General features: G+C 39.9%; 2 protein-coding genes and 2 long non-coding RNA genes across 4 annotated transcripts; all 4 read right to left on the bottom strand.

The window, feature by feature from the left end:
* Positions 1-3,021: 3,021 nt before the first annotated feature.
* Positions 3,022-8,079, bottom strand: LOC128518278 (uncharacterized). Its single transcript, XM_053491313.1, has 5 exons — positions 7,922-8,079; positions 7,433-7,783; positions 6,847-6,975; positions 5,853-5,947; positions 3,022-3,604 (listed from the first exon to the last, which is right to left on the bottom strand). Exons 1-5 carry the CDS (start codon positions 7,944-7,946, stop codon positions 3,506-3,508), a joined length of 699 nt encoding a protein of 232 aa, XP_053347288.1. The 5' UTR covers positions 7,947-8,079; the 3' UTR covers positions 3,022-3,505.
* Positions 8,080-14,504: 6,425 nt separating this feature from the next.
* Positions 14,505-16,263, bottom strand: LOC128518281 (uncharacterized). The gene is made up of 3 exons (XR_008357708.1): positions 16,057-16,263; positions 15,177-15,256; positions 14,505-15,002 (listed from the first exon to the last, which is right to left on the bottom strand). It is a non-coding gene; the product is annotated as an uncharacterized LOC128518281 (long non-coding RNA).
* Positions 16,264-31,974: 15,711 nt separating this feature from the next.
* On the bottom strand, positions 31,975-42,894 carry LOC128518279 (CD276 antigen homolog). The gene is made up of 4 exons (XM_053491314.1): positions 42,784-42,894; positions 41,101-41,138; positions 34,268-34,585; positions 31,975-33,626 (listed from the first exon to the last, which is right to left on the bottom strand). Exons 1-4 carry the CDS (start codon positions 42,807-42,809, stop codon positions 33,550-33,552), a joined length of 459 nt encoding a protein of 152 aa, XP_053347289.1. The 5' UTR covers positions 42,810-42,894; the 3' UTR covers positions 31,975-33,549.
* A 1,679-nt stretch (positions 42,895-44,573) lies between these two features.
* LOC128518282 (uncharacterized) lies at positions 44,574-46,200 on the bottom strand. The gene is made up of 3 exons (XR_008357709.1): positions 46,158-46,200; positions 45,228-45,545; positions 44,574-44,801 (listed from the first exon to the last, which is right to left on the bottom strand). It is a non-coding gene; the product is annotated as an uncharacterized LOC128518282 (long non-coding RNA).
* Between the last annotated feature and the right edge of the window lie 25,889 nt (positions 46,201-72,089).

Below are 72,089 nucleotides of genomic sequence, written 5' to 3'. Positions count from 1 at the left end.
TAAAATAGGAGTAACAAAGCTATTTTTAACATGTAAGGAGTAGAAAGTACAGATAATTACGTGAAAATGTAAGGAGTAGAAAGTACAGATAATTACGTGAAAATGTAAGGAGTAGAAGGAAAAAGTCAGCTGAAAAATAATTACTCCAGTAAAGTATAGATACCCAAAATTTCCACTTAAGTAAGGTAACGAAGTATTTGTACTTCGTTACTTGACACCTCTGAAAATGAGAAGAGCTACGTGGAGTTTAGAGTGGACATTTGCACACACCAGGAGAGGAACATCTACAATACCTCTGTGGAGAGAGTGGACAGCTTCTGGTACCTCGGTGCTCACATCATGCAGGACCTGTAATGGTCCTGTCACATCAGCTCCTCAATGAAGAAGGCCTGGTTTGGAACAGCGCCATGCAGGCTGTCGGCATCATCCACACTGAGCTCCCTGACCTGCATTTGGTGCTGGACCAAGGCTAATAAAATAGTAAAAGTCCACAGTCATAATGCAGAAGATATAAACGCTGTTAAGATTTTTTGGCTTGAAGCAGCACAACACCAACACAAGTTGACTAGTAAATGTGTTTATTGAGGCTTCTCAACCAGTGGCATTATGTGTTTATCTTGTGAAGTGGTGAATAACGACTAGGGTGTTTAAAGTTTATTACATCAAGGCGCACCACTATGGGGATTTTTGTAACCATTCCGTTTTTTTTTTTAAATGTTTTTGTTTTAGTGGTTTTGACATAATTGGGATGCATAAAACATCTATACATTCTTTTGTCACTTTTAGAATAAACATTGTGGCACAATGACAAACTGACTCGGATCGTTCATGTGTCCTGCCAAGTGTATCGCACTTTCCTGTTATATCTTTAGAAGTAGTAGCTGGTTCGTGGATATTTTGCCAAGTGGAGTTTTGAAAATGTTCTACATGCATATAGAGCTGAGCTGGTGAAAGTCAAGAAGCACAAACACACCAAAGTTCCCCCGCAAATAGGAAGTGGCTAGTTACAGGAGCTGCGAATAGGAAGGTATGGTCAGAGCATGCTCAACCACAGAGAGAGTTCACATCACGCACAAAACAAGCGCACTTACATTTCTCATTGTTTCATCTTCTATAAACATTAAAATGTAAAACCCACACCAAAGCTGACCTAAATGAGGGTTATAATAAGACATGCCTAAAGACGCTTGCATGTGCTTGTTACAACTGTCATTCACTGAGACTACAGAGATGCACATTATTCAATGTGTGGTGCGTGAATTAGCACATGAATTTTACTATGAAAAATGCATGTCCTACCTTTTGCCTGAATGTGAGTCACAGAAATGTTCAGTACAGTATTTGTACAAGTCAGATGTAAAGATGTAACTTAGTGCCATAATCTCTGCTCAGTTTTTAGACCTGTTTAAAATTTATGAGGTTAATTTCTCAAGAGGTTTATAATGACACTAAGCTTTACCAAACCTTTTGATTGACTTGTTTGTCTCCTGAGTAACCCGAGAAGCCCTTGACAACATGGGCTACAAGTACAACTTTGTATACCCGGTAGTGTTCAACATCATGGTGTGGCTCAAGGTCATGTTGGTGTCTGTCATCATTTTCACCTTCTAAAACCTTCCGAGCATTCCAGTCTGCCGGATGAGCAATCAGAAGATCTGCATGGAATAACTAACTGTGCATTCTGTCATGTTCCTGATTGTTCAAGCTTGACAATCTCAAGTCTGACATGTCATGGTGATCTCATGGTTTGTACTCTTTTAAGAAGTAGATATTTTATGAAAATGTTTAGTGATTTAATGTGACATTCTCAAATGGTTAACTGCATCTTTCTATCCCCTGGTACAGTCTTTTCCTGTATCCATCATATGTTTTCCTGAGAAATGTGAAAGTAGAGCCTTAAATCTGAGCAAATGTCACTTATTACTAAATAAAGTCTCCTGTCACTGTCACATGTGGTGTTTATTGTAAAAAAGGAAGTTGGGTGTGTGATGCCAACATGACCGTAGCATTAAACCTATGTTCCAGTTTTACGCTGATCTTGATGAAATTATGAACTTTCCAGCAAGTCATCACTTCTAATTTTGTCCATTAGCAAAAAGTAAGAAACTGCTATTAGTTTCATTTAATGACTCCAGAGCAGTGTGTTCATACTGACTGTAAGCTGGACCAAACCAGTTTCAGAGCTGAGATACACACCCACAAACAACACACACACCGTGTACATGCTGAGGTTAATGCACATGACCGTGATGTTTTTCATGAGTATCAGGAAGCTGTGGGTCAAATGTCTGCTGTCGGAGTGAGAAACCTTTTAACAATGAATCTGATAATAAACCTTTTTTCTTTTTTTACTTAAATAATATGCAGTGAACAGTAATGATAATAAACTAGATGATACAGGAAACTATGTAGATTATTATGAAAAAAAAAGACAAATCACACTTTTTTTTTCCCATAGACGTCTTTAAAGACTTCTTCCTCTCAGGCCAGTTTGCCTTGTTATCATAATCTAAGCCAGTGCTAAATGTGCAAAACCGCAGACAAGAGGAAAAGAGAAACCATCTGAAGAAGTTGAGCATGCTGCACACTATGGATGTCTAAACAGATTTTCTCAGAGTGTCAGTACCTGTCTCTTAGACTTGAGAGGAAATTAATTGTTTGCCCTTTATAAAAGTTATAGAATGTGGTGCATATGTATACTTTGTGTCAATAATTTTTTGGCATAAGCTTTGATACAAGCCTGTTAAAAAATAAAAAATAAAAAAATAAATAATTAATCAACTGCCATCATGGTTTTACACCTAAGCTATGTGGCTAAATGTATCTAACAAGCTACAGTATACTGATGTCCTATTGTGTCATGAAACCACTGAGTATTGGTATGTAGCTACATTTCACCCCCTAGCTCATTTTCTTATTTTTGACATACAGATATTTAATCATCATGTGGCTTGTGATAGATGAAAAGTGAGAACTTAAACAACTAATCAGTTTAACAACGTGAACATTCAGGCGGGATATAATTTAAACAGATTATATTAAACTTTATTGTATTGCACAGTAACTTTAATACAAGATGTGTAAACTAACCGTACCTTAGTATTTGGACTGAAACATCATGGGAACTGCTCAGCCAGCAAGACGATGGACAACGATAAAAAGTCTTGATAGAAGAAACAGTAGTGGAAATCATAGTCACTGACCAGATATTTTGAAACACTTCAGTCTAATAACTTAATTTGCTTTAAGGGTTCAAATCATTTAACTTCAGCAGTTTGTGTTTAAGTCCGCAACTCTAACAGCATCTAGAAAAACCCTTTAGCTGATAAAAATTGTTAAAACAATGTTTATGCCTGTGTATCGATTCATCTCATTTTACAAATGAATCTTTTGTGAATCGCCCATCAGAGATCGGCACTTGAAGAAATGAAGCCCCTTCATGGATATGATGAAACATTATATTAAGTCCACGTGATGACGTCTGAGGTCACTCTCCTGCAGAGGGTCACTCTGAGCATGGGTTCGGGTGCTGCAGAAGAACATATGTGCTATTGACGTCAGTCACCACGACGTCGTTTGTAGCGCTGTTCTGCACCTGCGCATACTAAAAAGAATGACTAGATTAATGATCACAACATAACAAATGCAGTAAATTCATATGTACTGTAAAAGTATTCAAATGGTAAACACACCTACGTATGTACATTCATAAATCAAACTACACTTTGAAATCACTGGAATGACAAGTGACAAGATAAATGTGGGATTCGGAATTTCTGATTTTTTAATATTAACTTGTGGATTTAACAAATTACAAAATAGCATTTTGTTTTGGAAACCAGTCCATTTTTAAAGTGATCAAAAATATTAGAACATGTATTGGCTTCTATATTAATTACAGTGACATTAGTTAATCGTAGGCATCTATGATCCCACACAATCAGAAGAAGGTGGAAAAACACTTTACTGCTGCCAGATTGGAATTCACAAAGAAATAGAGATGAGCCTTGAAAGCTCTGGATCCAAAATAAAACTCAACCAAAGTGATATAAGGGCCTGCTTATAATTCAGAACCTATGGGCTGACGGTGAAGCATGGTGGAGGTAGTGTCAGAGCTTGGGCTTGCATTGTCTGCTTCTGGAACATTCTCACTAATCTTTATTGATAATGGAACTCATGATGGAACAGCTGAATGAATTCAGAAATCGACAGAAACATTCTGTCTGACAATTAGCAGTGAAATGATTCTGGTCTAATTGGAAGGAACTTTGTCATGCAGCTAGAAAACTACCCAAAACACAGTACAACACAAAACACTCCTAAACAACACAACACTTCATTATGGGTAAAAAAAGAAAAATGGAACGGTTTTGACGGGATAAGCCATCAGCAGACCTCAACCCAGATAAACAGCATTTCACTTCATGAAGTGGAGAAACTAAAAAAAAAAAACCAACTGAAAGAAGCTGCGGTACATGCCAGAAAATTCCATTCAATGGTTTGGTGACATGCGTGGGTTGCTGGCTAGATGTAGCTGTGGCAAGCAACAAGTTTGCAACCAAGTATAATCAAAGTATATAACCGAAGTGTTAAGCACATTAACGGTCTTTAAAACTCTAATTTCTGATATTTTTACTTGCCTACACACTGGGTGGTCTGCTATCAAAGGTTCCATGATTTAAATTGAGTTTAATCTCATAGTGAGCCTTTGATCTTCAACCCAGCTGTCTTTAGTGTACTGTATATGAGAAACAAATGAACTGGCACTTTTGTTTTAATACTTTTGGAGGGAACTGTGTTTGGTACCTATACCACAGTGCTGTATTTACATTGCTGTGCTGTAAAGACACCACACCAAAGAAATAAAAAATTTTCTATTTTTTACCACTTAAACATAAAATAATTTTTTTTTATCCTTGATAAGATCACAGTAATTTTGTTATATTTTTATTATGCCCTTATTTGTACAGTTTGTTTATTTTACTAGTTACATTTATTTTCTTTTGTATTTCATTTCTTTTTATTAATATTTATTCCTTATATATAGTTTTTCTTTTCTTTTTAAGGTCACCGGCGGTCGTACAAGCATTTTACTGCATATTGTACTGTGTATGACTGTGTACTGTATGTCACAAATAAAATTTGAATTCAAATTTAAATTTGTATATACAATTGTTTTTTTTTTTTTGTTGTTTTTTATATATAAATTTCTTTATAACATTAAGTTTCATTCTTTAACAGAGCAGCATGTGTAGGGTGCCCTGCGTAGGACATACACTTCTTTGAGTAGTGTATACTGAGCGTAGAGTATACAGAGTATAGTCTACACAGCATATGTTATCAACTGTATACTGTATAACTCATTTATTACAATAAATGACACTCATAAAGGGAGTCCAAGGGAGACTTTAACACATTCTGTGATTTTTTTTTTTAAACACGTGAAATTTAATTTTTGATTATTTTTTTCTATTATTTTTTTAATGACCAGGGCTGAATGTCCCTCACTCACTCATTCACTGATCATCTATACCGCTTTATACTGTATTCAGGGTTGCGGGGGGCCTGGAGCCTAGCCCAGGAAGCATAGGGCACAAGGCTGGGTACACCCTAGACAGGGTGCCTATTCATCACAGGGCACAAATACAATTACTTACACACTCACACCCATAGTATGGCCAATTTGGGAACACCAATTAGCCTAATCTGCAGGTCTTTTGACTGTGGGAGGAAACCGGAGTACATGGAGGAAACCCACCAAGCACGGGGAGGACATGCACACAGAGACCATGCACGCAGAGATGGGAATCGACATAAGTACTCTTTTCAAAAACAAAGAGAAGTTGACCTACCAGAGGACTGATATCGTGCTGTTGCGGCTGTAGACCAGGATCTGGAGGGTGTGCTTGAGTTTTCTGAGATTTTTTACAGTGATGAACTATAAGAACTAACACATAAAAAAATTATCAGGACTTTATAAGGACCTTGTTCTTATTCTACACATTAATAAAGCATGTGTGTCAATAACTATTAATAATATGGGGGACATTTGTCAAGTCAAACTGAGATTTTACTGTAATTGGGAAGAATAATAAAAAAAAACTCCCTTTATTTCCTTACAGTATATAATCCCAGTGTTTCACTTGAGGGTATCTAAGCACTTATCCCAGTGTTTCACTAGTGCTTAGATACCCACAAGGTAGAAAGTTTTCTTAGTAGTCAGGAGGAGCCATGATCGGGCCTCCTGCTTCATGTCTGAAACCCTGGCCTCCTAGGAACTCCTTTAATGACCCAAACATGTGGAAATGGCTTGGAGTGAGGCCAGGACTCTACTGGGGATGTGGCAATAACTCACAGCTGAGTTCCTGTAAGGCGCAAGTGCTTTTGGTAAATAACTGTGTGTACAGTTCACACAGACAAATGTGTCTCTTCCACAAGTCCAACATGTTATCTATCGATTTTTTAAGGATCAGGTGTTCCACTTGCTGAATGTTCAAGAAAGTCCACGCCAATCTAAACCACTGTTCAAATGTTTTATCACAGCTATGACCTCACCATAAATTACATCCTATCTCAGTTTGACTTTAACTTTCAAATGTAATTATATTTTATCAAACATGCTGTTATTGTGTACACAAGGTTTATTCTGCACAATAAGTAAGCCATAACCAAACTAACACATGACTAAGATGAATGTAAAAAGATTACATTGACAGTAAAATACCTTTATGTATGTAAACTTTTTAACACTATCACAGACAATGCTTAAGTCTATTCGAGCACTCAGAGTAAAAGATTTGTGTTTTTGTACAGGAGCCTTCAGAATACACGGTAAATAAAACCTACCTGCAACTGTAAAAGCCAGAGTGCAGTTCAGTATTACTGAGATGAAGAGAGGACGTGACCACGTACTGATCGCTTCATGTTTACAGTCTGTGTGATTCTGAACTTGCTGATTGTCTTCTGTCAGATTTACTGAACACACACAGAACACACATCATTAAACAATATAGTCAGTTTATCTACACCATATTTGGTCCAGAATGTATTATATCAGAGGTGATCTGATACAGTATAAAAAATTAAATTCCACAGACGCTCTGTTGAAGTATGATGAAGTATAAGGATCCTAAGATTCTATTTTGTCAATTTTATTCATATTTGGGTACCAGCAAAAGAAAACACATTTGATTTAATGTAACATTGTTGATTTTGCAATGTTTTTTAAAAGATTATAGCTGTTCAAACAACCTAATAGCTGAATGTCAATTATAATAAATTTGATAATGTTATGATTTCCATCTATTTAACCAAATGAAAAAAATATATCAGGCTCCACTTTGAAAACCACTGATTACACGAATACATTAGAAAAAAATCACTAACATTTAATGATACTACAGTACAATAATACCATTGGCTTTAAACTTACCAGCGGTGTTATTCTGGATGTAAAGTCTGATTCCTCTGCTGATGACAGGAGGTGAACCAGTTTGAGACTGATTACAATAATACACTCCTAATTCATTAGTACTGATATTGTGTATAAATAAACTGCTGTTGTATTGCACTGAGAATCTCTTGCTGAAGGCCGGGTCGCTGTATTGTGGGTCTAAAGTTTTACTTGAGAAAGAGCGTAATATAAACACTGGAGGTTCTGACGGCTTCATCAGGAACCAGAGCACATTTCTTACAGACACCTCACACTTTAGAGTCACATTTTGTCCCAAATCTACCGACTTCTCTGTGAAACTCTCTGCAGCTCCACAGCACACAAGGAGATCTAACAAATAAATAAAAAAATCCTAGTACTCTGCTGGTTTAGAAACCATTTGTTGTTCAAATTAAGCAAGCATCTTTGAAAAAAGTTTTAAAGTATAGAAACTATGTGGTAAACTGATAATATGTTAATATTGCTTACAGAAGTGAAGTTGGATGATCCTCATGCTGCACCTGGAACGCTCTTCTCAATCTCGTAACACTCAGAAGTCGCTCTGCTGCAGTCAAGAAACAGTTCTCGCTGAGCGTTAAACAAAGCAGAAGTGCTCTGACCACAACTTTTTTTTTCTAAAATCCCCTTCACACGGCGAGGAGAAGTCGTCTGGTGTACAATAAAGAAAATACACTCAGTACACAACATTAAAAATGATCAAGATTATTTAAGGAGACATTTAGTTATTTTTGTAAAAAGCTGCACTTTTACATATACCATACTTGTACTGTATGAGACATCTATAGTTTTATACTGGAAACTTTATGGAAATTTTTATTATTGCATAAAGTTTTGTCAGATTGACAAGATAACTATTGAATTACACTGTTTCACAAAACACAGGCTTTAAACGCCGTCCTGAAAATCCTGGTCAGCGTCATGGTGGATCCGAAGTCTATCCTTCACTGGAAACACTGGGAATCCCAGAGTGAAGTGGGAATACAGCCTTAAATACACCCACATTTATCCCTTACATCAATCAATCAATTGCCTGCCATGTGAAAGGCCTGGGTTCAATTCATACCCAATATGAAAACCCTGGATGAAGTTAAAGTGCTGTTTCAGGGAGGAAATCCCTGTGCTAAGTTGGATTGTGGATCAGATGGTGATACTGTGGTGACCCCTCAATGGGAGCAGCTGAAAGACTAACAACAATACCTTATATAAATATATATTTTTTTCTGTAAAGCTGCATTGTGACAATTATCCATTAATAGAAAAAATTAAAGAATTAAATTGAATTGAATAGCTATGGAGGTCTGTTTCAAACATGATTAGTTGTCCATTTTAACGATGGGAATTGATTCAGATTTGGAGTCAGCCTCTAGTGGACATTTGAGAAAATGTACTTTTTGGCACTTCTGCATTGGGCTCATCTTTATAAATGCTGTAAAACCTCGGATTGCGAGTAACAACGTTTGTTAGTGTGAGTAAGACAAGCAAACTTTTTTAAATAAATTCTGACTTGAAAAATGAACAAGATTTTGTTTACGAGTACCGAGTATCATGTAGCATGCAGCGCTTCTTGTTTTGCCTCACAAATTCAATCAAAATGTCGAGTAGAAGTAAAGTTATGAGCAGTTGAGTGCCAGATTATGTCGCAGCATCTAGCACTCCCTTTTAAGATGATTGGACAAATCAAAGTATATTTATTCTTCCTGCAGAAAGTTTTAAAGCTGTCAATCTCATTTGTTCTGAGACTGTGCCAAAAAAAGCACTAATGTGAAGCACCTCTATGACATAAAACACAGGTCGTTGGAGTAAAAACTTCAACAGCAGCCCGAGGTGAGGGCGTGAAAAATACCTGAACTGAAAGCCTAGTGTTATGCGCTATAATGTCACCATCAAAGATTGCATAGTCTTTATAAAAAAAATTCACGGCAACACAATTTTATCACGCAAAACTCATTTTCCAAATAAATTTGAAGGAAGGTTCTTGTATTTAAAATAACATTCTACACCTGCTTGAAACTGAGTTAAAAGTAGAAAAGGTAACTGGAAATAGGTTTATCACTGAATTGTCACTGGTTGCACACTTGAGTTTATTAACACTCTCAGCAATATTTTCCTGTACAAACATCTTACACACACTGAATATTAAATCACTAAGATCCTCTAGTGGTCACCAAGTGTTATGACATTCGATTCGGAATTTAAGTTGCAGTTATTTACATTTACATTTAGGCATTTGGCAGACGCTCTTATCCAGAGCGACTTACTTTTTTTTTTTTATCTCATTACACATCTGAGCAGTTGAGGGTTAAGGGCCGCGCTCAAGGGCCCAACAGTGGCAACTTAGTGGTTGTGGGGTTTGAACCTGGGATCTTCCGAAACGTAGTCCAATGCCTTAACCACTGAGCTACACCTGGTTATACATGTTAGTGTTTGAATTGTAGGCACTAAAGGGAGAATGATAATGAGAAACACTTGAAGATGGTGTACATGTTTAATCATCATCTTTACGTGTTAGACATGATGTTTTTTGTAAGACACCTTTAATTTACAACATTATGTTATGACCTGGTTACAAAAAAACAGCACAAAGAGAACTGCAAGAAAAGTTAAAAAAAAACAACATAAAGTGTTTTGGAGAGGCGGTTGTTAGGCTTCGGGGGGGAGCTGAGTAAACTCGACCACGGTGAAGGTGTCGTGCTTCACGGCTTGTGGAAAGAAAATCTGCAGAAAAACAGAAAAGTCATGAGGATGTGATGATTTGGATAGTAAACGATCCAGAGTGTATTTATTACATTATCATATTCATAATCACAACACACTCATGTGCACACACTACAGGGAGACTTTTAAAGAAAAAGAACAGATTATTATCTACTAAATTACTGACAGAGGAATAAATGTACCCGAGATCCACTGAGCTGCTGTTTATTACAGTTTGAAGTTTGCAGGGAATTCGATCCTGCACAGCAGCTCACCGTCAACACTGAAACATCAGTAACGGAATTGGAATCAGTCCAGATTGATGTGGTAACATCTTTTAATTAATCTATAAACCTATTAAACCACATCACACAACAATATAGTAATATTGTTACATGAATCACTTAAATAAAAAAAGTTAAACAAAAAAAGTGTCATATATCATGTTTTAAAATAAACAAACAAACAAAAACAAACAAAAGAAAATTGAAAACAAATTTTCTTTTGTTTGTAATGATCTTAAACGTTTATTAAAACACATTTTTAGCTAAAATTAACGCTGTATAGACATTTTAAAAGGATTAAATCAACAACATATTTTTAATTAAATTAAATAACCATTAACCTCCTATGACGAGAGGTGTTCAAGTCAAACCAGGACTTGTGATGAAATGTCTGGTAAACGAAGGTGTAAAAGCCGTAAAGATTTTCAGAAGGCTTAAGCACAGTGCGGTGATAAGATACTTAGCTTTAGTAAAACATCTGAAAGGTGCAAATGTTTTAAAGAAGACTTCACATTAACATACTGTGAATAAAGTCTTCTGTAAAGGTCAATCGCTTTTATACTTTCATTCACCACAAATTTCATCACAAGCCCCAGTTTGACTTTAACTTTCAACTTCCAAATGTAATTAAATGCTATCAAGCGTGCCGTTATTGTGTACACAAGGTTTATTCTGCACAATAAGTAAGCCGTAACCAAATTAGCACATGACTAAGTTGAATGTAAAAAGATTACATTGACAGTAAAATACTTTTATGTATGTAAACTTTTCAGACTAAGTCTATTCGAGGTAAAAGATTTGTGTTTTTAGTTGTATAGGAACCTTCGGAATACACTGTAAATAAAACCTACCTGCAACTGTAAAAGCCAGAGCGCAGATCAGTATTACTGAGATGAAGAGAGGACGTGACCACGTACTGATCGCTTCACGCTCATAGTCTGTCTGATTCTGAAACTGCTGATTGTCTTCTGTCAGATTTACTGAACACATAAAGAACACACATTATTAAACAAAATACTCAGTTTATCTACACCATATTTGGTCTAGGATGTATTACAAAGTATTAGGATCCTACAATTCTGTTTTGTCAATTTTATTCATGTTTGGGTTTTTTTATTAATTAAATTACCAGCAAAAGAAAACACATTTAATTTAATGTGACATTTCAAAATTTATAATCTGAATTTTCAGTTTTTCAAACGATTTTGGCTCTTCAAACAAGCTAATAGCTGAATGTTAATTATAAGAAATTTGATACGTTTATGTTTCCCATAATGATTTTAAACAAATGAAAAAAAAATATATCATTAGAAAAAATCACTAACATTTAATGATACTACAGTACAATAGTGCAATTGTATTTAAACTCACCAGCGGTGTTATTCTGAATGTAAAGTCTGATTCCTCTGCTGATGACAGGAGGTGAACCAGTTTGAGACTGATTACAATAATACACTCCTAATTCATTCGTACCGATATTGTGTATAAATAAACTGCTGTTGTATTGCACTGAGAATCTCTTGCTGAAGCCCGGGTCGCTGTATTGTGCGTCTAAAGTTTTACTTGCGAAAGAGCGTAATATAAACACTGGAGGTTCTGACGGCTTCATCAGGAACCAGAGCACATTTCTTACAGACACCTCACACTTTAGAGTCACATTCTGTCCCAAATCTACCGACTTCTCTGTGAAACTCTCTGCAGCTCCACAGCACACAAGCAGATCTAACAAATAAAAAAATAAAAAAACACATAAATCTTAGTACTCTTCTAGTTTAGAAAATATTTTTTGTTCAAAGCAAGCATCTTTGAAAGAAGTTTTAAAGTATATAAAGACAGACAGAAGTCGCTCTGCTGCAGTTAAGAAACAGTTCTCGCTGAGCGTTAAACAAAGCGGAACTGCTCTGACCACAACTTTTTATTTTTCTAAAATCCTCTCACCACAACGAGGAGAAGGCGTCTGGTATACAATAAATAAAACACACTCAGACTGGCACACAACATTAAAAATGATCAAGATTATTTAAGGAGACATTTAGCTATTTTGGTAGAAAGCTGCATTTGTACAGAAACCATACCTTACAGTTTTATTTAAATTGGATGTGCTGAATGAGACATAATTTTATACTGAAAACTTTCATGGAAACTTTTATTATTGTATAAAATCACACATTGACAAAATATCTATTGTATCAAACTGTTTCACAAAACACAGGCTTTAAATACTGTCCCGGAAAACCTCTTCCACTTCAGAGTGAAGAGGGAATACAGCCTAAAACATGGCCATGCATCTATCTTAAGACTTTATGTACACATATATCCATCTACTCATTCACTCCTAAGGGTTACTTACCTCATGTACGTCACTATAACTACTGGTATGTTGTGAGAGGTGGGAGGAAACTATCGTCTGTTTAAAAAAGAACTGAATAAATCCACTATGATGTCACCCAAAGGGTTCCTGAAGAGCAGTTTTGAAGCTCAATTGTAGGCTCTGGTCGTTGTCTTGGCAGAATCTGTCTCCAATTAATCCATAAATTTGCATATGGGTGTAAATTACCACAAGCTATCTAGTTTACCTTTAGTGTATCTAAAATGTTAAGGTGGCTTACATTAATTAAATTTTTAATGTTACTTTGCATTGATCGAACTCCGTCATCGATATCCTCCACGTCATTCCATGTCAACTACTACATTTTTGTTGTAAGTTAACTTTCAATGATTCCAGTTGTTCCAATGGTTCCATAGCAAACAGCTAATCGTTTGAGGGCTCCAATGGTGCTGTCACTCAGGTTGGTCATGCCATTTATTATGAATAGTTTGTGTTAGTACACGTCATTGGCGGTTAAAGAGTTTGTAGAATTAAAAGTTTCCAGCTAAAAATAATCTGATGCTATAATGTAATCAATGATATTATTATTATTTTAGGTTGAAGCCCACATACATGTCTGTCTGTCTTTTTGTACGGTAGAACTCTCCGTCTAACAAAGAAATCACATTCTGTAGTGTTGAGTATCTTACGCCTTTTGTAATTCTTTGGTGGTCAGACAAATACACTCCCTGTTCGGTAATCGGAGAGTGAATCACAGATGAGAAATGGAAAAAGGAGATAAAAGGATAAAGATGAAGTTTTGTCTTAAAACCACTCCAGCGTGTTAAAATTCACTTATACCACTTCAGCGCTGTTATTTCAGCCAAAGTGAAAATATGAACTTTATCTTTTCTAATTAATATCTATTGGTGCAGGTGTTTGTTTACATTCAGCAAAACAACCGTAGCTTGTTTTAAAATAGATTATTAAATGCATAACTGTTCATACCATCGCTTTTACTCAACATTTTGATTTCACTTATAGTGCAGGTTAAACTTCAGGCAGAGATCTAAGGACTGCAGGAGATTCAGTAAATTCTGTTCAGTCAGTTTTGTGTGATTCTAATACAAAATCTGGTTGGACAGACAGACAGGCTGGTTTCTTGTCCTCCAATGTATGAAACATAAAGATATCACGGAAAGAGTGAGTTCTGACCAATATAAAGACAGAACCTTTATTTAATTTATATAGATATATTTTTATAGCTAAATATAATTGTAACTGATGAATTACATTAAAAAAATTTATACTGTAAAGCTGCATTGCAACAGTAATAAATTGTTAGAAACACTATGCAAATAAAATTTTATTAAATTGCTATGGAGATCTACTGCAAGCATGATTATTTCTTCGTAAAGTTGGCCATTTTAACACAGGGGTCTTTCAGGATTGACTCATTTTTGGAGCCGTCCTCAGTGGACATTTGAGGAACTGCACGTCTGTGTTGGACACAATATCCAAATAAATTTAAAGTAAGGTTCTTGTATTTGAAATAACATTCTCCACCTGTAATTAAAATATTTATAAAAAAATATTAGAAGAAAATTATAAGAAAAAAGGTAACTAAAAACTGACTTGTAATTGATAACAAAATGAAGTGTTTTAACACTCTTAGCCACATTTTCTTGTACAAACATCTCACACACACCAAATATTAAATTACTAGGCTCTTCTATTGTGTCAAGTGTTATGACATTCAATTAAGAATTTAAGTTGCAGTTATGTATGTTAGTGTTTGAATTGTAGGCACTAAAGAGTGAATGATAATGAGAAACACTTGAAGATGGTCTGCATGTTTAATCATCATCTTTAGGTGTTAGACATGATGTTTTTTGTAAGACACATTTAATTTACAACATTATTTTATGACCCGGTTACAAAAAAAGCACAAAGAGACCTGCAATAAAGCCATCACACATATCAATTTATTGCAAGTTAAAGGTGTTTATTCTGACCAGATATTCTGTTTGAGTTTAGCTTAAAAAATTTGATGAAATTAAAGGGGCACGAGAAAGCAGTATGTGTCTGTATTGTAGTTTGCATGAGCTGCTGTTGATGTGCAGACGTCACCACAGTCCTGTAGAAGGGTAAGAAAAAACCACCATAAAGTGTTTTGGAGAGGCGGTTGTTAGGCTTTGGGGGAGAGCTGAGTAAACACAACCACGGTGAAGGTGTCGTGCTTCACGGCTTGTGGAAAGAAAATCTGCAGAAAAGTCATAAGGATGTAATGATTCAGATAGTAAAAGATCCAGAGTGTATTTATTACATTATCATATTCATAATCACAACACACTCATGTGCACACACTACAGGGAGACTTTTAAAGAAAAAGAACAGATTATTATCTACTAAATTACTGACAGTGGAATAAATGTACCTGAGATCCACTGAGCTGCTGTTTATTACAGTTTGAAGTTTGCAGGGAATTCGATCCTGCACAGCAGCTCACCGTCAACACTGAAACATCAGTAACGGAATTGGAATCAGTCCAGATTGAAGTGTGAACATCTTTTAATTAGTCTATAAAGCTATTAAACCACATCACACAACAATATAGTAATATTGTTACATAAATCATTTAAATAAAAAAAGTTAAACAAAAAAAGTGTCATATATCATGTTTTAAAACAAAGAAACAAACAAACAAAAGATTTAAACTGAGTACAAAATGAACTTAAACGTGTTTTTAAAACACATTTTTAGCTAAATTAACGCTGTATAGACGTTTTAAAAGTATAAGATCAACAACATATTTTTAATAAAATAAAATAACCAATGACCTCCTGAGAGGTGTTCAAGTCAAACCAGGACTTGTGATGAAATGTCTCGTACATGAAGACGTAAAAGACATTAAGATTTTCAGCTAAAGTAAAACATCTGACAGGTGCAAACGTTTTAAAGACTTTGCATTACCATACAGTGAATAAAGTCTTCTTTAAATGTCAATCGCTTTTACACTTTCATTTATCATAAATTTCATCACAAGCCCCAGTTTGACTTATTTATTAATTTTATAAAACGTGCCGTTATTGTGTACACAAGGTTTATTCTGCACAATAAGTAAGCCGTAACCAAATTAGCACATAACAAGGATAAATAAAAAAAAAAGATTACATTGACAGTTAAATACTTTTTATGTATGTCAAAATTTTAACACTATCACAGACAATGCTTAAGTCTATTCGAGCACTCAGAGTAAAAGGTTTGTATTTTTAGTTGTATAGGAGCCTTCGGAATACACGGTAAATAAAACCTACCTGCAACTGTAAAAGCCAGAGCGCAGTTCAGTATTACTGAGATGAAGAGAGGACGTGACCACGTACTGATCGCTTCATGTTTATAGTCTGTCTGATTTTGACCTTGTTGATTGTCTTCTGTCAGATTTACTGAACACACACAGAACACACATCATTAAACAAAATATTCAGTTTATCTACACCATATTTGGTCCAGGATGTATTACATCAGAGGTGATCGGATATAAAAAAAATTATATTTCATGAACGCTCTCAGTATGAACTATGACGAAGTATTAGGATCCTAGAATTCTATTTTGTCAATTTTATTCATATTTGGGTTTTTTATTAATTAAATTACCAGCAAAAGAAAACACATTTGATTTAATGTGACATTGCTGAATTTTCAGTTTTTTAAACGATTTTAGCTGTTCAAACAAGCTAATAGCTGAATGTTAATTATAATAAATTTGATCATTTTATGTTTTTCATCATGATTTTAAACAAATAAAAAAATATATATTAGGCTCCACTTTGAGAACCACTGATTACACAAATACATTAGACAAAAATCACTAACATTTAATGATACAACAGTACAATAGTACAATTATATTTAAACTCACCAGTTGTGTGATTCTGGATGTAAAGTCTGATTCCTCTGCTGATGTCGGGAGGTTCAAGTTCAAGTTCAAGTTCAAGTGGGCTTTATTGTCATTACAACCATATACAGTTAGTACACAGTGAAACGAAACAACGTTCCTCCAGGACCAAGGTGCTACATGCAACATAAACTTACAACATAAATTAACAGAGACACTAAACTAGCTAACCAAGAGGCCTAGTTAACTGGCTAGCAGAGACAGGACAGAGAGATCTAACATAAATTACAACATAAATTAACAAAAACTAACTAGCTAAGTAACATTTTTACAGACAACATAAAGTGCACGTGCAAATGTGCAAACAAGAGCAACAACAAAGTGACAGTGCGCAACCACGACATAACAGAACATAAAATATGGTGTTGAGGTAGTGGGTAAACAAACATTCCTTAAAACAGCAGCAAGATTTGAGGAATTAGTGCAAAAATGTAGTCCAGTAATGATCATTGTGCAAAAAGATTGTTAAAAACAGTGAAGCATTTACAGGTTGGTGTGTACGATAATTTGGTGGTGTAGGTCAGTGTGTCTGCACTTGTGTTGATTAGTCAGTCCAGTCTCAATATTTTGAGGTAGTTGAGTTAAGCTGTGTGATAATGTTTGTGTTTGTGTGTGTGTGAGTGTGTTTGTGTTTATCAGTCCAGTCCCTTTTTGTTGAGGAGACGGATGGCTTGTGGAAAAAAGCTGTTGCACAGTCTGGATGTGTGTGCCCGAATGCTTCGGTACCTTTTTCCAGATGGCAGGAGTGTAAAGTGTGTGTGAGAGGGGTGTGTCCGATCAGCCACAATGCTGGTGGCTTTGCGGATGCAGCGTGTGGTGTAGATGTCTTCAATAGAGGGGAGAGAGGCCCCGATGATCTTCTCCGCTGTCCTCACTATCCGTTGTAGGGTTTTGCGATCCGATATGGCACAATTCCCAAACCAGACAGTGATGCAGCCGCTCAGGATGCTCTCGATAGTTCCTCTATAGAAGGTGGTCAGGATCGGTGGTGGAAGCTGGGCCTTCCTCAGTCTTCTCAGAAAGAAGAGACGCTGTTGGGCTTTCTTCTGTAGGGAGCTGGTGTTGAGGGACCAGCTGAGGTCCTTCTCTAGGTGGACACCCAGGAATTTGGTGCTTTCGACGATTCCCACAGAGGAGCCATTGATGCTCAGCGGAGAATGGTCGCCTCGTGTCCTCCTAAAGTCAACAACCATCTCCTTTGTCTTGTCAACATTTAGAGACAGGTTGTTGTCTTTACACCAGTCTGTTAGCCTCTGCACTTCCTCTCTGTACGCTGACTCGTCGTTCTTGCTAATGAGACCCACCACGGTCGTGTCATCAGCGAACTTAATGATGTGGTTCGAACTGTGTGTTGCTACACAGTCGTGAGTCAGCAGTGTGAACAGCAGGGGACTGAGCACACAGCCTTGTGGGGCCCCAGTGCTCAGTGTGGTGGTGCTGGAGGTGCAGTTCCCGATCCGTACTGACTGAGGCCTACCGGTCAGAAAGTCCAGGATCCAGTTGCAGAGGGAGGTGTTCAGGCCCAACAGGTTCAGCTTCCCAATTAGTTGTTGGGGGATGATAGTGTTGAATGCTGAGCTGAAATCTATGTACAGCATTCGAACATATGTGTCCTTCTTGTCAAGGTGTGTGAGGGCAAGATGGAGTGTAGTGGAGATGGCGTCGTCCGTTGAGCGGTTAGGACGGTACGCAAATTGCAGTGGGTCCAGTGAGGAGGGCAGCAGGGTCTTTATGTGTCTCATGACGAGCCGCTCGAAGCACTTCATGATGGTGGGTGTGAGTGCAACGGGACGGTAGTCATTGAGACAGGACACAGTAGACTTCTTGGGCACGGGGACGATGGTGGTGGCCTTGAAGCACGTGGGAACGACGGCGCTGCTCAGAGAGATGTTAAAGATGTCGGTGAGAACATCTGCCAGCTGTTCAGCACATTCTCTGAGCACTCTGCCTGGGATGTTGTCTGGTCCAGCAGCTTTACGTGGGTTGACTCTGCGTAGAGTTTTCCTCACCTCAGCTGTAGTGAGACACAGCACCTGGTCGTTCGGAGGAGGGGTGGTCTTCCTCGCCGCTACGTTGTTCTGCCTGTCAAACCGAGCATAAAAGTTGTTCAGCGCATCCGGGAGGGAGCCGTCACTGTCACAGGCAGGTGATGTCGCCCTGTAGTTTGTGATGGCTTGTAAGCCCTGCCACATGCGCCGTGTGTCCCCGCTGTCCCTGAAGTGATTGTGGATTTTCTGGGCGTGTGCGCGCTTTGCCTCTCTGATGGCCCGAGAAAGTTTGGCCCTTGCTGTTCTGAGGGCCACCTTGTCTCCCGCTTTGAAGGCAGAGTCTCTGGTCCTCAGAAGTGCACGCACTTCCGCAGTAATCCACGGTTTCTGGTTGGGTCGTGAGATGATGCTCTTGGAGACAGTGACGTCATCGGTGCACTTGTTGATGTAGCTGGTCACTGATGACGTGTACTCCTCCAAGTCAGTGAAGTCGCCGTAAGTTGCAGCCTCCCTAAACATGTTCCAGTCAGTGCACTCGAAACAGTCCTGAAGAGCAGAGATGGCTCCTGCAGGCCAGGTTCTCACCTGCTTCAGAACCGGTTTTGAGCGCCTGACGAGTGGTCTGTATGCTGGAATTAGCATAACAGAGATGTGGTCTGAGTAGCCGAGGTGGGGGCGGGGCTCTGCCCGATATGCGCCGGGGATGTTTGTGTAAACAAGATCCAGCGTGATCCAGTTTGAGACTGAATACAATAATACACTCCTAATTCATTAGTACTGATATTGTGTATAAATAAACTGCTGTTGTATTGCCCTGAGAATCTCTTAAGCTGAAGGCCGGGTCGCTGTATTGTGCGTCTGAAGTTTTACTTGAGAAAGAGCGTAATATAAACACTGGAGGTTCTGACGGCTTCATCAGGAACCAGTACACATCTTTTACAGACACCTCACACTTTAGAGTCACATTCTGTCCCAAATCTACCGACTTCTCTGTGAAACTCTCTGCAGCTCCACAGCACACAAGCAGATCTAACAAATGAAAAAAAAAAAAAAAAACACATGAATATTAGTACTCTGCTGGTTTAGAAACCATTTGTTGTTCAAATTAAGCAAGCATCTTTGAAAGAAGTTTTAAAGTATAGAAACTATGTGGTAAACTGATAATATGTTAATTTTGCTTACAGAAGTGAAGTTGGATGATCCTCATGCTACACCTGGAACGCTCTTCTCAATCTCATAACACTCAGAAGTCACTTTACTTAAGTTAAGAAACAGTTCACGCTGAGCTTTAAACGGAACTGCTCTGACCACAACTTTTTTTTCTAAAATCCTCTCCACACAACGAGGAGAAGGCGTCTGGGGTACAATAAATAAAACACACTCAGGCTGGCACACAACATTAAAAATTATCAAGATTAATAAAAAAAAAAGCTAAAAAAATACTTTACAGTTGTATGTGTGCTGAATGAGACATCTATAGTTTTATACTGGAAACTTTCATGGAAACTTTTATTATTGTGTAAAATCACAGATTGACAAGATAACCAGTGAACCAAACTGTTTTACAAGACACAGGATTTAAACATTTGTATGAAATGTGAATGTGTATGAATCAAAATGATAAGATTGTCCCTGATGAGTTAGCCGAGTACGACAGTGACAATGACAAGGAAAAAACCCTGAGATGGAAGTAGGAAGAAACCTTGAAAGAAACCAGACTCAACAGGGAACCCATCCTTATTTGGGTGATAACGGAAAGCAGGGATTGATCTGCAGTCATACTGTGTGTTACAGTAGGAGGCTAACAGGAGATGTGGTAACGTTACTTTGGAGTCCAGTTCATTATTGGACACTCAGGTAGACTGTAGGAAACTCCAGTCCTGTACTATCGAGTGACTGCAGTCATAAGTCCTCAAAGAGCAGCTGTCAGCATCAGCCAAGGCCAAGCCCGTCTTCATGGAAAATATTTTTTTCTCATGTGGTTTTGCTAAGACGTATAACTGTGTGTCATCAGCATAACAATGAAAACTAATACCATGCTAATGAATTATGTTGCCCAGAGGAATACCAGGGTGAAGTGGGAATACAGCCTGAAATATGACTATACATCCATTTTAAGACATTATATACATTTATGTCCATACACTTATTCACTCCTAGGGGTTATTAACCAACTGTAGGTCACTATAACTACTGGCATGTTGTGGGAGAAAACCATAGCCTGTATAAAAAAAGGACTAAATAAATCCTCAATGATGTCACATAGGTGTTCTGAAGAGCAGTTTTGAAGCTCAACTGTGGGCTCTGGTCATCGCAGTCTTGCCAGAAGCTGTCTCCAGTTAATCCATAAATCTGCATATGGGTCTAATGAATAGCGCCTCAGTGAAGCTGTTCTTTGTGTATTTAGCTTTAGTGTATCTAAAATGTTGAGGTGGCTTACATTCATTTTACTTCTAATGTTACTTTGGATTGATTGAACTCCGTCATCCATACCCTACATGTCATCCCATGTCAACTCCTACATTACCCACAATTCTGCAGCACACGCAAGTGAAAGAACACTGGATCAGTTGTGATCATGTGACGTCCGGCGTCAAAACAAGAAACGCATTCGTGATACATAATACTCGGTACTCGTAAACCAAGACTTGCAAGTCAAAATTTTACAATTTTAAGCTTGTCTTGTGGAACACTCGCAAACCATGTTACTCGCAATCCGAGGTTCCACTGTACATAGATTTTTTTAGCTTCTTATACTCATACTATATAATACAGTAGTAACTGATGAATTACATATCACCATTAGATACATTAAATCACCTTCTAATTTTGTAAAGCTGCATTGCAAAAATGATCATTGTTAGAAACACTATGCAAATAAAATCTAATTGCTATGAAAGGTCTGCTGCAATCATAATTATTCCTTCGTAAAGTTGGCCTAAGTCTAAACCGTAACCCTAGGCACTAAAGGGAGCATGATCATAAGAAACACTTAAAGATAGTGTGCATGTTTAATCATCATCTTTAGGTGGTAGACATGATGTTTTTTGTAAGACACATTTGATTTACAACATTATGTTATGACCTGGTTACAAAAAGCAGCACAAAAAGACTTCCATTAAAAGCATCATTCATATCAAATTATTGCAAGTTAAAGGTGTTTAATCTGACCAGATATTCTGTTTGAGTTTAGGTAAAAAAAAAAAAGATGATATTAAAGGGGCACGAAAAAGCAGTATGTGTCTGTATTGTAGTTTGCATGAGCTGCTGTTGATGTGCAGACGTCACCACAGTCCTGTAGAAGAGTTAGAAAGAAAAACAACATAATGTGTGTTTTGGAGAGGCGGTTGTTAGGCTTCGGGGGGGAGCTGAGTAAACTCGACCACGGTGAAGGTGTCGTGCTTCACGGCTTGTGGAAAGAAAATCTGCAGAAAAGTCATGAGGATGTAATGATTCGGATAGTAAACGATCAAGAGTGTATTTATTACATTATCATATTCATAATCACAACACACTCATGTGCACACACTACAGGGAGACTTTTAAAGAGAAAGAACAGATTATTATCTAGTAAATTACTGACAGTGGAATAAATGTACCTGAGATCCACTGAGCTGCTGTTTATTACAGTTTGGAGTTTGCAGGGAATTCGATCCTGCACAGCAGCTCACCGTCAACACTGAAACATCAGTAACGGATTTGGAATCAGTCCAGATTGAAGTGTGAACATCTTTTAATTAGTCTATAAACCTATTAAACCACATCACACAACAATATAGTAATATTGTTTTATCAATCATTTAGTAAAACAAAAAAAAACGTTAAAAAAAGTGTGATATGTCATGTTTTAAAACACACAAATGAAAAAAGATTTAAACTGAGAACAAAATGATCTTAAACATTTATTAAAACACATTTTTAGGAAAATTAAGGCTGTACAGACATTTTAAAAGGATTAAATCAATAACATATTTTTTATTTAATTAAAGAACCAATGACCTCTTATGACGAGAGATGTTCAAGTCAAACCAGGTCTGGTGATAAAATATCTGGCGAACGAAGGTGTAAAAGCCATAAAGATTTTCAGAAGGCTTAAGCGCAATGCGGTGATGAGATTCTTAGCTGCAGTAAAACATCTGAAAGGTGCAAGTGTTTTAAATAAGACTTCTTTAAAATGCACCGTTCGACTCGCATTACCATACTGTAAATAAAGTCTTCTGTAAATGTCAATCGCTTTTATACTTTCATTCACCACAAATTTCATCACAAGCCCCAGTTTGACTTTAACTTTCAACTTTCGAATGTAATTAGATTTTATCAAGCGTGCTGTTATTGTGTACACAAGGTTTATTCTGCACAATAAGTAAGCCCTAACCAAATTAACACATGACAATGCTAAATTTAAAAAGATTACATTGACAGTAAAATACCTTCATGTATGTAAACTTTCTAACACTATCACAGACAATGCTTAAGTCTATTCGAGCACTCAGAGTAAAAGGTTTGTATTTTTAGTTGTATAGGAGCCTTCAGAATACACGGTAAATAAAACCTACCTGCAACTGTAAAAGCCAGAGTGCAGATCAGTATTACTGAGATGAAGAGAGGACGTGACCACGTACTGATCGCTTCATGTTTATAGTCTGTCTGATTTTGACCTTGTTGATTGTCTTCTGTCAGATTTACTGAACACACACAGAACACACATCATTAAACAAAATACTCAGTTTATCTACACCATATTTGGTCCAGGATGTATTACATCAGAGGTGATCGGATATAAAAAATTCAATTCCACGAACGCTCTCAGTATGAACTATGACGAAGTATTAGGATCCTAGAATTCTATTTTGTCAATTTTATTCATATTTGGGTTTTTTATTAATTAAATTAAATTACCTGCAAAAGAAAACACATTTGATTTAATGTGACATTGCTTAATTTCCAATGTTTTTATAGATTATAGCTGTTCAAACATGCTAAAAGCTGAGTGTTAATTATAATAAATTTGATAATGTTATGATTTCCATCTATTTAACCAAATGAAAAAAATATATCAGGCTCCACTTTGAAAACCACTGATTACACGAATACATTAGAAAAAAATCACTAACATTTAATGATACTACAGTACAATAATACCATTGGCTTTAAACTTACCAGCGGTGTTATTCTGGATGTAAAGTCTGATTCCTCTGCTGATGACAGGAGGTGAACCAGTTTGAGACTGATTACAATAATACACTCCTAATTCATTAGTACTGATATTGTGTATAAATAAACTGCTGTTGTATTGCACTGAGAATCTCTTGCTGAAGGCCGGGTCGCTGTATTGTGGGTCTAAAGTTTTACTTGAGAAAGAGCGTAATATAAACACTGGAGGTTCTGACGGCTTCATCAGGAACCAGAGCACATTTCTTACAGACACCTCACACTTTAGAGTCACATTCTGTCCCAAATCTACTGACTTCTCTGTGAAACTCCCAGCAGCTCTACAGCACACAAGGAGATCTAACAACAAAAGACAAACTATGGTAATACACATACACAAACATGCTCTGTGGAAAAATATCATCTTAATTAATGAACTCACAGAAGTGGAGCTGTATGATCTTCATGGTGATGCGTTTAAACCCTGAAAAACTTCTGAAGACTCTGCAGTCAGACGTCGTGAGCGCAACGGCAATATGACCACAAACTTTTGTACTTTTTCGTTAGATTTTTTCAAACACTTCCTCCAGACACTTTTAAATGAAACACACACACACACACACACACACACATACACACAAACACACACACACACACACACACACATTTGTTCGATTGAAGATGTATGGGCTTTAAGGGAAATTTATTTAGTATGATAAACAACATGTTATTATATTTTTACCAATCACTAAAAATTTAGTTGTGCCTTTCAGATTTCAGTAAGCATCCAGTGAGCTCCTAAAGAAAACAATATCATAAATAAAAAGAACTAAATCAGCTATTAATGGGTTTTGATATTTAGGTGCTTATACTTGTATTAGTTGTGGTTCTGAGAATAAAAAAAAAAATTCTTAGCATTTTAAGATTCATTCATCAGTAAACTGATCAAAAAATAGAATAGTTCTACAAATAGAAAGTTGTTGTAGTAAAGTTTATATTAAAATGTGTCGATTGAGCTCTAATTACAATTTAAGTCATAAATGAGCAAAAAAGAAAAAAATCACACATTTAGAAGACAAGCAAAAAACATAACTTACTTAACCATCAAAAATTCAAAATGCACCTTATAAAACCCAAGGACAGAACCGTAACAACAATAAAGACAAATTAAATATATAATAATCTCATGGTGATGTTTACTTAAAAACTAAATCCATCCTTCTGTCTTTCTGAAGAGGACAATAAAATGATCATACAGGTGACTCTGGGCTTTAGTGAATCAACCAGCAGGTGATTTTATTTTAGAAACTCTTTCTCCTCAGGAAATCCACCAACAAACACTAAAGTCAGTTCCGACAGAGTAATCTAAATGTAAATGTAAATGTAATCTGAGATGAATGAGAGCCATTCCATGAGCGGTTATAAAGAGTATAAAACCATATTTAGGGATTTGTGATGTGATTATTATTTATCTGAGCAGTTGAAGGTAAAACGTGGTAGCAGGGGTTTCAATCCATGACTTTTAAATCTGTAGTTCAACGTTTTAACCACTAAGCTCTCCCTAAATACACACCTTATGTTTAATGCAACACTGTCAACGCCTTGGCCTCGTATTTCAGATGGACATGTTTACTGCTTTATTATATAAATGGTTAAAAATATAAATGCAAAAGAAGAAAAGAACTTGCAGAATCTGTAATTGTTTGCTTATAAAAATATTGTAGAGAATCAATTAAGGTCATGATTATCCCAAAGGTGCTGTTGATTAGTAAATAGCCTTGCTTTAAGTTCCTCAAGACGCTTTGCAGGTCATCTAAAAGGCATCATTTACATTTACATTTACATTTAGGCATTTGGCAGACGCTCTTATCCAGAGCGACTTACAAAAAAGTGCTTTAATGTTTACAACATTGGATACATACTTACACTGGGTTAACTAGGTTAATAACTAAGTACCATTAGTCCAACACAACTGAGTTTTTTTTTTTTTTTTTTTTCGGGGGGAGGGGGGTTAGTCCAAGTACTGGAGAAACAGATGCGTCTTGAGTCGTCGTTTAAAGATAGTCAAAGTCTCTGATGTACGGACATCTAGAGGAAGTTCATTCCACCATCTAGGTGCCAGAACAGAAAAGAGCCTGGATGAATGCCGCCCTCGATCCCTGAGAGATGGTGGGATGAGGCGAGCAGTGCTGGAGGATCGGAGGCAACGTGGTGCAGTGCGTGGTGTAATTAACGCAGAGAGGTAAGTGGGTGCTGGGCCATTTTTGGCTTTGTAGGCAAGCATCAGTGTTTTGAATTTGATGCGGGCAGCTACAGGAAGCCAGTGCAGGGAGCGGAGGAGTGGGGTGGTGTGGGAGAACTTGGGAAGGTTAAAAACGAGTCGTGCTGCTGCATTCTGGATCAGTTGCAGAGGACGAATCGTGGACAGAGGCAGGCCTGCCAGGAGTGAGTTGCAGTAGTCCAGTCTTGAAATAACAAGGGACTGAACAAGCACCTGAGTAGCCTGTGAAGAAAGAAATGGGCGAATTCTTCTGATATTGTAAAGAAGAAATCGACAAGAGCGAGTAAGGTTAGCGATGTGTGGGGAAAATGACAGATGATTGTCCACGGTTACCCCAAGATTGCGGGCGGTGGTTGAGGGAGTGATTTGGTTGTTGTCCATGGATATCACAAGGTCTTGACCTGGAGATGAGTCACAAGGGATAAACAACAGTTCGGTTTTACTGAGATTGAGCTTCAGCTGATGAGCAGCCATCCAAAATGAGATGTCTGCCAGACATGCTGAGATCCGGGTGGAAACCTGAGTGTCAGAGGGAGGAAAGGAGAGGACAAGTTGGGTGTCGTCTGCATAACAGTGGTATGAGAATCCATGCGATGATATGACCTTACCAAGAGACCGGGTATAGAGGGAGAACAGAAGAGGACCAAGTACTGAGCCCTGCGGGACACCAGTAGAGAGTCTACGTGGGGCAGATGTAGATCCCCTCCATGTTACCTCATATGACCTATCTTTAAGGTAAGAAGCAAACCATTGCCACGCTGTTCCACAAATTCCAAGGCTTGTAAGAATAGATAATAGAATCTTGTGGTTCACGGTGTCAAATGCAGCTGACAGGTCCAGGAGGATGAGGACAGATGAAAGTTTAGCAGATCTAGCAGCATGGAGCTTCTCAGTGACTGACAGAAGGGCAGTCTCTGTGGAATGTGCCACTTTGAATCCAGATTGGTTTGGGTCATTAAGGTTGTTCTGTGAGAGATAAAGAGACATTTGATTATAAACCGTTCTTTCAAGAATTTTGGAAATAAAAGAGAGCAGTGATACCGGGCGATAGTTGTTAACTTCTGATGGGTCCAGGCAGGGTTTCTTGAGGATGGGAATAACCCTCGCCTTCTTAAAAGCGGCAGGAACATGACCAGATGATATGGATTGGTTGATGATGGCTGTGGTGAAGGAAAGGAAGTCTCGTGAGATGGCCTGGAGCATTGTGGAAGGGATTGGGTCTAATGAACAGGTGGTGGGGTTAGATGACGAGATGATCTGTTGAATCTCGTCAGATGACAAGTTGGAAAATTCTGCTAAAGGAGGGAAGGAAAGGTCCTGAGGTTCTGCCGTAGGACTTTGGTTGAGAGCGAAGGACTGGCGGATTGCTACAATCTTCCCATCGTAGAATGTGGCAAAATCGTTACACAGTACAGTAACACAGTACTAATGTGTACTAACTGCATGAGAGGCTGCCCATGTTTTATTCTTACCTGACTGCTGTTCATTTAGTGACCTACTTGCATGTGACTTGAAAAACCTTTGTATATCCATATACAGTTAAATATAAATATTAAAACTTTGATCATCATGTTATCTAGTTTCATTTATTGTTTTGGCCTCATAAATAAGACAGTAAGTTCTTTATTCAACCCCTTAAAACTTTATATCTACTAGGCTATTTATTCAAATTCATTAATATAGACAAACATTGTTTTAATGTAATAAATAAAACATCTTTTTATATCATTATTTTTTTGTTTCTTTTCATTAAAAAGTAAGTTTTTCTAAATCAAAGTGACAAAAACCCTACTCTAAGGCTAATAAATGTTTTCCACGACCTGGGACATTATTTAATACAATATAATATTTGTTACAAAAAACAGGATTTTTCTGTCTCTGTAAATCACACTGCTATCCAGTTAAACCAAGTGCACTGAATGTTGTCTGTCACTATTTTTAATTATTTATGTGCAGAACTCTATGGTAGTTAATGTCATAAGCACTGTGCAATGTTTTATATAGACAGTTAGGTTTTCCAATTAAAACAGCAACAGCATGATTGTTTTGTAAAGTAGACTATAGGTTCAAAGAGTGTGTATTAAGGGCTTTATGTTCACTAGAGGAAACAGCTGGTGTGATGAGGGTGAACACAGCGAAAATGTTTAAATTTTTGTAAACTGTATTTACGAGGAAGGACTGCACTGATGCAGATATAACAATTTATCGAAAAACACACACCTTGCCTTAATCCTAGTGGTGGGCATATCGATCCTTAATATCGATACTTTCGATATAGGGGTTGTTTCGAAAATTATCAATCCAAAAGTCAAAATATCGATATTAAGGTCTTTTTTTAAACCAGTGATTTTATTTATTTTGCAAGAAATATAATATTTGATATGAGCTTGTATGTAATGCTTTCTCTTATGCAGCTTCTTTCACACGTCACGCACATTGGTCACCCCTTCCTGCTCTGCTGTGTTTTGTTGCCCTACCATCACGTGACTCAGCAGCGCCAAAAACAAGCAACTGCAGAGAGAGTGAGAGCGAGGTGCGTGTCGGCCTTGGTATCAAGGAGCTGGCAGATAAGAAATGGAGCGATGCGTGGAGATATTTTACTGCTGTGAATGAAAACACAGCAAATTGCGACGTAAAAAGATGATTCGCTACTGTTGTAACACCACCAACTTACACAAACGCATAAAACGACATGGCAAAGAGAGCTCGGAACTACAAAGAGAAAGACAGGAGGCAATTCTTTTAGACAGAGCGCCGCTGGCAGCGAGACAGAAGTCACTGGCAGAGTCCTTTCACCCTCAGAAATATCCAGGTAGCTAACACTGGTAAAGATATGTTTTTAGTCATATTGGATCTTCAGCATGATGTGTCATCACCATAGTTATTGTAACAAAACGTAACCATGGGTAATATGAACCACAAATTAACAATGCTTACACTAACCAGTTTAACTGTGGTATTTTTTTGTAAAACTGCGGTTTTATATTAAAACTAGTGTTGCCAGTGTTGAAAAATGGTAACACTTTACAAATAAAGTGTCATTTGTTAACAATGTATTAATGGACAACTAAAAATGAATATTTTTTTTTTACAATATTTATGAATCTTTATTCATTTTATTTAATGAAAACTCAGATTAACAAAACACTGCACTGCGCCGGGTGTGTGTTCACGGTGTGTGTGTGTTTAATTTAACCATGGAAGGGACACTATAGGATTGCTTTTCTTAAGCTACAAGTGGATAGGCTATAGACTTAAATTAATAATTTCGTAGATGTTATTTATATTGTGTGCTAAAAATGAAAAAAATATCGGTATCGGTATTGGCGTTAAAAATTTAGCAGTATCGCCCACCTCTACTTAATCCTCCCTCTGTGATGGCGAATTGAAGACCTGCTGAAAGACGGGGAGGAGCCGAAGGAGCCGAAGTCTGCCGCTGCTTTCATATGAAATTTAAAGGGGACGATGGGTGATCACCAATTTGTGTGAAGTTCATGGAGAATTTTTAGGGGGGCTGAGTACAAATGTTAATGAATGTCACTTACTGTTCAATGATTTAGTAAAGTTCACCCACCTAATTTGGAAAAACTTTACTAACTAAATGATTCAGTAACTTAAGTGTTTTTTGGTACAGCTGATTTAACCACGCCCATAAACTCTGCAAAAGACAAAAGCCACTAAGACAAAAATGGGTCACGTATCAAACTCATAGTGCATGGAACAAATCTAGCCCCCCTGCTTTTGTTCATTTGAGAACTTGCAGTATATAAAATAAATAGAATTTGTAAAAATGCCTGAAATTTCATAACATATTAAGCAATATTCTTTTGTCCCAAACAATTGAATTAAGGGTTAAAAGTCTACACTTCAATCCCATGCTGATTGCTTTACCTGAAATTCATTGATCTCACATTGTACCCAATTATTTTACCTTTATCTTGTATTTAAATACCTATAGACCTGATCTTTTATATAAAATATATGTAATTATAGTGATTACAGGTCTCACAAAACCCCGTCAGGTGGCCCAGACACAAGACAGTGCTCGCTGTAAGGGGAAGTAATCTGCATGCAAGCTTTTATGTGTAAGAGTTGCTGCACAGAAGACTTGAGCTGGAGAAGAAACAGGAAGTGAAGAAAACGCACATCACAGATATAATGCGATTCTAAACAAACAGGGCATTAGTCTATTAGAGGTATTAAAGAAACCTTACAGTAAATAGAAGACAATCTCTACAAGGTTTTCTACAACACACAAGAATGGTGAACAGTGAAGCATGGTAAGTGCTAGAACCATCATTTGCCGATTAAACTACTGTTAAAAACTAGTCTCTGCCTCGAAGCTTGTCCGTGTTTATGTACAGTATTTAGACCAACAGCAACACACTGAACTTACACTAGATGGTGATTAGAACAAATGGACAAATTAGGTGTGTAAGGTGTGTTACTGTCAGTAATATTACTGTATACATACAGTAGATAGATATAGTACAAGATAAATACAGGATAAGTAAACCTAAAAAAAAAGGTCAAAATGGTCGAAGCAGGAAATCCTTAATTCTGTACGTATCCATAGCCAAGTTTATTACCATGAGAATCTGTCACATAATCTGTAATTCTTTGTAAAATTGCAACCTAAAGATTGTTGTTTTTCTTCCTTTTTTTTTAAAGCTTAAGGATGTGAAAATTATTTTCATGTGATATTCTTTTTCCACAACCAGTTGCCCACAATTGCATAATGTTGGTAAAAAAAAAAAAAGAAAAAGAAAGAAAAGACAGAGGTCATCCTGTATAATCCACTATGACTAACACAAGGTACCATTGCGTGCACCTCTCTTATGTCCTGATGAGAACTGTACCAATCCTTTTGAATGAGCCTGCAATTAAGAGTAATGGGCTCAAAGGGGTAGCTGGCGAATAAATCTATTCATAAGCCATCTAAATAAATCTTTTTTCAGTAATTCTTCAGGACTGGCAAACCTGCATCATTTCCATCCATAACTAATGACTTAACCATGCCCCCACTGTCACGATATTTATACTAATCAGTTAGGATTACTAATATTATCTTGGGGTTCCATTCTTTAGCTGTCCAGGCTGGGTGAATTAAAGCCTATTATAGTATCAGATTGTGGTTCTAGCATAACAGGAGCAGAACCTTCTGCTGCTGTAATAGAACTAGCTTGATTTTATATTCCACGTGATTGTATAATTGCATAAGGGTGCAGGTGTGTGTGAAATTTCATATCCAAAATGGCTTTGAAGATACAATATAACCAAGCTTAAAACTAGTTGACTTACGACGATGTGTTTAATGTTATATATTGTATAATAAAATAAATGTTTGCCTATGGAACCGGACTTTAAGCAGTAGAAATAACAACCCACATTATCATTTATGTAAAAACACAGACACAGTGCAAATTAAAAAAAAGAAGAAGAAATGAAACACAAGCAGGACCAGTTTATATTCCAACCTCACACCGAATTTATTGCAAGTTGCACAAACTTCAGAAACAGGGAAAATAAATAATTGAGAGACTTCATGAACTCCTCTCGCTAGGAGGAAGCAATATGAATGAAACAATGTACAATGTGCTCCCCAGTACAGTATATGCAGCTTTGAACACTCTGATGGGATGCCCCCGACTTGGCCCGATAATGTAGGCACCAGACACTGTACCCCTTCACACGGTCACTCAACTTGGTCTACAGTAATGAGCAGCTTGGCCCAATCCTATTGGGTCACCAATTCGTTTAAGCAATGTCAAAGTGAATTTAGAAAGAAATATGGTGTCCCTGACGTACCCTTCAGAGGATGGTATGGAAACTGGAAACATCATTGATCTCCGTCCATAAATGTCTCAGAACACAATTAGTGATGTGCAACTTCGTCTACAGCAATCGCCTATGGAATCTCTGGAACGCCTCGCACAGGAAGGTCTTATTCAACATGTTGGAGAGCTGCAAAAAGGAATTGCATGCATATTGTGTCACCATCGTTCAAGAGCTCGCTCACTCACTCACTAACTCACTCATCGTCTATACCGCTTTATCCTGTATTCGGGGGCCTGGAGCCGTTTAGGAACATGCAGTGCTGCTTCGAAATGTGTCTGGCAAAAAACTGAGATCCCTCCAGCATCGCATTTAATGCAATCGATTACACATACGTCAAGGTATGTAAAAAATGTTTTTTTATTTAGATTGTTTTATCATAGCGAGAGTTATTACAGAATATTCAGGGGCTTTTTTCAAATGCATCATTTTGTTTATATATATCCTTCGAGATCCACAATGTAGAGTGGCAAAACATCGGTAACGCTGAATTAACAAACTTAAACAATAGTTGCAATAAGATAAATACAATATGAATAAATACAATGCTAGAAAATAAAATAAATAATTATACAAACATTATACGGTGAATAAACCAATAAGCATTGTTCATCTCTGCAGATAAATTCATGTTTAACGCATTATACAAAGGCAATCCTACTAATATTAGTATATGGTTTGATAGGCACTATGTAAGGAGATCTTTTTTTCCACAATAATACAACATTTTATTTTGTATTTAAAGTCTCCCCTCTAATCCTAGGTAGGCTGTATTTTTGGATAAACTGCTGATCTAAAAGGACAACCACTGTCTGGATAATCAGGTGTTAAGAAAATGTTTAATAGTTTGTTAAATCCTGTTTTCAGTTCAGTTTCCTGTTTTGACTTATGCAATTATTGATTGGTATTAATGGTCCTAAAGTGTGGCAAGAATACATAACATCACCTCCACCAGCCTGAACGTTTAGCTCAAGACAGATTGGGTCCATGAGTTCATTCTGTTGGGGCCAAATTCTATCCAGGAATTAAGTTTCTTTGAACCTACAGTTTCTGTGAGCTTGTGCTCCTGGCTGCCTTAGCATTCTGTTCTTGGCTGACAGAAATTGAACCCGACATGGTCTTCTGGTGTTGTAGCACATTTGCAGCCTTTTTTGTCAAGTTGAATCAGTCCGTTCTTTTAAACTCTCTCATCAACCAGGCGGTCCTATCTGCAAAACTGCTGCTGCTCAGTGGATGTTTTATATTTTTTGCTTAATTCTAATTCAACACTAGGCTGTGTGTGGGAATCAGCTGTTCCAGAAATACTCAGTCCACCCCACCTTGCACCAGCATCCCTACGAGCACATATTTGTATGATGGTTGAGGTGACCATTACCCGAAGATGCTGGCTATAGCTGCACGATTTTATTCTCTTTTTAGGGAGACATTTCTTTTTAGAATGTTGAGATGAACGTCCAACATGGCATTTATTGGCAGAGAATCAATTAAAAACTTTGGTGGGCACTGTACTCTTAGCAAAGCCTTTAGCATTTTTAAAAAATATGAAAATCCTGCAAAAATCAAGAAAAAAGGTCAATGTGTTTGTGCTTGAGGTGGTTCAGAGCAGTAGAATGCATCCCAGGAGAAAAAGTACAAGGCTATATGGTCCTCTCATGACAATCCCAATTCTGTTTTCTGCGGAAGACAAACAAACAATCACCTGAGTTACGTTATAACCATAAGTGTGAAAACTAACCGCCCTCAGGTAGACTTAAGAGACTGTTCAAGAAGGGTGATGATTATTATTATAATAATTATTAGTAGTAATAGTAGTAGGTTTTTTTTTTTTTGGGTGGGGGGGGTTCCAATTTTCTCCCCAATATTAGTCATAGCCAATTCCTCCTCGTCACTAGGGGGCTACCACATTAAGGCTACTACTACCACTCAGTCGGGAGGGCGAAGACTATCCCGTGTTTCCTCCGAACCACGTGACGTTAGCCGACAGCATCTTTTCGAACTGCTTGCTCACGCACCATTAGGGGCGGAGTAACACACTCGGAGGAAACGCTATCTGCTCCTTCCACGTGCGCAAGCTCACAGACGCCCCTGATTGGCTGTAGAGCCGTGATTAATGTGGGAGCGCGAGTACCTCTCATCCCTCCCCCCTGAGAGAGCTCGGCCAATCAGCTCTCTCTGTGCCTCCGGCTGTGAGAGGACAACAGCATTACCCGGGGTTCGAACCAGCACTCCCCGGATAATAGGGCGAGCGCTTTAATAGGCAGTAATAGTAGTATTAATATTAGTAGTACTTGTAGTTCATAAAATCACAGACACACCTGTAACAATCAGTTTCAATGTCCCTGGAGTAAGTATTTTGGGGAAATTGCAGGTATAAACTCCTTCATCAGACTTTTTCAGGTTTTTCAGTTTGATTGAAAAGTTGCCTTTTGCAAACTCTGAGGAAAAACTCTCCACTCTGTCCTTGAACACTGGGTCCTGCTCGTCAAAATCCACTTCGCCTTTGATGATGTCACACACCGTAATCTTTTCGCTGTATCGCCAGTACACGTTTGTATTACTCTGATCAGACGAACACGGTAAGACGACGCTTCCTCCTAGTGTACCCTTAACCAGGCGGACATTCTGCGATGACACTGAAAAACCACCAACAAAAACAAACAATTAAGCAGTTTCTGTAGGGGGCATGACAGTGCAGAGAGAGATTATATAAAGGCAGTCAAGAAAAGTCAGGAACATGCTTAGTGTACTTTAACAATGCACTTAACTGGTAATCTATCTTTAAATATTTTTGTTAAAGCAGGTTGCAACTTAGATAGGATAGAAATAAACAGTAACAAAATTCCAGCAACATTTAAATCCCGATCTGATGCACACAACACTTGACTTGTCCTGTACATGTTTGGGTTTTTTACATCCAATGAAGAGAAGCCATGATGGCGCCGATGAGGTCGGCTGCCGTCACGACTGCTCCGACCACCTTTTCTTTGTTTTTGTTCTTTAAGTTAGTTTTTAGCGTTTTAAAACCAGTCAAATTACCACCATGAAGTACATTAGTTATGATAGAGACACTCTTGTTTCTATTGGTATACAATGTACTCACAATTCGACGTTTTTAACCCCGGATCCGAGCTGGCCGAGTGAGATCCTGAGGGAAAACAAAAAACGCGACGCGAAGCGGCGGCCCCGAGGGAAACAAGCCGGCGTTACGAACAGGCTGAGAGCCCGTGCACACTGCACACCTCTGCCTAGCATCCTGCTCGCCAACGTCCAGTCACTGGAAAACAAGCTCGATGACCTCAGGGCCAGGATAAAGTTCCAGAGAGACATTCGGGACTGCAATCTCCTCTGCTTCACCGAGACATGGCTGAACCCAGCGGTGCCGGACCACGCCATCCAGCCGGCCGAGTTCTTCTCGGTTTACCGCATGGACAGGACACGGGACTCGGGGAAGTCAAGAGGAGCCGGCGTGTGTTTAATGGTGAACAGCAGCTGGTGCAACAGCGCAAACGTTGTTCCTCTCACACGTTCCTGCACACCAAATCTGGAACTACTGTCCATCATGTGTCGTCCTTTTTATCTACCTCGGGAGTTTACATCGGTCATAATCAGCGCCGTTTATATTCCACCACAAGCGGACACGGACACTGCCTTATGCGATCTGCATATGGCACTCACACAACAACAATCACAAACACGGGGGACTTTAACAGTGCCAACCTCAAACGCGCAGCGCCGAACTTTTATCAGCACATCACCTGCCCCACCAGGGGCGAAAGGACACTGGATCACTGTTATACAACTGTCAAGGACGGCTACAAGGCACAATCTCATCCACCGTTTGGTAAATCCGACCACGCCGCCATCTTCCTCATGCCAAAATACAAACAAAGGCTAAAATAGGAAGTTCCGGTTCAGAGGGAGGTCGCGCGCTGGACAGACCAATCGGTGGCCGCGTTACAGGACGCACTCGATGACGCCGACTGGGACATGTTCAGAAACAGCTCCGATGATGACGTCAGCGTGTTTACGGAAGCGGTTGTGGGATTCATGGGGAAACTAGCGGATGATACCGTGGAAAAAAAGACTATTAAAACGTTTCCCAACCAGAAGCCGTAGGCGGATAAAACCATCCGCGGCGCTCTGAGATCTCGCACCGCTGCCTACAACACTGGACTTGCGTCGGGGGACATGGAACCGTACAAGGCTGCGTCATACAGCGTCCGGAAGGCGGTGTAAGAGGCGAAGCAGCGCTACGGGAGGAAACTAGAGTCACAGCTCCAACAGAGTGACTCTAGGAGCCTGTGGCAGGGACTAAGGACAATTACGGACTATAAAGCACCAACAACCGGTATGACGAACGCAGACGTGACTCTGGCAGACGAGCTGAACACTTTCTATGCTCGCTTCGAGGCTGCAGCTAAAGACGCTAGCGATGCTAATGCTAGCGGCGCTAACGGCTACAGACGGGAAGTCACTGCCAGCACCGGAAGCGTGTTCATCATCACCGAGCAAGACGTGAGGAGAGCCTTCAAGAAAGTGAACACCAGGAAAGCAGCAGGACCAGACGGCATCTCAGGCCGTATTCTCAGAGCCTGCGCAGACCAGCTTGCACCTGTGTGAGATATTCAACCTCTCTTTATCTCAGTCGGTGATCCCCACATGCTTTAAAGAGTCCATTATTGTTTCTGTCCCAAAGAAACCACATCCTGCTTCTCTTAATGACTATCGCCCTGTAGCTCTTAACTCAGTCGTGATGAAGTGCTTTAAACGCCTGGTCAAAGACTTCATCATTTCTTCACTACCAGACACACTGGACCCACTACAGTTTGCATACCGTCCAAACCGTTCCACGGACGATGCAATCTCACATCTCCTCCATACATCTCTCACTCACCTGGACACTCGGAGGGGGAATTATGTAAAAATGCTCTTCATCGACTACAGCTCTGCATTTAATACCATAATTCCCTTCACACTCACCACCAAGCTGGAGCACCTGGGACTCAGCTCATCCATGTGTCAGTGGATCTCTAATTTTCTGACTGGCAGACCACAGGCAGTAAGGATGGGCGGACATGTCTCAGCCCCACTCACTCTCAGCACTGGAGCCCCCCAGGGTTGTGTTCTGAGCCCCCTGCTGTACTCTCTGTACACCTATGACTGCGTGGCCACTACCAACTCCAACACCGTCAACAAGTTTGCTGACGACACTGTCGTGGTGGGCCTGATCACCAACAATGATGAGACGGCCTACCTGGAGGAGGTTGGAAATCTGGAGAACTGGTGCCAGAGAAACAATCTCCTCCTGAAGGTCAGCAAGACAAAGGAGCTGATAGTGGACTTCAGTACAAGGCAGGTGAGGAACTACCAAACCCCCATCATTAACAGGAGCCCAGTGGAGAGAGTGGACAGCTTCAGATACCTCGGTGTTCACATCACGCAGGACCTGGGATGGTCCTATCACATCAACACCGTGGTAAAATAGGGCCGGCAGCGTCTGTACCACCTCAGGCGCTTGAGAGACTTTAGACTGCCCTCCAAGGTGCTCTGGAAATTCTACTCCTGCACCATAGAGAGCATACTGACGGGAAACATCACGACCTGGTTCGGCACCATGCAGGACAGACGAGCTCTACAGAGGGTGGTGCGATCAGCTGAGCACAGAGCTCCCTGACCTGCACTCAATCTACACCAAGCGGTGCTGGACCAAGGCCAGGAAGGTCGTGAAGGACCTCAGCCACCCCAACAATGGACTGTTCACTCTGTTGCGGTCTGGGAAGCGATTCCGCTCCCTGAGGGCCAACAAAGAAAGACTGAGGAGGAGTTTCTTCCCGCAGGCGATAAGGTCTCTCAACCACAACACTATGCAGAATTAACACAATATTTTCACAATTTTCACAATCAATCAATCAATCTTTATACATCCATGGACACTATGGACAACTCCACGCACATCTACACTACATGTTTACGTTTACATTCTGGACCATTGCACAAAGACACTTTAATAACCTTTGCACAAAGTCACTTTTTCTATGCATATGGGTCAATGACGTGACGCCCCCTTTTTCTGTCCGGGTTAATTTTATTTTGCAGAAAAAACTAAAAAATACATAAAAATTTCTCATCTACTTGTTATACCTTCTTTACCTACTAAACCACTCTAACTTCTCCAAATTTTTAAGTTTTTCATCATTTTTCTGCTATCCGAAGTGCCAAAACATCATATGGGGCGACCGTCCGGCCTTGACTTTTGTTAGGAAAACTGGTTTAAAAACACTTTAAATCAACTTAAATATATCCCTTTTCCTAGTTGGCATAATTTCAAACATGTTTTACACTCATTGACAAAACTATAAAGCATTTGCACATATATTTCTATCTTGATATACAAACGAATGTTGCTCGAATTATGTTGATTCTATCCATATCATCCGGGGCGACCATCAACAAACCACAATTTTGGGACCTTTATTTTGAAAAACATTTCAAGGATGGGATACTGCATCAGCCAGACACAAGTGAAGACCCCCTGGAAACAACTGTAAGGTAAATCAGTCTCTCTCATATAGTAAGAAAAAGCTGTTTTTTAACTGCTGTGATGTCGTAGTCACTTTTGGTCATCATGTGGGGCGACCACCCCAAAACTGTGAATTATAATTTTTTTCCCACAAATCTATATTTTGATGATAAATTTGATAGTGCTTTATCACTAGAAGAAGCTTGTTTGGTTTCTGAGGCTAACTGTTAGCCTGTTATACTTGAGTAAACTTGAAAACATCATATGGGGCGACCGAGTATCATGTGGGGCGACCACTGCTGAGTGTTTTAAATGATAGATATATGTCCTATATTTGTAGTTTTCATATCCTATACATCAATTATATACATAGAGTTAATTGTTTAAGCATAATTATTTGTATATTTTATCTTTCTTTTAATTCAGGCATTTTCCATTCCTTTTATAGGAATAAACATTTATTTTTTTGTTTTAGTACAATCCTACAGGAAAAATGTAAAAAAAAAAAAAAAACTACACAATGACATTCTATTTATCTGACTAAACATGTATTAGTCATTTAAAACAAGTTTTAACCTATTTTACCTATTTCCTAGATGGCACGATTAACAAGCAAAGAGAGGACTGCTCGTCATAGACAGAAAGTCAACTCCGACCCTGCAGCAAGAGCAGAGTATCTCAACATCAAAGTACAACGGTTGTTACAGTTTCTTGCATAAATCCACTGTAGTCACGACAAGTCGTTTGCTGTGTTCTGTAGCTTCGGTAGATTACAGTTTACAACAACTTATTTTACTGTATCCTTTACCTCACAGTATCACGGTCAAAAGCTTGTGTTCTCCATACCTTTCTGTATCCTTCCGTGTCGTAACAACAACTTACAACTAACGTGCGTGATAGACATGCAGCTACACAACTGTGGGATGATGTCACAATACAACTTACGGGGATAATACTAAGTGCCTAAACTAATAAACTCAATTAACTTAATGTATAATGCTTAAACAAATTGAAATGAAATAAACACAACAACAAATTACAAGAATGAAATATGGCCCTTCCAATGAGAAAAGAAAAGGAAAGGGCCAAAAAAAGAGACTTATTATTTGTGATATTTGACTGTTAGAAGGTTAATTGAGATGCAAGTAGTGTTCATCCCTGTCCAATAAATCAAAAAGGTTCCAAAAAAGAGATTCTTTACTCAGCTTCTTCAACTTACTCAAGTTCTTGAAGCATTTAATGTGTGTTGCAATAAAAATTATATCATTTTAAATGTTAATGTCCTTCTGATTTGTTATATTTAAATGTTGAAATGTTATTTGAATAAAAAGAGTTAAATTTTCTTTTGTCTTGAACTCTTTTGTGTACATTTTAACTGAAATTTTTATACCTGTGGTTTTCTTATCATTTGGGGCGACCATATGACATGTGGGGTAACCAACAAATGGCAATAATTACACTAAATTCATAACCAAATATCCATCAGTTTAGCCTCAAATATTAATCAGTGGTATGCTATTGTTGAATGTGTAATATCTGTATAAATGCTAATTCAGTTTTTTCGCTTTTAAAGTAAAAATCAGTATTGTAACTGGATAATGAGGGAGACTCTGATATTATAGAATAAACTTGTGAAATAATGGTTTTCATAAAATGAAAGAGCACTAAGGTTTATCTTTCTTCATCAGTTTATCCATTTACCTATATGAGTTCAACTAGTCTTAATGAAACATAAAAATGGGAATTTTGAGATATATTGCGGTCGCCCCAGATGACTTTTTTAAGGCTATGTATTATAAAATAAGTGTAAAAACATTAAAATGTCATTTTTTTACTTTTCTTTATAAAGGCATGTGTACACTACATTCCAAATGTTTAGAAAATGGCCAAACATATTCATATTTTTGGTATTTTAAAATTGGCCTATTAAAAAGTCTTATCCGTCAATGACCCATATTTGCACACCATTATATTTCTATTTGTACAGTACATTTCTATTTTCAGTTTCTATTTTTAGTTCTATTTTTCCTAGTTAAATTTTATTTTATTTTATTTTTTATTTAAATTTTCTATCGTATTTCTTTTATTCATATTTATTACTATTATAAGCTTTAATTCTCTTTTTAAGGTCACTGGCGGTCGTGTAAGCATTTCACTACATTTCGTACTGTGTATGACTGTGTATGTGACAAATAAAATTTGAATTTGATGCTACAGAACATAACGACAATCTGTACAGTTGTGTTTCCAAATTTAACAGCTTGGAAAAAAGCATGTGTGTGTTGGACATGCTGCGTACATGGTCCCTGCATCTTCATTTACTCCATTAACAATTTTTATAATCAGTTGAATGTTTGACTTATTAATTATTTGTCTTTTCATGAGATTTCATATGAATTATGTCCCTGAGTGTAATTAGCTTGTCACTCTCTAGGGTTATTTTCATGAATAGTTTACTAGTTGGACAAGAACCGCATTAGAAATATATACAATTTTTAAATAAATATTGTAGTACAGAGGCTCAGCTAAGCTCTGCCAGTCACACAAACCCAAATGTGCAGAACTCTCCCCTGGCCACGAGTACCTTTGAAAGAAAGAATATCTGTGGAACTATTGTCAAAGACTTACCTCTGTTTACCACCAGCAGGAAGGTGAAGAAAAAATATCTGTGGAACAATTAAAAAGGTGTAATTACAAACAAAAAAATTCACAGTACTTGTACAAATTTTGCTAAATTCAAAGTATGGTATCACAACTGTCAAAAGATGGCAATACTTATTTGCAGGCCTATATTCTGTTATTCTATATATACTTGAGGCTGTTATTCTATGAAAATATGTTTGGTCGTGTAAGCCAGGATGCTATATGGTGCTTGACCAGTCAGTGGGCATCTGCAGGATGACGTTCACCCAATCAAATTTCTGGTGAATGAAGACAAATATTTACAGAAGACTTCACAGTTAAACATTTGTATGGTGCAAATTATTTAAAGAATGCCGTACTTCCATGAAAGACAAACCTTGGTGAGGTGGCTCAGAGCCTACTGAAGTCGTTCCTGTAAAAATTTAGCCAATGGAAATCGATGTCGCCAACTTGACGAGGAGACGCATCTGTCTGTACAAAATCATTTACCAACACCACCTGCACATTACAGGAACTCAGCAGGGCGTTATTGCCACCTCCTGACATCACTCCAAGCCAATTCCGCATCTGTGGGCCATTTAAGCAGTTCCTAGGAGGCCAGTGTTTTAAACACCTACCACTGAGCTACCAATGCCCTTATGCTTTATTCATTTAGTATATTTGCTATAATTAGAGCAATAAGGGATACACAGGGCATGTAATGAAGCTTATATGATAAGAATCTTCTTCTTTTTGTTGTTTAACAGATTTTTAAATCCATAAAATCCTCCCAGACTTTTAAAGCTGATTTTCCAGACCTTAAAAATGTCTAATGCTTCTTTCCCTGATCTTGTCTTTACTTCTTCGGTGTCTTGAACACTTTATCTGCTTCATCTGCCACTTCCACACACTCTTTCTTCTCAACACATCTCCTCTCAGTACCGCTCTGTAAGTGTGTCTCTCACATGTAGATCTCTTTCACTCGTCTCAGCTTCCCTGACCTTTAAAGCTGAAATTCCAGTCCGGTTTCCCTCAAAAACAACATTACATGAGCATGCATTATTACCGCACCATGTAACAGGGCGATGCTGATGGTTAGACATAAACCTTGTTTCACTTCCCCTCAGACTTTTTTTTTCAAAAGCACTCACACCCATTCCTGTACAATAATTGACCTCAGTGTTTCGTAACATAATGTTAATCGTCACAGTAATGTCCCAGGCTCCCAGGTGATGCTGGGTGTAATGTTACACAGCCATTTATAAACTTCCAATATGTAACCTGCACTAATGTAGCAGCATATATAATGATGAAGTTTTGATTGTTCATTTTATTTATATTTTAAAATTAAATAAATATATAAGCCATGAATAAGCTACAGTAGATATTGGAGCTCTGTTATTTTAAAACACTTCCCCCCAATGGCCCCTAGCAGTTAGGCTAGTTAGCTAGCTGTACTTTGGCTCATTTACAACAGATAAGCTGCTTTTATGACGGCGGTTAATTTAATTTCCAAACTGTAACAGCGTTGTACAGACAGACATGCAGGAGGTAATTAAACTATAAACCCGTTACACGGTGTGGGGCTGGTACTGGACTAACCGGTTATTCCGGTTGTTTTTAGCTTAGATGGAGGGGATTTCCCAACCAGTTTATTTGCCACACTGGTGTTTATTAGCCGATACGTACCTCGCGTGCATGTTCCCGTCAAACATGATGACAAGCAATAATCAGACGAGGGAAAATACGAAATAAAGGTAATATCACCACACACTAGTGATGGGTCGCTCATGAACGATTCGTTCTTTTTGAACGAATCTTTACATGACTCAGATGAACGAGTCGTTTAGGAGAGTGATTCGTTTATTTCTACTGGTCGCGCATGCGCAAAGCATCGCAAAACCTCCGTACGTTATATACAGGAAACAGAAATGAGTCGTTACGTTTGAATCTTTTCGGTCACGTGACTCCCATAGACGCTATGCAGTGCAATAGATTCAAAAGAACGAACGACTCAGACTGGAGGATATGAGAGATGAGCTGCTCATTCTGTTTATTATAATATGTCCTTAGGTGTAGTGTAATATTTTCATCGCTGAAACTATAGCCAAAATGTGTGTATGTAGACGTGTTGGGGGCCTTTTTATTGAAAATGCAACATTTTCTTTTATTTTTGATCAAAAGAATGAAATGAACTAAATGACACAAAAAAAGATTTGTTCATTTTGATGAACGAGATTTAAAGAACAATGTCACTAAAATTATTCAAACTTCCCATCACTACCCCACACCCCAGCCTGCCTGGTAAATTTGTTTAAAAAAAAAAAGCTTACATTACGTCCGGGTATTAGAACCGTAATCGTGTCCGTTGTTCTATCGTGCAGTTATATTACCGCATTATCAGTATCATTACACCTAGTGATAATCATCCTCAATTTATATACACATGTGCATTTATATTACTCATATACTGCGAATTTATTGTAACAGGCTCCCATAATATGGGTGTGACGTCACTTTATCCTTTTCCCTGGTCCTTGAGAACCCCCTCCCTCACCTGAAATACAAAATACAGTGTTTTCTTTGGGAAACTGTTCTGCAGTCTATACGCTAGGTTTATTCTCAGTGCACCAGTTGTGAGGTTTAATAATAATAATAATTTTTCTTTATACAGCTCCTTTCCAGAGCTCTAGTACACTTTACAATAAGAGAAAACAAAAGAAGATAATACAAACAGACATTGAAGAACTGAAGTAGAAAACAATTAGGTCAACAAACGGACAAAAAAGAAAAGAAAAAAGAGGGCACTAGCGGGCGATTGTTTGGGGTTTAGGTATAAAATATAATCTTGAATACATTATTTCTAAAGTACTTATAGTTATCATTATTTGTGTCTAAAACACAGGCCCCCAGAACTGACCCAGAAATTATTTTCCAGCATAATGGAATGATTTTCTTACTTGTAAATTTTAGTGATGTGTAAATTCTTTCAAAGCTGACTGGGGAGAACATAACATTAACTCCATCCTCAACTACACACAAATGAATTACAGACAATTTATCATCCCTGGTCACCAGGTGTTGACTATTTTCTGATTTAGTAATCGTAATTAGCACGATGATCTAATTTTAGATGTGTCAAGCAACGTACTGTACGAAGAACGGACCCAAGCTTCAGGGTCAGAGGCGTCGCACCCGTGGGGGATGTGACAAAGCACAGCAACACAGACACAAAACACATCCTTTACTGTACAGCGACCAACATGTGGAGGGTTGTAACACCAGCTTCAGTCACCCAGCTGTAGTTGACTTGTTTAAGGTAAAGAGCGCCATCTGCTGTTAGTTAAAGGTATAAGACATGTCTCACTGGTATGGGGGTAAAAAAAAAAAAAAAAATTAAAGTACATTGGGCCTTTTTTTTTATTTTTATTTTTTTAAAGAAACTACATCCAATTTTTATACAGTATGTATAGATCAGGTGGTGTTATTTCATGTAATATATTTTTAATCCACTATGTACATTTATTGTTTAATAAATAAAAAAAGAAATATTTACATATTACTATCTAAATCAATGAAAAAGAGTTACGACTGGCAGAAAGTCACATAAAGTCCCAGAAGAGCTGCAGAAAACAAGGTGAAGATGTGTACTTGTCCTTTAGTGGCTGTATTTTCCTGAAGTCTTGGGGATGATTTTGGTAAGTGCTCTGTGGACAGAGAGTGTCACAATTACATTTCATGCATTTGGCTGTTCAAAGAGACTTAAAAACACTGAGAATAAGAGTCTTCTACATAATGATTTCAGAACTCACTTAAACAGGCCACGTGTAAACCAGTTAATGTGTTACGTAGCTAATAAGCTACAAGGGTAAATATTCCTAGGTTTTATAAAATAGTCATTCACCATCAGTACACGCTTCTTGTTCTTTTTATTATCCACAATTGATTCATTATTAGTGAACAGTACATCATTATAAATATTTCTATTGCTGTCAGTTTATTATATTTTTAATTTATTAAGCTATATGATTTTATGAAATCAATATATAAATGCACAACGTTAGTTTATTATAACCATTTTCATGCATATATACATTTTAAATATCAATCTCCACACACACACACAGACGCACCTTTTATGGTCAGTTTTATGCTCTCTGGTACAAGTTTGGTAGGAAAGTTGCAGGTGTAAATTCCTTCGAAATCCCGCTTCACTCCGATTAGTTTAATTGAGAAATTTCCTTTTGCAAACTCTGAGGGAAAACTCTCCACTCTGTCCTTGTACACCGGGTCCTGCTCCTCAAAATCCACTTTGCCTTTGATGATGTCACACACCGTCAGCTTTTCGCTGTATCGCCAGAACACATTTGAATTAATCTGATCAGTCAAACACGGTAAGATGACGGTTTCTCCAAGAGTAGCATGAACGACATGGATGTTTTGCTCCGACACTGAAAAACAAACATGATTCCATTATATCTTATATCTTAGACCTCCATTTCTTTCCCTAACCCAAATCTCCACCCACCAGTCATCTCTCCCCATCTCTTCAACAACTACAGTACCAACTAGGAAAGACTTACACATGCTTCTTCCATGAAACATCAAGCCAGACAACCACAGTTTTATCCGCTGCTATTTCAGAGGTCAGCATAACACAAACAGTACATCTTCCACGTACTGCACTGTACTGAACTTATATCCATAACTAACTAGTGTCTCTGATCATTTATAAAACTAGTATATTGATATTAATTATTTTTGCAATAAACTGCCTCAACCAGTTAAAACCCCATGGGGTAAGCAACGTTAACACAGTCGCTGGTTTACTGTACGTATGACCACTAATGCATTGAGACTAGCACACAGACGATGACATCATAGGCACACATTACAACAAGACAAAATATCCGTTTCCCCTGTCCACACAATACCACTGAAAACAAAGATTGGAAAAGTTTTCAATGACCAAAACTGTGTTTGCATGTGGACGAAAGGCCAAAACCACAGATAAAAATCTTACACAGAAGCTTTAGGATGAGGAACAGAAGTTATTTACTTACCTCTTATGAGAAGTGCGAACAAGAGTGCCTGAAAACAGCCTCTGTGGGGAAAACAAATCTAACTGTTAATTTACAAGCTTTTCAAAAAGGCATTGGGGAAAATGCTTTAAGTGGTATTATTTTAAGTGTGTTGCAAGAACCAGAAGATGACAAAGAAGACATTTAAACAGTAATTCCAAACCACAAATGGCAGACTTTTAAAAACATTATCGATACAGCTCTTAATATAATTATTAGCTAATCCAATGTCATCATATAATTTTCTGTGAGGTTGACAATAATACCCTCTTCCTATAGACCAGGCATCACTAAATGGTGGACAGGGGTCCGGATCCAGACTGACAGTTATATCTGGACCCCTGATGCTTTTCAGATAAATGAGAATAATTAATATACCAGTAATAAAGCGCTTTTTTCCTCGAGGTGGTGATATCGATCTGACAAGCATATTAATATACAGTATTTAGCTGTGAGACCTCTCAGAGATACGCATTGTGCATGCACATATTTAGACGCACAACATGCCAAATTGTCAACATCTACCTCACAGAGGTGCATTTATACAGTGCATCTAAAAAAAATTGCATATTGTGAAACATTTAAACTCTCATATTTTCTTTATTCACTGTGAGTAAAGTAATATAACTCCAGCATTGATTTGAAAGCAGCCTTCAGCTTGTCTGTATTATTGGGGCAGGTATGTCTCATCTTCCTCTTCGAAATAGCTCATAGATTTACTAAATGATTCAGGTCAAATTAGTTGGCTGCCCAATCAGGACAGTATTAGGGTCAGCAAACCAGTTAGTGTTGGCACTGTGGACAGGTGCAAATCGGTCATCATCATCCCCTTAAAGCTTGTCAGCACAGAAAATCTTGAAGTGCTCTTAAAATTCCTGGTAGACATTGTGCTGAAATTGGACTTGATAAAACACAAAGGACCCACACTAGAAGATGACATGACACCCTAAATCATCACTGACTGTGAGAACTTCACACTGGACTTCAAGCAGCTTGAACTCTGTGCCTCTTCTCTTTTTCTCCATCTAAAAAAAGGACTTTGGTCCACTGAGCAACAGTCCAGTCCTTTTTCTCCTTAGCACAGGTAGGACACCTCTGGTGGTGTCTCTGGTTCAGGAGTGGAACTCCTTAATAAGTTACACCCAAGTCCTTGAATCAGCTTTGCTTGACCATTTTTAAGGCCACGGTCATCCCTGTTGCTTGTGCACCTTTTCTGTAAGGTTTTCTGATATAGTGTGAACTTTCCCATGCCTCTATGACCATAAAAACAATCCCTTAAATGAGCTTCCTGTTCCCTCATGTGGTAACACTTCCTATAGCTAGTGCCTAGGATGTACATACAAATAGCTTGTGTTCTTTGGAATCATTTTGTCTAACTGGAAAATGCTAATGTGTTTCCTATCATCTGTCTTTTTCCGGGCCTCTCTTTGAGCTACAGCTGGCCTATTATAACAACGGTTACAGTAGGTACATAGTTGATTTCTCTCACTCGGTAGTGATGAAGTAGCCTTATTTGTGTGTCAATGCTTTCCAGCTTATAGTTTCATCAAAAGGGTAATTTCAAAACCATTCACTCAAGGGCTCGTTATTCTGACATCTAGTGAACAAATTTGGTGTAGCAAGCAGCACAATTAACATGGACATGCAGCTGAAAGTAATATTGCATTCATCACTGACATCATGTGTCAGTTGTGTGTGTGTGTCTGATGTTTTTTAAAAATCCACTGTTCAAAGGCAAATGTTTTTGCACATAATCACCATCTCTAAAGCTTTTAAAATTAAGTGGAAAACAAGAACAGAAAGGCAAAGTGAAGAACATACAAGACATTATATATTTTTTTGCTTTCTTTCTTAATTATGAATATGAATAATAATACAACTAACAAGCTATTTGGAATCACGGAACGGAAAATATTAATTTGCCATTCAGAATTAAAGATTCAATACATGAATCAAGCAAAGATCTCGAAGCGAGGTTTCATTTGGAAACGCCGTCCCACTGCACACAAGCTTTGGAGCCTCGGGTCATGAACATGCCTACTGCGCAGCTCAGAGGGAAAAATGGCCCGAGGCACTGAGAAATTACTTTTCAACTCTACTTTGTAAGGTAAGGAACCAGGTGATGTCTACATTATCTTGATTTTTAGAGGTGCTGAAACTATTGAACCTGAAACCTCACCATGCAATAATCTTTTGTGTTTAACATGTTTTGTGTGCAGTGTGTTTATATTGTATTTTTGAAAATAAATGTATACTGTAAAATTCAAGATATCTATGAATCTAAGTATTTTGGAACACAGACAAATTACTAGTTAAAGAATGCAAAGTGTTTTATTACAAATTTTTTAAAGTAAAATATCACTCAAGTACATGTAACATATCACTCAACTGCATGTACTTGGACTTGCACGGCAAGAGGGTGGGTGTTACTGAAATGAAGACAATTGCACAATTAAACAGTTTGTCCATCATCTGCATCAATGTGGAAGGAAAAAAAGAAAGGACATGTCTTGATGTTTCTCCCTCTGTATCTGTAGTCAGCGCTACTTCATCTAAATTTGAGATTTTATCCAGGCATCGAGAGGCTCTTGCATGCCAGATTTTGCCTCTTTATTCTGTTGTTAGCTGGTCTTGTGGTACTGTCAGAAGCTTCAAGATGCAGATGCTGTCTCCTTCAAAGTGTTCACCTGAAGCAAAGTATAAAAGGAGAAGCAAAAAAATTAACTAAAGGTTACAACCACAACAGCTTGCACAAATTCTTCCAACATCCAGATTTTGTCACAGTAATCGCAGGTAACCTGACATTGTGTGTGGAGCTTATGTGGATCAGCAGCATCTCACTTTTCATAAGTGTCTGAGATGTGTTGGAGTATATACATAATGCATAATAGATTATACATAAAATAATGCGTAAAGAGTAAAGTACCTGTAACTCTTATAGCTACATAAGCACAACACTTGAGTTCATCAGATTTTACTCTTTTGATCAGGGAAATTATCTGGGCCTTACAGTAAGGAGACATGAGGAGCATTCGGAGTTAACTTGGTTGTGAGTTACTGTGAAGGGATCAACCTGTATATTTATAAATGTCACCACAAGATCCACAGACAATTACCAGGAGATGCCGTGATAATACTCTTTACGTAATAAACTCTCTTTAACAGCGTTAATAACGTTAGTGTTTAATATTAACTTACCGCTCGCTCGCAGGCTCTCTGGACCGGGCTCCACGCTGTCCGGTTCGGATGATGAAGGTAGAGGGTTGTCGTGGGACAGAGGGGTTCCGACTCGATCACCCTGGATGGTTTTCATCCTATTATTTGTCTGTTCCTCTCCTCAGTATCGCACGCGCGCTGTGTGCTGCTCGAGCCGCAGTTTGTTTAACTCTGCACGGCATTGCTCAGTGCTGCTGTACAAGCGCGCGTCTAAATACTCACAGATACTTCCTGTGAATATCAGGGTTTTAATATGTACTGTCCGATTGTCTTAGGATGTTTCCGTCTGCTTAAATTTCGAGTAAACACTGTACTTCGCCATAGACATTCTTTAGCAGCCACGTGTAAATAAGCAACATCGCGACAAACATTACCTGTCCTTTTATGAACTGCACAAGTAGTGGTGGTCATTAACTGCTAGCTAACTGGGTAAGGGTGTTACAGGAGGTCTGTAGGTCTGTCCACCGTTTTAGGAAACATGTTTTGTTTTAAAGTAAGTTACAGGACTTTTCCCTACTTTTCTGGGGGAGCTTTTATTTCACTAAAAACGATGTATTATGGATATCCACATAATTATGGATTATTATATTTGTGATATTTAAAAAAAAAACAGTTTTTAAAGAAAATATATGATATTAGGTTTTACATTTCAAATTAGATATAATGCTAATTGTACAGCAGTAAAATTATTGTATCTCTACAGTTTAAAGATTTAATAAGCACTGCATGTGCATGCTTGTGTGTTTTATGTGTATAGATTTTTAAAAAATTATTACTAATAATATAATAAATATTCCAGACATGCCTCGTAAGTCATGGGTTCCAACCTGATGACAGTCATACAGTATGACTGCAATTCCATATTAGATTGAATGTGAGTTGTTATTCCGCATGTTGTATCTTTTTTTAAACTTGAGCACCCGCTCCTTTAAACGTCTCTGCACGGAGGGACAACTCTAAACTTAAAGACTTTTCTCTTCCAGGCAACATTTCATAAATATGCCTTACATACAGCACCTTCTCTGCCTGAGAATCCCTTGGCTGAAAAGCAACCTCAACGCATGAACTCAATTCAATTTCATTTGTATAGCGCTTTTAACAATTTAAAAGCAAAGCAGCTTTACACAATCAAGTGTAAATACAAGAATAGGTTTAGGATGCTTTACTTTTGGCATCTGACAAAAAGATCTAAAACTAAAGCAGTAGACTTTGTAAAAAATAATATTTGTCATTCTCAAATCTTTGGCCATGGCCGTATGTTCAAATTTAACTGAAAATATACAAAGACTACTGTATATTAAAATTTGTATTCTAATGTATATTTTTATTGTTACAATGTATTATTTCAAGCAAATAAAAATAAATTGTAAAACAAGTTTAAAGTGCTATTTATATTATATCTATGCTATATTTACACATTTTTCTCTTCCATTCCCCCCTCTTCCCTCTCCCCTCCTGTACTTACCTAGAGCAAAAAGTGTGATTTGTCATTTTAGGGTTCAGGCAGCTGAAGACACATCTAAGATTATTAGAAGCATGTACAGTCCCTATATATATACACCTATACCGGTCATCCAGCTCTGTGCAGCTGATTGCATTTTGAAAAATGCATTGTGCTGATTTGCAGCGGTATGAATGTTTTCATTTAAACTCTTCATGGGGGCGTTCATAACGTACTGTAGTAGATACGTGGGTGGAGCTTCGCACACATTTTTTTAATCACTTAGACGTATTTCAATTGATAGTGTATTTTTATGTATAAATAAAGAAAGGGAAAAAATGTGTAACCTTAGTTCCTACAGACAATATATTTCGGATTATTTTAAGTTTACCGCATTGATTTGTTATTTATTACAGGTATTGCATATCATGGTGTTTATTTATGTGTTTTAATTTAGAAATTAATATAAATTATTATTATTATTGTTTCGTCTATATCCCTGCATGTGTAATATTTAATGTACTGGTCATGTTGTTTATGTTAAGAGGAACTAACAAGTTACCTGTCCTGGGTTTCCAGGGGGACAGGTGAGAGAGTGACACGGTGTAGAGAAGCACATAAGAGAAGGTTGTACTGTCGTGCCGTTTGGCTTAATAAAATAAGTTTTAGCAAACTCAACTGTAGCCCGCTTTTTACCCACAGCCAGAGAGAGACTGGAGAATAGTCAGACAAGTCAAGAAAGAAGGGTTACAGATGTTAAACTCGCAATGAACGCGGTGTAAAAATGGACCTTATTTCACGTTTGCATTAAACACACGTTTATATTAGCTAACAGGTATAACCCGTTTTGAGGTCCCACCGGGAGCAGTAAAAACTGACTGCCAAATTTTAAATGAAAAAGAAAAGTCCTTTTGCATTTGTATTTCCCATGTCTTACAAGTCATGAACCTGCCATATTTAAAAAGCAAAATCAATGACCACGTTTTCTTTTTCACTTTCCCTGCGTCGCGCGTCAAGCCGCCAAAATTCAAACGCAATCGCTAATCCATTTACAATTGCATTTACAACACGTTACACGGAAACCTGTCAATCAGCGTCAGGGGCGGGTCTATACTGTGGGGCGGGATTGTGTGGTGAGTGACGTCACTGACAGTCGCCGACCGAGAGCGGGAATTTGAGCAATGGAGGTGAACCGAGATTATCTCATTTGTTTATCAAGAAATAAACACACAAAAATGACAAATCGCACATTTTCTTACTCTGAAGAGCTATTACAAATAAATATATATATTTTTAGATCTTCTCCTGTTACAGTCTGCTGGAGCTAAATCTGTCAGAAACGCTGCTTACCGGAGCTTTATAGCGATGGAGTCACTAAGGGACCGTCTAACAAGTGCATAACCAAAATCCAAACGTTTGTTTACAGAAGAATACACAAGATTACAGAGAAATACCCCACAGGACATTAAACATATTACACTGTTAGGCTACAGTATGGATTATTTGTTTATTCATTCGTTTGTTTAATTGATTAATAAATATTTCAATGTACATTTTAAAATAAATGATTACACAGACAGTTCTTCTGGCAATAAAACAGATAAGTTGTTAAATGATTTGCGATTTATTAGGAGTTGCAAAAATGACAATTAAATCAACAAAATTTAATAACGTTTTTGCTATAGAAATTTGGCATTTAGAAAATGTAAAACCAACTGTACTATAATACACTATCCTCGCTAATAACTACAACCCTTCCATTTGCAATATTTAGTTTGATATTAATTCAGTTAATTTTTTTTTTAATTTTTTGAAAAAAATGAAATAAAATAAAAATTAAATCAAATTGAAACAGAAGACATGTGGAATTTGGAAAAATTATATAAATTATATATATTTTTCATATATATAGGCTATGTATATTTTTATGTTGCATATTTATTATAAAAATCGCGTTGTGTAATTTTTCATTATAAATAATATTTATTTAGTGTAAACATTTTTGTATTACATGACAAAGAATTTTCTTGTATTAATTTGTCACGTGCCTAGGGTTAATTATATTAGTAATAATATATTCGATAATAATAATAACAACAATAATAATAATATTAATTTTTGATTATGATGTCCTAATATATTTGCTGGAGATTTTGTGTGTGTGTGCGTGTGTGTGTGTGTGTGTGTGTGTGTGTGTGTGGGAGGGGGGGGGGGGGGCGTGACAGGGGGCATTTTAGCGCATAACACAACTTTACTGCGGTTCACCTCTATTGCTCTAATTCTTATGAAGGTAAAATAGTAGCAAAATCCGAGAGCTTGCAAATTTGAATGTGAGAAATTGTAAAATTAATAATTGTATTTGTAAGTTGAAATTTATACTCGCAGCTCTGATGTGAAAAGCTGCATCTATCGATTTGCACACATAGACAATACTCAGAACACCTGTGTTTTGAATTCGAAGTTGCAGATTAATAGTTACAAATGTGTAAAGTGTCATTCACATAACCAAAATGACAGGCACAATTGTGTACTACACATTTATCTTTGCGCTTTACTTCAGTTTAGCTGTACAACCACAAGTCGGCACTCACAACCTCTCAGATCTGGCAGTACAACCTCAAATCCCAGCGCTCTGACTTTTGCTACTCATTTTGCGATATTCCTGTAGCAAAACTCACTTGTGCACTTGTAAATGCGAACTTGAGAGAGCAGAGTCGGGGCGGGGCTGGGGTGGAAATGAAGTCATTTTATTGGTCGATGCCTCACCAATGAACAACGCCAGCCACAATGCAAACATTTGTATGCATATGTTTCAGCTATTTTGTTTTTAACTGCTTGAGTTTAAACGTTGGAGCCAGCCAATTAAGTGGTACTTTTGTGCGCGATGACGTCACAGACTACACAGAGCAGCTCGCGCCGTTTCGGTGGTGGTGGTCGTCTATGCCAACCAATTAAATTACATTGCTGCGCTTTTACTGGTACGTAAAATCCAGTAAAACTAATGATATTTTATAAAAATATTTTCCAAGCGTTTAAAAACAATATTTACACATTACACTTTACACATTTGTAACTATTAATCTGCAACTTCGAATTCAAAACACAGGTGTTCTGAGTATTGTCTATGTGTGCAAATCGATAGATGCAGCTTTTCACATCAGAGCTGTGAGTATAAATTTTAACTTACAAATACAAATATTAATTTTACAAGTTCTCACATTCAAATTTGCAAGCTCTCGGGTTTTACTACTGTTTTACCTTCAATTCCCCCCTCTTGGTCGGCGACTGCGAGTGATGTCAATCCCCACACAATCCCGCCCCACAGTATAGACCCGCCCCTGACGCTGATTGACAGGCTTCCGTGTAACGTGTTGGAAATTGCAATTGTAAATGAATTAGCGATTGCGTTTGAATTTTGGCAGCTTGACACGCGACGCAGAGAAAGTGAAAAAGCAAACGTGGTCATTGATTTTGCTATTTAAATATGGCAGGTTCATGACTTGTAAGACATGGGAAATACAAATGCAAATGGACTTTTCTTTTTCATTTGAAATTTGGCAGTCAGTGTTCGTTCACGAAGGCGAAACAGCAAACGGTAATGCAAAGTTTGCAATTGCATTTGAATTATGACACACTTTGTGCGTCCACATATGGGAAACGCAATTGCAAATGTAATTGAAATGCAAATGTTATTTTTGGCAAATGTAATTTGCAATTCCTTTTGAATATTGTCTGGGATATCGCTCCATACTTGACCTTGTTTATGTTGCAATTCATATTATGAATGTTGTGTTTGTCTTAAATGTTATTGTTATCTTCTGTTGGATTGTGCATTAGTTTAACACAATGTGCAACATGTTAGTTAATTTAACTAATTAGCACCCACATGTTCTTTTTTTAATGTTTGTTTTGTTACTTGTGTTCTCTTGAAATCTCTTTTTGCCCTTTATACCATTTAGATTTAAACTATCAAATTAAATAAATATTTCATTGTGTGTATGAACTGTTTATTTGTGTTATTTTTGGTTTTTACACATGATATAGGCAAGATAATGTGTGTTACTTAAAATAGTATTTTAGTATTTGGATGATAAAAACAAACTACAAATGGTAACAAGTGGGGCATCATAAAAAGCAGGGGTTTAATGTTAAGAGCTGGGCAACTCTACATGTTCTGTGTCACATTTGGACCAGATGTAATAATGATCCTTGGGTTTGAGCTGGACTAGTTCTGGCCTATATTTACATACGCTCTACAGAACATATCTGTTCCAGTTTTGGCCCAGAGTGCAAACATAGGCTGATCCAAATCAGTTTGCCAAGGTTTGTTGGAGATGTTGGAGAGAAGTCTTGGCCATATCATGCTGCAGAGATCCACCATGGACAGATCTGTGGTGTACTGTATTTGACCTATTGTGCAAAAATAAGCCAGGCCAAATCTTGTGTAACGTCTGAGCCAGTAGTTTTGCTACTGTATCTGATTTAGGGCAAATGTAATAAAATTGAAGGTTTAGCTGGCCAAGATCTGTCAAAGATTCACATCAGAAGTGCAGAACAGGTCTGTGCCGTATTTGGCCTTTTGTGCAAAAAATAGGCTAAGTCAAATCTTGTTACCAGATCTGTACTTGGGAAACGTCTGGGCCAGATATGGGCCACAGTAGTTTTGCTTTTCGGGGTTGTGGGTGACTTTGAAAGAAACCACTTCTTGGCAGGCGTTTGATGACGAGGTGATTACAGAGGAGGAACTTTTTCTCAAGAGCCAAAAAAAAAAGTTAACTTTTGTACTGTTTTTGAAAACACAATTAGTTCATACTGTATACTGTACCTAGTTTTTGCTGTTTGGTAGTGTTGATTGCAGTGTGATTGAAGTAGGTCTAAAGCAATTTGTTCTCAGGTAATTAATCAAGAGTAGTTTCAGGCTTCCTTAAGGTGTGAATTGTGGGCAGGGCTTAGCTACATATATTGAAGGTGTCTCCCAATAATAATGTTAATAAGAATATCCTGCAACAAAGGTAGTGCACAGAAAATTGACTCAAACTCTTGTTTACCAAGAAGTTACAAGTTTTTATAGACAGTTACTTCAGTCTAGCATGTGTCTTCAACCTATCTCTGTCAGTTCTCACAGACCAAGATGCTTTTACTCACACAACAGAGGCAGATCTCCCAGAAACCTCATCTACCCTCCAGTACTGTCTCATTGTCCTGCACTGGTGGTAGGTGGGCTCTGGAACTGCCAATCTGCTGTAAAGAAATCAAACTTTATCTCAGCCCTAGCTACCCATTACTCTTTTGACTTTCTAGCACTAACTGAGACCTGGATATCTCCTCAGAACTCAGCTACACCGGCTGCCCTATCCTCTGCCTATGTATTCTCTCACACTCCACGAGAAACTGGCAGAGGTGGTGGTACGGGTATCCTGTTGTCCAAGAGATGGTCCTTCTCGCCTATCACCCTGTCTCATCTCAGTTTTTCATCATTTGAATTTCATGCAGTTAAGGTAACCTCTCCAATTAACCTCCACATCTTAGTTATTTACCGTCCTCCTGGCTCTCTAGGAAACTTTCTAGATGAAATGGACATACTTCTTAGTCTTTTTCCTTCTGCTAACACTCCTCCCACTGTTCTAGGAGATTTCAACCTTCCATCTGATAAACTCCAATCCTCTTTCCTTCTCCCTCTCCTTAACTCCTTCTCTTTAACTCTAAACAGCTGCCCTCCTACACACAAGGCAGGAAATTCTCTCGACCTTGTTTTCTGTCGCCCTTCCCCAGTCACAGATATCACTACTATTCCTCTTCATAAATCTGATCATTACCTGGTATCCTTCACCATAACCCTTCCCATTCTATGTAAACCTAACCACCAAAATGTCTCTTTTACCCGCAAAAACCTTTACTCTGTCTCGCCTTCCTCTGTGTCTTTATACACCCTATCATTCCTCCCAGACCCAGACTCCTTCTCCTCTTTACCACTAGAGACTGCGACTGAAACTTTCCTCTTCTCTCTCTCCTCATCCATAGATCTCCTTTGCCCGCTGTCATCTAAACCAAGGAAGACGTCTTGTCCTGCTCCTTGGCTATCTGATGTACTGCGCAACAACAGGAGAGAATTAAGAACTGCGGAAGAGAAGATGGAAGAAATCGCAACTTGATGCAGATCTCATCTCTTACCAGACTCTTCTTTCCAAATTCTCATGTGATGTGACTTCTGCCAAAACTACCTTCTTCAGACAAAAGTTGGAAGCCTCTGCACATGATCCTGGCAAACTCCACAACATCTTCTCCTCACTACTCAACCCACCGACTCCTCCTGCCCCTTCCTCTCTGACTGCTGACGATTTTGCCACATTCTACGATGGGATGATTGCAGCAATCCGCCAGTCCTTCGCTCTCAACCAAGCTCCTATGGCAGAACCTCAGGACCTTTCCTTCCCTCCTTTAGCAGAATTTTCCAACCTGTCATCTGATGAGATTCAACAGATCATCTCGTCATCTAACCCCACCACCTGTTCATTAGACCCAACCCCTTCCACAATGCTCCAGGCCATCTCACGGGACCTCCTTCCCTTCACCACAGCCATCATCAACCAATCCATATCCTCTGGTCATGTTCCTGCCGCTTTTAAGAAGGCGAGGGTTATTCCCATCCTCAAGAAACCCTGCCTGGACCCATCAGAAGTTAACAACTATCGCCCGGTATCACTGCTCTCTTTTATTTCCAAAATTCTTGAAAGAGACGTTTATAATCAAATGTCTCTTTATCTCTCACAGAACAACCTTAATGACCCAAACCAATCTGGATTTAAAGTGGCACATTCCACAGAGACTGCCCTTCTGTCAGTCACTGAGAAGCTCCATGCTGCTAGATCTGCTAAACTGTCATCTGTCCTCATCCTCCTGGACCTGTCAGCTGCATTTGACACGGTGAACCACAAGATTCTATTATCTATTCTTACAAGCCTTGGAATTTGTGGAACAGCGTGGCAATGGTTTGCTTCTTACCTAAAAGATAGGTCATATGAGGTAACATGGAGGGGATCTACATCTGCCCCACGTAGACTTTCTACTGGTGTCCCGCAGGGCTCAGTACTTGGTCCTCTTCTGTTCTCCCTCTATACCCGGTCTCTTGGTAAGGTCATATCATCGCATGGATTCTCATACCACTGTTATGCAGACGACACCCAACTTGTTCTCTCCTTTCCTCCCTCTGACACTCAGGTTTCCACCCGGATCTCAGCATGTCTGGCAGACATCTCATTTTGGATGGCTGCTCATCAGCTGAAGCTCAACCTCAGTAAAACAGAACTGTTGTTTATCCCTTGTGACTCATCTCCAGATCAAGACCTTGTGATATCCATGGACAACAACCAAATCACTCCTTCAGCCACCGCCCGCAATCTTGGGGTAACCGTGGACAATCATTTGTCATTTTCCCCACACATCGCTAACCTTACTCGCTCTTGTCGATTTCTTCTTTACAATATCAAAAGAATTCGCCCATTTCTTTCTTCACAGGCTACTCAGGTGCTTGTTCAGTCTCTTGTTATTTCAAGACTGGACTACTGCAACTCACTCCTGGCAGGCCTGCCTCTGTCCACGATTCGTCCTCTGCAACTGATCCAGAATGCAGCAGCACGTCTTGTTTTTAACCTCCCCAAATTCTCCCACACCACCCCACTCCTCCGCTCCCTGCACTGGCTTCCTGTAGCTGCCCGCATCAAATTCAAAACACTGATGCTTGCCTACAAAGCTAAAAATGGCCCAGCACCCACTTACCTCTCTGCGCTAATTACACCACGCACTGCACCACGTTCCCTCCGATCCTCCAGCACTGCTCGCCTCATCCCACCATCTCTCAGGGTTCGAGGGCGGCATTCATCCAGGCTCTTTTCTGTTCTGGCACCTAGGTGGTGAAATGAACTTCCTCTAGATGTCCGTACATCAGAGACTTTGACTATCTTTAAACGACGACTCAAGACTCATCTGTTTCTCCAGTACTTGGACTAACCTCCCCCCCCGAAAAAAAAAAAAAAAAAAAAAAACTCTTCTTAGTTGTGTTGGACTAATGGCACTTAGTTATTAACCTAGTTAACCCAGTGTAAGTATGTATCCAATTATGTAAACATTAAAGCACTTTTTGTAAGTCGCTCTGGATAAGAGCGTCTGCCAAATGCCTAAATGTAAATGTAAAAAGAAGACTTGTACAAAGATGGGCTCCACCAGCTCATTCATCCTTTGTAGGAGTGTGTTGCTTTGGGTGGAGGATATGTAGACAAGGACTAAGCTCACAACGTTTGTTTGCCTTGTATTATTTTTTCTTAGCAATAATAATTTTATGAGCGCCAGGACATGTACAAACACATACATGTGTTTTATAGACTTAGAGTAGGTGTATGATCGGGTCCCCAGGATTTTCTGTAGGTGGTATTAAAAGAGTGTAATATAAGTGGGTGCAACAGGTTTGACCCTTGTGGACCGGGTGCACCACACACAGACACAAGATGAGGTCTTATGGAAAAAAAGGCGCTCCTGCACATTCCCTTGGATGACCTTTTTTCCAAAAATGCCGTAGTTCTCTCTGCGGCCTTTTCCTTTTTGGCAGCAGGGATGCGAAGATGGGCTCTATGGGGGAGTGAAGGAGCTAGAGCAGTCCTTTCCGAAGCTGTCCTCTCGCGGAGATCAGAGGGCGGCATTTTAGTCTCTTCTTTATAGTCTCTGGGACGTGTAACATCTCGCGGAATAGGCTCATGTCGGGACTCATAAGACCACATGATCTTTTTGATGCTCTAAAGTCCAATTTTTGTCACTAACGTGGTTTTCTTATAGTCACACAGCTGTTTAGTCCCAATTTTTTGAGTTCTTGTTAAATAGTGTGTAATGCTCTTACTGTCACTATTAAATATTTTACCATGTACCTTCAGCAAGCATTTAAGTTATTTCTATTTTTTTGTTAATGTGCTGTTCTTAAACTAGTTCTTGGGTTATTAGCAATCTCATCAGTGGTTTTCTCTGCATGATGAAGGTAAAAAAATTCAAAGACAGTGACTTTGTGCTCTTTTTTACAAAGCTGGTGTTTAATAATATTAATAATATATTTTATTTATAATGCACTTTATATTTAAGGCAAATCTGAAACTGTTACAAATTAATTCAAGTTTTAAGACCAGATTTAAAAGCATCAACAGTCTGTGGCATCCTCAGATACTCAGGGAGAGCATTCCACAGTCTAGGTGCAGCTGAGCAAAAAGTCAGATCTCCCATAGTATGAAGCTTAGTCTAAGGAGGTTTCAAAAGATGTACATATTAGTAGTGTTAGTCGGTTTCAGCCTGTAATGTAACACACGCATATACACCGTGGGCACAAATGCTGTTATTTGTTTCCATAAGCTGTGCTACATGATTGTGGTTATAGTCTGCACACTAACACTTCCGTCTTTAGCTTCTCATTCTCAGAGTGTGACCTTCTACAGTAACATATTCGCAGAAGTTTTCTCCACATGATGGGGCTTTACTGCACATCTTCTCTTGCTGTCTGTGCATTTTCTTCAAACGATGGCCTGATTTCAAACCTGTATCTGTCCCACCGTGTCATATTATATTCATATGTAGAGAATAAAACATCATGGAGATAAATACTGTATCAATCACTGATGATTTGGTGTGATGAAGCTTAACATTAATATGCTTAACATTTAACTCTGTATCTGTGTCTCTCTTTGCACACAGAGTGTGTTCAGTTCAGAATGTGTCTCTCAGATGAATGCGGATAAATAAACACTTTTGAGACGAGTTGTTAATGTATTGTTACACATTATGCTGATTTTCTTGTACCAGGCCCCCTAGACATTAGAATAAGTGTAAAGTGTGGTGTTACCTAAAGTTTGGATGATTTTAGTGACTCGGTTCTTTAAATTTTGCTCATCAAAATGATCGAATAAAATAAAATGTCACATTTTTAATGAACAGACTCCGAACAAGTATACATACACAAATTTTGGCTCTAGTTCCAGTAATGAAAATATTACAATGCAGTTAAGGACATATCATAATAAACAGAATGAGCAGTTTATCTCTCATATCTTCTGGTCCTAATCGTTCGGACCAAGACTCGAGAGGTAACTGCATGTCTGTTTCCTGTACATAACCTATGGAGGTTTTTGAGAATAAAACATTCTGATGCTTTGTGCATGCGCGCCCAGTAGAAAATAAACGAATCACTCTCTGGGACTACTCGTTTTTCTAAATCACATTGAAGACTCATTCAAAAAGAACGAATCATTCATGAATGACCGAAGAGGAAAGGAAAGAGTTTAGGAGTGATAGTAGCGACTTTAAATGTTGGGACCATGACAGGGAAGGGAAGAGAGTTAGTTGATATGATGCAGAGAAGGAAGGTGGATATACTGTGTGTCCAGGAGACCAGGTGGAAAGGTAGCAAGGCTAGAAGCTTAGGATCAGGGTTCAAATTGTTTTACCATGGTGTGGATAGGAAAAGAAATGGAGTAGGAGTGATTCTGAAAGAGGAGTTTGTAAGAAATGTTCTAGAGGTAAAGAGAGTATCAGATAGGGTGATGAGTCTGAAGCTGGAAATTGAAGGGATAATGTTCAATGTTGTTAGTGGTTATGCCCCACAGGTAGGATGTGAGTTAAAAGAGAAGGAGAAATTCTGGAGTGAGTTAGATGAAGTGATGCAGAGCATCCCCAAAGGTGAAAGAGTGGTGATCGGTGCAGACTTCAATGGACATGTTGGGGAAGGGAACAGAGGTGATGAAAATGTGATGGGCAGGTTTGGTCTTCAGGACAGGAATGTAGAAGGACAGATGGTGGTGGACTTTGCAAAGAGGATGGAAATGGCAGTAGTAAATACTTTCTTCCAGAAGAGGCAGGAACATAGGGTGACATATAAGAGTGGAGGCAGATGCACTCAGGTCGACTACGTCTTGTGTCGACGTTGTAATCTGAAAGAGATCAGTGACTGCAAAGTGTTGGTAGGGGAGAGTGTAGCCAGACAACACAGAATGGTGGTGTGTAAAATAACCCTGGTGGTGAGGAAGGCGAAGAGGACAAAGGCAGAGCAGAGGACAAAGTGGTGGAAGCTGAGAAAGGAAGAATGTTGTGAAGTCTTTAGGGAGGAGTTGAGACAGGCTATGGGTGGTCAGGAGGGGCTTTCAGTTGACTGGACAACTACAGCCAATGTGATCAGGGAGACAGGTAGGAGGGTACTTGGTGTATCATCAGGTAAGGGGAAAGTGGACAAGGAGACTTGGTGGTGGAATGAGGAAGTCCAGGAGTGTATACAGGGAAAGAGGCTAGCTAAGAAGAAGTGGGACACTGAGAGGACTGAAGAGAGTAGACAGGAGTACAGGGAGATGCAGAGTAAGGTGAAGGTAGAGGTGGCAAAGGCCAAACAAAGAGCATATGAGGACTTGTATGCTAGGCTAGACAGTAAGGAGGGAGAGGTGGATCTGTACAGGTTGGCAAGGCAGAGAGATAGAGATTGGAAGGATGTGCAACAGGTTAGAGTGATTAAAGATAGAGATGGAAATGTACTGACAGACGCCAGGAGGGTGATGGGAAGATGGAAGGAGTACTTTAAGGAGTTGATGAATGAGGAAAACGAAAGAGAACAAAGAGTAGAAGAGGCGACTGTTGTGGAACAGGAAGTAGCAAATATTAGTAGAAGTGAGGTGAGAAGGGCGTTGAATAGGATGAAGAGTGGAAAGGCTGTTGGTCCTGATGACATACCTGTGGAGGTATGGAAGTGCTTAGGAGAGGTGGCAGTAGAGTTTCTGACAAGTTTGTTTAACAAGATCTTGGAGAGTGAGAGGATCCCAGAGGAATGGAGGAGAAGTGTATTGGTGCCAATTTTTAAGAACAAGGGAGATGTGCAAAGCTGTGGCAATTACAGAGGTATAAAGCTAATGAGCCAGACAATGAAGCTGTGGGAAAGAGTAGTGGAAGCTAGGTTAAGGGCAGAGGTGAGCATTTGTGAGCAGCAATATGGTTTTATGCCTAGAAAGAGTACATCAGATGCAGTATTTGCTTTGAGGATGCTGGCGGAGAAGTACAGAGAAGGTAACAGGGAGTTGCATTGTGTCTTTTTAGATTTAGAGAAAGCATATGACAGGGTGCCAAGAGAGGAGCTGTGGTATTGTATGAGAAGGTCTGGAGTGGCAGAGAAGTATGTTAGAGTAGTGCAGGACATGTATGAGAGCTGTAAGACAGTGGTAAGATGTGCTGTAGGTGTGACAGAAGAGTTCAAGGTGGAGGTGGGTCTGCATCAAGGATCGGCTCTAAGCCCCTTTTTGTTTGCCCTGGTGATGGACAGGATGACAGATGAGGTAAGACAGGAGTCCCCATGGACTATGATGTTTGCAGATGACATTGTGCTCTGTAGCGAGAGCAGGGAACAGGTGGAGGAAAATTTGGAGAGATGGAGGTATGCTCTGGAAAGCAGAGGAATGAAGGTTAGCCGCAGCAAGACAGAATACATGTGTGTAAATGAGAGGGACCCAGGAGGATCGGTGTGGCTACAGGGAGCAGAGGTAAAGAAGGTGCAGGATTTTAAGTACTTAGGGTCAACGGTCCAGAGCAACGGAGAGTGTTCAAAGGAGGTGAAGAGGCGGGTACAGGCAGGTTGGAATGGGTGGAGAAAAGTGTCAGGTGTGTTGTGCGATAAAAGAGTATCAGCGAGAATGAAAGGAAAGGTGTACAGGACAGTGGTGAGACCAGCAATGCTCTACGGCTTAGAGACAGTGGCACTGAAGAAAAGACAGGAGGCAGAGTTGGAGGTAGCAGAGCTGAAGATGTTGAGGTTCTCCTTGGGAGTGACAAGGATGGATAGGATCAAGAATGAGTTTATCAGAGGGACAACCCACGTTAGATGTTTTGGAGATAAAGTCAGAGAGGCCAGATTGAGGTGGTTTGGACATGTTCAGAGGAGAGATGGTGAGTATATTGGTAGAAGGATGTTGAGGTTGGAACTGCCAGGCAGGAGGTCTAGAGGAAGACCAAAGAGGAGATTTATGGATGCAGTGAGTGAGGACATGAAGCTAGTTCGTGTGAGAGAAGAGGATGCAGAGGATAGGGTTAGATGGAGGCAAATGATTCGCTGTGGCGACCCCTGAAAGGGAACAGCCGAAAGACAAAGAAGAAGATTCATGAATGACCGTCACTACTAAAATAAGTTCCACACCCAACCCTAACCAACCCTACACATAAATAAAAAAGAATAAACATAAGGAATCCATTATTATTTAGCACTGAATGACTTCATTTTCGAAGAATCAAATAGTCTGGTGGTTTAAGGCAATGTTTTTTGCATATAGTCATTTCTGATCATTTCATCAGGAAGAGATGAAAAAACATTGCGGTCAAAATGAGTTGAACTGCCACTTCCCCTTCAGTCCTGTAGCTCTAAAGGTGTTCATGTCTGAAGTTTCCTCACTGACAATTTACAATTTGTGACCAGAGATCAAATTTTATCATGAAGATCCTCCACATCTACTTCTGTAAGTTTATTTCCTTTAAATCACTGATCATATTTAATGTGTACGTTCCTCATTCTTAACAAGCAGCAAATTACAGTCAGTGATTTTTATTGTTGTTTTGTTGTTAGATCTCCTTGTGTGCTGTGGAGCTGCAGAGAGTTTCACAGAGAAGTCGGTAGATTTGAGACAGAATGTGACTCTAAAGTGTGAGGTGTCTGTAAGAGATGTGTACTGGGTTTTGATATTACGTTCTTTCTCAAGTAGCATCCACGAGCCAGAATACAGCAATTCAGCCTTCAGCAAGAGATTCTCAGTGCAATACAACAGCAGTTTATTTATACACAATATCAGTACGAATGAATTAGTAGTGTATTATTGTATTCAAACTGCTTCACCTCCCGACATGAGCAGAGAAATCAGACTTTACATCCAGAATCACACAACTGGTGAGTTTATTTATTATAGTTACATTAAATGTGTGTGATAAATCAATACTTCATTATAATTAAACTGAGGATTTTTAAATTAACAAGATGAAAATAAATTATCTTTATGCTTCCAGAGAATCAGACAGCTGATAAAGATGAAAAGATTCGACTCTACACAAATCTCTTTATCATACTGGGAGCAATGTACTGTGCTGTGATCGTTGTAGTCACAGGTGAGTTATACAGTAATTTTCTTTTTTAATTTAACTTAGAAATTTAAGCTGTTGTCTGAACAAGATTTATAAGTATCAGCCATCTTGGTTTAATATTGATTTCTTTGTTATTTTACAATTAAAACTGAGATTGTCTATGGGGTTCAGGTCAGATGAGTTTTCTGGCCAATCAAGCACAGTAACTTTAGGGTCAGCAAACCAGTTAGTGGTAGTTTAGGCAGTGGGCAGGTGCTATGGCCTGCTGGAAAAGGAAATCAGCATCTCCACAAAGCCTGTCAGCAGACAAAAGCCTGAAGTGCTATAAGATCAACTGGCAGAAGTTTGCATTGATGTTGGACTTGATAAGACACAGTAGACCACCACCAGCAGATGACTTGGCACCAAATCATCACTGTGGAAACTTCACACTGGACCTTAATCGACTCCCTCCAGTCTCTGAGTGCTTGAATTCAAAATGAAATGCAAAATTTGGGGGGAAAAAAGGACTTTGGACCACTAAGCAATGGTCCAGTGTTTTTTCTCTTTAGTCCAGTCAAGACACTTGTCTTGATATTATGAGTTTGGAGTGGTTGATAATATGAATATAACAAAAAACATTTCTGCATTTGTAATAATTATTTAAACCTTTTATTATTTAGATGAAACAATTATTTTTTAGTAAAAATAATAAACTTTAAAAAGAATTAAGGTAGTCAGTATTACAATAAATGTTATTCAGACTGCATTGTGATTTTTTAGTCTCGATCACAAGCTCCTGTGAAAACAACAAATCTTTAAACTGTGATGTGAAGCTTCAAGAAGTCGGTGGATCACAGGTAAAGTCACTGAATAGACACACACACTTAACACTTCAGTTATTAATCAATACACAGCTTTAGTTTACAGTAAACAGTGTGTTACGTGTTGAGTTCAGTGTTGGGGGACGATGCTTTTTAAAGTAACTAATTACGTTACAAAATTACTGTCATTAAAAAGTAATCAGTTACATTACAGCGTTACTTTCTGATAAAAGTAACTAGTTCGATTACTTTTCCATTGCAGAAAATAAAAACTCCTTTGTGATTCCTTATGCATGTTGTTTTAGTCAAGATCTTTATAATTATTCTACCAACATCACTCAGTGAAGTTTGACCAAGAATCTGTTAACTACTAATACCCCCATCTCACCTACTAATACCCCTATCTCACCTACTAATACCCCTATCTTACCTACTAATACCCCTATCTCACCTACTAATACCCCTATCTCACCTACTAATACCCCTATCTCAGTGCAGTGTGTTTATGTGTTATACAAAGTATTTTCCACTTTAAATGTATTTAACAGATAAATCTACACACAGTCCTCATGACTTTTGTGCTCTGTGGTGGCCAAAAGCACAGAATAAAAGCAGCTACACTGTGGTGGAGTTTATTTTATTTCAGCCCGTGATGTAACACACACACACACAGACACAGACATACACACACACACACACATAGATGTCATTGTTTATTTTTTTGGTCCATAAGCTGTGCTACTCGATTGCGGTTATAGTCTGAGCGCCAGTGACCTTCTGCAGTAACGTTCTTACAGGAGGTTTTGTCCACATGATCAAACTAAACATTTCTCTATGTTTCTGATACCCTGATAGCAGACGAAACCGACCCAGATTCACTTTTGTTCCAGCCATACAAGTTTTTGCTGCTGCGCTACTGTGAACAACAATGTGCAAACATAAAGTAATAGCAGTACAGTGTATAAATACAAAAGAAAGAAATTGTGGATATGTAAACGTATGTGTTTTCTTTCATTGACTGACCACATCATCCCTGATTATTAATTTGGCCCAGATGTTTCCTACGATCTGTAACGAATCTGGTAACAAGATTTGTCCAGGATTATTTTTGCACAATGGGCCAGATACGATACAGTTCTGTCTTGCACATCTGATGTGAATCCAGTGTTTCAGGTACGTGGCTTAACAGGGTCTACGCAAAACCTACTGTACACTGTAGATCTGACGCAGAAACACAGCTCAAGCTTTACCGATCCGCCTGCGTAATATTAGCTGTAGGCAGTCAATATTAGCAGTCTCATACTGCCACCTCTAATCATCTATTTATGCACATGTGGATTCAGCTTACAGCCACATATTAATTATAGACATCAATACATATATGATAAGGAGAGCCAATGAGCCGAATCATTCTGTAGGGACAGGGGATGAGCACATACACAGTTTATCAGTCTGCACACTACATGTCCTGATCCTCCTGCCTAAACATTATGCCTCTGCTTAAATATAGTCTAAAATATATTGTGGCGTGGGCGGGGTTTTGATGGGCTACCATCATGCTTTGCGGGAGGGATTGTTTTGTGTTCACCCTGTTGGGAAAAGGTGTTTAAGTTAGTGGCTTCGGCCGGAGGTGTGTGTGTGGTTAGATGTGTGTTTTATGGAGGTTGGATGTGGTGGTTCTGTGTTTACGTGTTAAGAAGAAATAAATTACTCCCAGCCATTTGCATTGGGCAACAAAGAAGCTCACTCGTCTCTCCAAGTTCCTGCGTGGCGGTGAAAAACGCTACATTGGTGTCAGAAGTGGGATGGAGAGAAGCGGGTTGAAGCGCACCCCGGAGGAAATCCGGAGGATTCAGGAGGGTCGCCGAGTAGCAGAGCGGCTGAGGAGGAAGAAAACCCTCCCTGATGGGGCCAGTGCGAGCAAGGAGCGGCGACCGGAGCGGAGCGGCGCGCTTCGGGTTCCGGCGCTGGATTTCGGAGGGGATTCCTCCAGCGACGCAGCGCAGGAGCGAGCTACAGCTCCGAGCGCCGCCAGCCGGCGAGGCGACATGCAGCTGCGCCTGCCTGCCTACAACGGCGCCGTCGAGCCCCACGCGTTCCTCGCCCAAGTGGAGCTAGCCGCCGACTACGCGGGTTGGTCCCCGGCGGAAACCGCCGTCCGGGTGGCCCTCTTGCTGGAAGGTGACGCGCTCCGGGCGTTGGAGGACCTCCGGGCTGATGAGCGGAAGGACTGGGCGAAGCTGCGGGAGTCGCTCCACTTCCGGTTCGGCACGGGTGACCGTAAGGAGGCTGCGTGCGAAGAGCTAGCGACTCGCGAGCGGCGCGCCTCCGAGCCACTGGGGGCGTTTGCTATGGACTTAAGATCTCTCGCGCGCCGGGGCTACCCAGAATTTGAGCACGCCCAGCAGGAGGAGCTAGCTCGTCGCGCGTTCCTTCGGGGAATCCGGCCGTTGCGGCTGCGCGAGCACATCCGGTTAGCGGCACCGGCTTCCCTCTCTGAGGCGCTGTGCGAGGCCGAGCGCGCCGAGCCCATCATGGTTAAATACCACGGCGGGAGAGCGGAGCGATCTCCCGCGGCTCGGGGCCGCGCGGTAGGTGATCCTAGCCGGAGACAGGGCTACCCGTCGCGGCTAGGCCTCAACCCAGCCTCCGAGTTTCCGCGACGACACCGAGGCCAGGGACCGTCGGACTACAGCTGCAACGTTCTTCGGCCCGAGGACAGCGTACCCCAGCAGCCGTTAAACTAGCTCCGGGGGGCGCCGAGGGGAAGCCGCCTCCCACAGCCGTTTTTGTTTCCCCAACCGCTGGATGTAACTTCCGGTCGGGACGTTTAGGGAATCGCGCGGGTGTGTATGTGAACTGTGGCCTAGACGACGTTTCGCTGCGGGCGCTCGTGGACACCAGCTCTACAGTTTCGCTGCTGCGCTGGGGACTATTGGGGCGCGGCGAGCGCGGTTGTATGCTGCCGGAACCAGCTTTGAACATTCGCACCGTGTCGGGGAGTTACCTGAAGATACGGGCCTGTCGCACAGTGCGAATACAAGTAGGTACAGTCATTCTTTCTCATCCATTCTTTGAGGCAGACATAGAGGATGATTGTATTTTGGGGTTAGACATTTTGCAAAGGTGGGGTGCGGTACTGAATCTCGCGGACGGGACTCTGTGCGGTAACTTCGGGTTAGCTAGGTTGCTAGTGCCCAAAACGCAGCCGGACGTGTTAGTAGCACGCACCAGGGGGGCGGAACTTCCGGTGGACGCGCCAGGTAAACATCCGGTAGCCGACCGAGTGAGGATAATGGCCGAGCTGATAGAGCGTAGCAGTGTGGGGCTAAGTCCGACACAGACCGACACCGTGAAGTCTCTTTTACACGAGTTCGCGGACATTTACGCGGTAGACGAGCGCGAGTGCACTCATACCAACTTAGTGCAGCACACCATAGATACGGGTAACGCAGCTCCTGTGCGGCTACATCCAAGACAGCTCCCATTAGCTAAACGGGCTATCGCCGAGCAGACGCTGCGGGAGATGGCCGACTCGGGCGTCACAGAGCCAGCGTCCGGGCCGTGGTCTTCGCCGGTTGTGCTTGTGCGGAAGAAAGACGAATCGTGGCGGTTTTGTGTGGATTACCGGCGGTTAAACGAGGTAACGCGCAAAGATTCTTATCCGTTACCGCGAATAGATGATGCGCTTGAACACGTTGCGGGCTCGGCGTGGTTTAGCTCGCTGGATTTGCGTAGCGGGTATTGGCAGGTAGAACTCGCCCCGGAAGCACGTCCTAAAACGGCGTTCTCGATCGGACAGGGACTGTGGCAATTTAGACGCATGCCATTTGGCCTATGTAACGCTCCAGCTACGTTCGAACGCTTGATGGAGAAAGTATTGGCAGACATTCCTCGCAACCGGTGTGTCGTGTATTTGGATGATTTACTGGTGCACGGCAAGGAATTTGGGGTCGCGTTAGCTAACCTACGGTAGGTATTTTTAGCCATCCGGCGGGCGAACTTGCGGCTTAATCCCAAAAAGTGTCAGCTGTTGCGGCGAGAGACCGTATTTTTGGGACACGTGATTAGCGCCCAGGGGATTGCCACGGATCCGGCCAAAATTGCTGCGGTACAGAATTGGCCTGAACCGGTAAATGTGTCGCAGCTACGCACCTTTCTCGGGTTAGCCTCGTACTATCGCCGGTTCGTAAAGAATTTTGCCACGATCGCCAGCCTGCTACACGAGCTCACGAGAAAGAACCAGCCGTTTCGCTGGGACTGGGTGTACGCGCGAGCGTTCACCCAGTTACGGGAAGCTCTGGTTACGTCGCCTGTTCTAGAATATCCGGACGCGTCCAGTATGTTTATCCTCGACACGGACGCAAGCGATGTAGGGCTGGGGGCCGTCCTGTCTCAGGTGTCCGAGGGCAAAGAGCGTGCTATCGCCTACTTCAGCCGCGCGTTGTCTGGACCGGAGAGGAACTACTGCGTCACGCGGCGCGAGCTGTTAGCGGTCGTCGCGGCTCTTAAGCATTTTAGGCCGTATTTATATGGGCAGTCTTTCTTGCTGCGGACCGATCACGCTTCGTTAGTTTGGCTGCTTAGCTTTAAAGAGCCTGAAGGACAGTTAGTGCGCTGGCTCGAGCGGTTGCAAGATTACGATTTTATCGTTCAGCACCGAGCGGGAAAACTGCATGCTAACGCCGATGCTTTGTCCCGCCGGCCGTGTAGCAACGAGCGCTGTCGGCACTGCGAGAGGTTAGAAGCGCGCGCGGGTGATTGCGACGTCGAGCACTTTTCAAACCCCGTGAGTCAGAACAGTCTTCCTGCGCAGTCCTCCGGAGCCCCCGTCGGTAACCAGCCGTCCGAGCCGGCTTGCAGCCGAGTTACTGCGGTGCCTAAACCAACGCCTGTAGCCGTTGCGCCGGTGCCGCAGCTGGACTGTGAACAGTTAATCGCCGAGCAGGAGAAGGACCCGGCGCTGCAGCAGGTATTAGGTTGGGTTAAAGCGGGCCGGAGACCGGAGAATAACGCGGTCGCCCACCTGGGCCTAGAGGTAAAAGTGCTCCATTCGCAGTTCGACAGACTATCGTTGCGGGGGGGCCTACTCTATCGCCACTGGGAGCGGCCGTGCGGCGCTGGCGAGTATTTTCAGCTGCTGGTGCCGCGGACTTTGCGGACACGGGTGTTAGGGATGGTCCATGGGCACGCGGGCGTGGGACACTTCGGCGTAACAAAAACTTTGCGGCGGCTGCGCGTTCGTTTCTACTGGCCGGGCTGCCACACTGATAACGAACTCTTTGTGCACAGATGCGACGTCTGCACGGCAAAGAAGGGCCCTACCCAGCGCTCGCGAGCACCCCTGCAAGACTTTCGGGTGGGGGCACCTATGGAGCGTATGGGCGTAGACATTCTCGTGCCGTTTCCAATTTCCGATCGCGGGAACCGGTATGTGCTGGTGGCCATGGACTACTTCACCAAGTGGCCGGAGGCGTTTGCCGTTCCTGACCAGAGCGCTTCTACCACGGCTCGAGTGCTGGTGGATGAGGTGTTCAGCCGGTTCGGCGCCCCGGAGCAGTTGCACAGCGATCAGGGGCGTAACTTCGAGGCGGAGGTGTTTGCGGCGGTGTGCGAGCGCCTCGGGGTGAAAAAGACCCGCACCACGCCCCTTCATCCGCAGAGTGACGGCCTCGTGGAGCGTTTCAACCGGACACTCACTACCCAGCTCGCCGTGCTTACCAGCGCCCGGCAGAAGGATTGGGACGAACATCTGCCCCTCGTGCTGTGGGCCTATCGCACCGCAGTGCAGGAGTCCTCACAGCTGACGCCAGCGGCGTTAATGTTCGGTCGCGAATTGCGCACGCCCGTGGACCTGGTGTTCGGCCCCCCTCCACAAGTGGATTTACCTACGAAGCCGGGGTTGGATTATTTTTGTTCGCTAAAAGACAAACTGTTCCGTGTCCACGAGTTAGCACGTAGACACTTGGCGGACGCTGGTGTTAAACAGCGCCGCGTGTATGACACCCACAGCCGGGGACGAGACTTTGCTACTGGGGAGCAGGTTTGGGTGTATTCCCCTGGAAGGAAAAGGGGGCTTTCCCCTAAGCTTATGTCTCACTGGGTGGGGCCCTGCACGGTACTGGCCCAGCTCTCTGACGTAGTCTACCGGGTGCGGTTGACGGGGCGGTCGCGAGTGGTCGTGCTCCACCGGGACCGTCTCGCTCCCTATCAGCCCAACGCCAGCGAGATGTCGAACTCTGTGGAGGCCGGGCCGCCTCAGGAGGACGGTTGCAACCCTCCTTCCTCTGCGAAGAGACTCTGGCATTCACAACGCCAGCGTCGACC

The sequence above is a fragment of the Clarias gariepinus genome, chromosome 3, assembly GCF_024256425.1.
Source record: "Clarias gariepinus isolate MV-2021 ecotype Netherlands chromosome 3, CGAR_prim_01v2, whole genome shotgun sequence".
Classification (NCBI taxonomy): domain Eukaryota; kingdom Metazoa; phylum Chordata; class Actinopteri; order Siluriformes; family Clariidae; genus Clarias; species Clarias gariepinus.
This window is presented reverse-complemented; position numbering and strand designations above follow the sequence as displayed.

What these genes read in the sequence shown, in the direction of transcription:
- LOC128518278 (XM_053491313.1), bottom strand. Translation starts at nt 7,946, where the DNA reads ATGAGGATCATCCAACTTCACTTCT. An exon ending in GATCATCCAACTTCACTTCT is followed by an intron (nt 7,784 to 7,921) that starts GTAAGCAATATT and finishes TTTATTTGTTAG; the next exon opens with ATCTCCTTGTGTGCTGTGGA. An exon ending in TCTGGCTTTTACAGTTGCAG is followed by an intron (nt 5,948 to 6,846) that starts GTAGGTTTTATT and finishes TTTATGTGTTAG; the next exon opens with TTCTTATAGTTCATCACTGT.
- LOC128518279 (XM_053491314.1), bottom strand. Translation starts at nt 42,809, where the DNA reads ATGTTTGACGGGAACATGCACGCGAG. An exon ending in GACGGGAACATGCACGCGAG is followed by an intron (nt 41,139 to 42,783) that starts GTACGTATCGGC and finishes ATTGTTCCACAG; the next exon opens with ATATTTTTTCTTCACCTTCC. An exon ending in CCTGCTGGTGGTAAACAGAG is followed by an intron (nt 34,586 to 41,100) that starts GTAAGTCTTTGA and finishes GTGGTTTTTCAG; the next exon opens with TGTCATCGCAGAATGTCCGC.